This window comes from Triticum aestivum, chromosome 2D (assembly GCF_018294505.1).
Source record: "Triticum aestivum cultivar Chinese Spring chromosome 2D, IWGSC CS RefSeq v2.1, whole genome shotgun sequence".
In the NCBI taxonomy this organism is placed as follows: domain Eukaryota; kingdom Viridiplantae; phylum Streptophyta; class Magnoliopsida; order Poales; family Poaceae; genus Triticum; species Triticum aestivum.
The window spans coordinates 157,142,170-157,214,258 of NC_057799.1; positions in this window are offsets into that span (position 1 = coordinate 157,142,170).

Sequence of the window (72,089 nt, forward strand, 5' to 3'; positions counted from 1 at the left end):
TGGCGGAGGCAGGGGCGAAATAGAGTTAGGCCCCTTGTTTATTTCCTCGCCACCGCCACTACGACCCGGTTCCGACCCAGGGACTGGGGTACAGGAAAAAGGGGGAGCACGGTGGTCTAGGAGCAAAACGAGGTTTCATACGCCCCAACTTCCTACGGAAATGCACAACAGAGGATGAAAGACTTATCCAAATCTGCAGCCCCCGGCAGCCTTGGCTTGCCGTTGTTGGATTTTTGTATCTGCAGCCCCCGACAACCTTGGCTTGCCGAGGCCGGAGCGCCGGCTCGTTCACTTTCTTCCAAACAGCTCAGCAGAAACACCCATGTACCCTGCGAACCAAAAAGGATGGAAAGGCACAGAGAAACGCACACTCGACCTCTATGCTAGGGGTTAGTCGCTGCTAAGCACTATCAACCCTAACTGAGGGAGAGACTTAACCTAGCATGCATGATATAACTTAGGGCGCCAGCGCTTCATTTATTTATGCTCAGGGTCTACGCCTGGCTTTGTACAGAGGGTTACATATGGGAAAGTATTTCTATTATACGTATATTCTTAAACACATGACACCTTAGGCGCACACTTTATTCGGACAGTGGGGCACGATGCTCTAAAAGAACTTATTGAAAAAAACATAGCGGTAACGGCTGTTTTAGCCTTGCCGGCAAGGCTTGTACAAAAGATGGTTTGCCGGGGAGCCCGGCAACTACGCCATATGGGTAAAACTTGCGAAGATGCTCAATGTTTCAGGAGTTGCTCACTTGAATAGCATCTTTGGTCTCCAGGCGGACTGCGCTGTGCTTGGTGACTCGTATTACCCGATAAGGGCCTTCCCACTTCGGCGTCAACTTGTTGGAATTCTTGGCCGACTGAACGCGCCGAAGAACAAGGTCGCCTTCCTCAAAGCTTCGGGCATGAGCCTTGCGGCTATGGTAGCGGTGCAAGGCTTGCTGGTAGCGCCCTGCTCTCACAGCCGCCCGAAGATGATCTTCCTCAAGGAGCATTGCGTCATCTTGCCGCAATAGCTCTTGCTCAAGCTCGTCATAAGCGAGCACTCGAGGTGACCCGTACGTGAGTTCCGTGGGGAGAACTGCTTCTGCCCCGTATACCAGGGCAAAGGGCGTCTGGCCGGTGGCTCGATTTGGCGTCGTCCTGATCGACCACAGAACCGCCGGCAACTCATCAATCCAGCGCCTTCCACTCTTGTGCAGCTTATCAAAAGTCTTTCTTCTCAGGCCTCGCAGTACTTCAGCATTTGCCCTCTCCGCTTGGCCGTTGCTCCGTGGGTGTGCCACGGAGGCGGAACAGACCTTGCTGCCGAGGTCTTGGATGTACTGCATGAAGGTGTGGCTTGTGAACTGCGTTCCGTTGTCGGTGATGACCCTGTTGGGCACACCGAAGCGGCAGACTAGCCCCTTGAAGAACTTGACGGCTGACTGTGCTGTCACCTTTCTCACCGCCTCCACCTCCGGTCACTTTGTGAACTTGTCGATTGCAACGTACAAGTACTCAAAGCCTCCGACTACGCGGGGGAAAGGGCCCAGTATGTCGAGCCCCCAGACCGAAAATGGCCAGGAGAGAGGAATTGTTTGAAGGGCTTGAGCTGGTTGATGAAGTTTCTTCGAATGGAACTGGCACGCTTCACACCTGGTTACTAGTGCCATTGCATCCTGGAGGGCAGTGGGCCAGAAGAAACCTTGCCAGAATGCCTTGCCGGCAAGGGCCCTTGACCCTATCTGGGAGCCACATATGCCTCCATGTATCTCTGCCAACAGCTCCAGTCCTTCCTCCCGGGGAATGCACTTCAATTTCACACCGTTCGGTCTTTTCCTGTACAGGACGTCATCGACGAACTGATACATAGCAGACCGACGGGCTACTTTCTCCGCTTCTTCCTGCTACTCAGGAAGCTCCCCTGTTTGGAGGAATCAGACGGTATGTTGTGCCCATGCCGGAGCCTGGGGCTCGACGACAAGGACTAAAGGCATTTCCTCCGCCATGGGAGCGGCCGTCTCCACGGCCAGGGCTTGACGCCCTGCCGGAGTCGGCTGCCCCACGGCAGGCTCAGGGTCCACGGCAGCATCCTTGCCGGCGGCTCTTGGGAGCTCGGTGGGAAAGTACTTACCGGGGCCTGATTTCCTCCGCTTGCTCTGCTCTGTTGATGGTTCGACGGATGGTTGAGTCAACCGAAGCACAAAAGTACCTGGTTCCACAGGCAATTTGAAGGCAGCGCGCTTCGACAGGTAATCGGCGATGTCGTTCTTCGCTCGGGGAACGTGCTCCGCTTGTATACCATCAAAGCGCTCTTCCAGCTTCCTCACCTCATCTACGTAGGCATGCATCAACGGGCTCTGATAATCTTTGTTGACTTGCCTGACGACAAGCTGTGAATCACCCCTGACGATGAGCTTCTTAACCCCGAGGTCTGCCGCGATCCTGAGACCGGCAAGCAACCCCTCGTATTCAGCTGTGTTGTTGGTGGACATCTCCCTGGGAAAGTACATACTTGAGGTGCTCTCCGGTGGGTGCGACAAGCAGCACACCAGCACCGGCGCCTTGCAGCGGTAAAGCCCCGTCAAAGTACATGATCCAGTTGCGACTTGCTTCCTTGCCGGGGAGAGTGGTTTCCTGGATCTCTTCGTCGGGCGTTGAAGTCCATTCCGCAATGAACTCCGCCAAGACTCTGCTTTGGATCGTCGAAGTACTTTCAAACTTCAAACCAAAGCTCGACAGCTCCAAAGCCCACTCCACAATCCTCCCGGTTGCGTCTGGGTTATGCAATATCCGTTGCAATGGGAGGCGGGTGACGACGGTAATTTCATGGGCTTGGAAGTAATGACGCAGCTTCCTCGAGGCCATAAGAAGGCCGAAGAGCAATTTCTGCACGCCGGAGTAGCTTGACCTAGCCCCCTGCAAGAGGGAGCAGACAAAGTAAACCGGGTGCTGCATCATCTACTTCTTCTGCACCACTTCATTTGGTCATGCAGGCCATGTCCTGCCAACGTCAAACTCTGCTGGGGGCCTCGCCTTGCCGGCACCAGGCCCTGCCGGGGGAATCTCAGGCTCGCCATCTGCCGGTCCTGTCGTTGCTACTACCTCTTCGTTGACCTCCCTCTGTGCCACTAGCGCAGCGCTGACCACTTGGTTTGTTGTCGCTAGGTACAGCAGCAATGGCTCTTGTGGTCTAGGCGCAACTAGTATCGGCGTAGAGGAGAGGTATTTCTTCAAATCCTGTAGCGCCGCTTCGGCCTCTGGGGTCCATTCCATTGGTCCCGCCTTTTTCAAGATTTCGAAAAAGGGAAGGGCGCGCTCGGCAGATTTGGAGATGAATCTGCTCATGGCGGCAACGCAGCCAGTGAGCCGATGCACATCCTTGATCCGCTTGGGCGCCTCGATTTGCTCGATAGCCTTGATCTTGTCTGGGCTTGCCTCGATCCCACGTTGTGACACAAAGAACCCGAGAAGTTTGCCGGATGGAACGCCGAAGACACACTTCTCAGGGTTCAACTTGAGGTTGATCTTGCGCAGGTTGGTGAACGTCTCTTCTAAGTCTTGTACAAGAGTTGCCTTGTCCTTGGTTTTGACCACTATGTCATCCATATAAGCTTCCATATTTCTATGTAGCTGGGGCTCAAAACCAATTTGCACCGCCCTTGCGAACGTTGAGCCAGCACTCTTCAACCCAAAAGGCATCCGTAAAAAGCAATACATACCACATGGGGTGATGAATGATGTCTTCTCTTCGTCTTCCCTTGTCATGAAGCTCTGGTGGTAGCCCGAGTAGGCGTCGAGGAATGATAACAGATCACACCCGGCCGTGGAGTCAACAATCTGGTCAATGCACGGCAACGGGAAGGGGTCCTTAGGACAAGCCTTATTGATATCTGTGTAGTCAATACACAGCCTCCACTTCCCGTTTGCCTTGCGCACCACCACCGGATTGGCCAACCACGTAGGATGGAGCACTCCTCTCACCAAGCCTGCTGCTTCCAACTTCCTGATCTCCTCTGTGATGAACTCCTGCCATTCGAAATCTTGCTTCCTGACCTTCTGCTTGACGGGTCGCGCATGGGGACAGACAGCAAGATGGTGCTCAATCACTTCCCTGGGAACGCCAGGGATGTCGGATGCTTGCCATGCAAACACATCGACATTCACCCGCAGGAAAGTGACAAGCGCGCTTTCCTATTTGCTGTCGAGGGTGGAGCTTATGGTGAAAGCCCCTCCCGTGCCACCCTCCTTGACGGACACCTTCTTGGTCTCCGGCGGTGCAGCTCTGGATTTCTTGCTCTTGCCGGTAGAGATCTCTGGCACGTCCTCGACGGTAGCACAACACGCCGAAGAGGTGCGCTTGCCGGAGTGGGTGCGAGAGGTCTTGCCGGTCTTCTTCTTCCCTCCTGGGGCTTCAGTGGCAGGAGCAAGTGCCTTGGCGGCAGCTGCTGCAACTGCTTCCCGGTAGAGTAGGTCGGCGCAGATCAGCGCATCCTTCTTGTTGCAGGGAACGGTGATGATGGTCATCGGCCCAGGCATCTTCAGCATGTTGTAGGCGTAATGCGACGCCGCCATGAACTTGGCTAGTGCCGGGCGGCCGAGGATCCCGTTGTAGGGCAAAGGGATCTCGGCTACATCGAAGACAATCCTCTCCATCCTGTAGTTCAACTCGCTTCCAAACTTCACAGGCAGCGTGACCTTACCCTTCGGCGGGCTCCTTCCCGGGTTGACCCCTTGAAACGTGCCCGTCTCCTCGAGGTCTCCATCAGGAATTTGCAGCCTTTTGATCACAACGGGTGAGATCAAGTTCAGACCGGCCCCGCCGTCAACCAGCATCTTGTTCACCTTGAGGTTGCGTATCATTGGCGAAACCAACAACGGCAAGCACCCAACCGCAGTTGTGCGATCAGGGTGGTCCTCAGTGTCAAAGATGATAGGCGTGCTGGACCACTTCAGCGGCTTCTGAGCATCGAACGACGGCTCCGCTGCTGTGATCTCACATGCCCACTGCTTGAGTTGGCGCTGAGAAGTATGCAGCTGTTGGGGAACGTAGCAGAAATTCAAAATTTTCTACGCATCACCAAGATCAATCTATGGAGTAATCTAGCAATGAGGGGAAGGGGAGTGCATCTACATACCATTGTAGATCGCGATGCGGAAGCGTTGCAAGAACGCGGATGAAGGAGTCGTACTCGTAGCGATTCAGATCGCGGTTGATTCCGATCTAAGCGCCGAACCACGGCGCCTCCGCGTTCAACACACGTGCAGACCGGTGACGTCTCCCACGCCTTGATCCAGCAAGGAGAGAGGGAGAGGTTGGGGAACACTCCGTCCAGCAGCAGCACAACGGCATGGTGGTGATGGAGGAGCGTGGCAATCCCGCAGGGCTTCGCCAAGCACCGCGGGAGAGGAGGAGGAGGGAGAGGGCTGGGGCTGCGCCGAAAGAGAGACGTTCTCGTGTGTCTTGGGCAGCCCAAACCTCAACTATATATAGGGGGAAGGGGGCTGCGCCCCCCTCTAGGGTTCCCACCCCAAGAGGAGGCGGCCAGCCCTAGATCCCATCCAAGGGGGGCGGCCAAGGGGAGGAGAGAGGGGGGCGCCCCACTAGATGGGCCCTAGGCCCATCTGTGCCTAGGGTTTCCCCTTTTCCCCCTTTCCTGCGCCCTGGGCCTCTTGTGGGGGGGCGCACCAGCCCACCTGGGGCTGGTCTCCCACACTTGGCCCACGCAGCCCTCTGGAGCTGGTGGCCCCACTTGGTGGACCCCCGGGACCCTCCCGGTGGTCCCGGTACATTACCGATATCACCCGAAACTTTTCCGGTGACCAAAACAGGACTTCCCATATATAAATCTTTACCTCCGGACCATTCCGGAACTCCTCGTGACGTCCGGGATCTCATCCAGGACTCCGAACAACATTCGGTAACCACGTACATACTTTCCCTATAACCCTAGCGTCATCGAACCTTAAGTGTGTAGACCCTACGGGTTCGGGAACCATGCAGACATGACCGAGACGCTCTCCGGCCAATAACCAACAGCGGGATCTGGATACCCATGTTGGCTCCCACATGTTCCACGATGATCTCATCGGATGAACCACGATGTCGGGGATTCAATCAATCCCGTATACAATTCCCTTTGTCTATCGATATGTTACTTGCCCGAGATTCGATCGTCGGTATCCCTATACCTTGTTCAATCTCGTTACCGGCAAGTCTCTTTACTCGTTCCGTAACTCACATCATCCCGTGATCAACTCCTTGGTCACATTGTGCACATTATGATGATGTCCTACCGAGTGGGCCCAGAGATACCTCTCCGTTTACACGGAGTGACAAATCCCAGTCTCGATTCGTGCCAACCCAACAGACACTTTCGGAGATACCTGTAGTGCACCTTTATAGCCACCCAGTTACGTTGTGACGTTTGGTACACCCAAAGCATTCCTACGGTATCCGGGAGTTGCACAATCTCATGGTCTAAGGAAATGATACTTGACATTAGAAAAGCTCTGAGCAAACGAACTACATGATCTTGTGCTAGGCTTAGGATTGGGTCTTGTCCATCACATCATTCTCCTAATGATGTGATCCCGTTATCAACGACATCCAATGTCCATGGTCAGGAAACCGTAACCATCTATTGATCAACGAGCTAGTCAACTAGAGGCTTACTAGGGACATGGTGTTGTCTATGTATCCACACATGTATCTGAGTTTCCTATCAATACAATTCTAGCATGGATAATAAACGATTATCATAAGGAAATATAATAATAACCTATTTATTATTGCCTCTAGGGCATATTTCCAACAGTCTCCCACTTGCACTAGAGTCAATAATCTAGTTCACATCACCATGTGATTAACACTCACAGGTCACATCACCATGTGACCAACACCCAAGAGTTTACTAGAGTCAACAATCCAGTTCACATCACTATGTGATTAACACTCAATGAGTTCTGGTTTGATCATGTTATGCTTGTGACAGAGGTTATTAGTCAACGGGTCTGAACCCTTCAGATCCGTGTGTGCTTTACGAATGTCTATGTCATCTTGTGGATGCTACCACGCGCTACTTGGAGCCATTTCAAATATTTGCTCTACTATACGAATCCGGTTTACTACTCAGAGTCATCCGGATTAGTGTCAAAGTTCGCATCGACGTAACCCTTTACGACGAACTCCTTTTCACCTCCATAATCGAGAAAATTCCTTAGTCCACTAGATACTAAGGACAAGTTCGACCGCTGTCATGTGATCCATTCCCGGATCACTATTGTACCCCTTGACCAACTCATGGCAAGGCACACTTCATGTGCGGTACACAGCATAGCATACTGTAGAGCCTACGTCTAAAGCATAGGGGACGACCTTCGTCCTTTCTCTCTCTTCTGCTGTGGTCAGGTCTTGAGTCTTACTCAATATTCACACCTTGTAACACAGCCAAGAACTCCTTCTTTGCTGATCTATTTTGAACTCTTTCAAAATCATGTCAAGGTGTGCGTTCTTTGAAAGTATCATCGGGCGTTTTGATCTATCTCTATAGATCTTGATGCCCAATATGTAAGCAGCTTTATCCAGGTCTTCCTTTGAAAAACTCCTTTCAAACAACCCTTTATGCTTTCCAGAAATTTTACATCATTTCGGATCAAAAATATGTCATTCACATATACTTATCAGAAATGTTGTAGCGCTCCCACTCACTTAATTGTAAATACAAGTTTCTAACAAACTTTGTATAAACCCAAAAACTTTGATCACTCCATCAAAGCGTATATTCTGACTCCGAGATGCTTGCTCTAATCCATGGAAGGATCGTTGGAGCTAGCATACCTTTTAGCATCCTTAGGATCGACAAAACCTTTCTGATTGTATCACATACAACCTTTCCTTACGAAAACTGGTAAGGAAACTTGTTTTGACATCCATCTGCCAGATTTCATAAATGCAGCTAATGCTAACATGATTCTGACGGACTTAAGCATCGCTACGGATGAGAAAATCTCATCGTAGTCAACTCCTTGAACTTGTGGAAATACTCTTTGCCACAAGTCGAGCTTCATAGACGGTAACATTACCGTCCACGTCCGTCTTCTTCTCAAAGATCCATTTATCTCGGATTTCATGGCTTCCAACCATTTGTCGGAATATGGGCCCACCATCGCTTCTCCATAGCTCGTAGGTTCAGTATTGTCCAACAACATGATATCTCAGACAGGGTCACGTACCACTCTGAAGTAGCGCGCATCCTCGTCGTCCTACGAGGTTTGGTGGTGACTTGATCCGAAGTTTCATGATCACTATCATAATCTTCCGCTTCAATTGGTATAGGTGCCACAGGAACAACTTCCTGTGCCCTGCTACACACTAGTTGAAGCGACGGTTCAATAACCTTATCAAGTCTCCACCATCCTCCCACTCAATTCTTTCGAGAGAAACTTTTCCTCGAGAAAGGACTCGTTTCTAGAAGCAATTACTTTTGCTTCCAGATCTGAAATAGGAGGTATACCAAACTGTTTTGGGTTTTCTATGAAGATGCATTTATCCGCTTTGGGTTCGAGCTTATTAGCCTGAAACTTTTTCACATAAGCATCGCAACCCAAACTTTTAAGAAACGACAACTTAGGTTTCTCTAAATGGTGTCGTCTCAACGGAATTGCGTGGTGCCCCTTTTAAAGTGAATGCGGTTGTCTCTAATGCCTAACCCATAAACGATAGTGGTAATTCGATAAGAAACATCATGGTATGCACCATATCCAATAGGGTGCAGCTATGATGTCCGGACACACCATCACACTATGGTGTTCCAGGCGGTATTAATTGTGAAACACTTTCCACAATGTCTTAATTGTATGCCAAACTCGTAACTCAGATACTCATCTCTATGATCATATCACAGACATTTTATCCTCTTGTCACGACGATCTTCAACTTCACTCTGAAATTACTTGAACCTTTCAATAATTCAAACTTGTGTTTCATCAAGTAAATACACTCAGCATCTACTCAAATCATCTGTGAAGCAAGAACATAACGATATGCACTGCATGCCTCAGCACTCATTGGACTGCATACATCAAAATGTATTACTTCCAATAAGTTGCTCTCTTGTTCCATCTTACTGAAAACGAGGCCTTTCAGTCATCTTGCCCATGTGGTATGATTTGCATGTCTCAAGTGATTCAAAATCAAGTGAGTCCAAACGATCCATCTGCATGGAGTTTCTTCATGCATATATACCAATAGACATGGTTCGCATGTCTCAATCTTTTCAAAAACGAGTGAGTCCAAAGATCCATCTACATGGAGCTTCTTCATGCGTTATATACCAATATGACTCAAATGGCAGTGCCACAAGTATGTGGAACTATCATTACTATTTTTATATCTTTTGGCATGAACATGTGTATCACTACGATCGAGTTTCATTTTAGGTGCAAGACCATTGAAGGTATTCAAATAAACAGAGTAACCATTATTCTCCTTAAATGAATAACCGTATTGCGATAAACATAATCCAATCATGCTCAACGCAAACACCAAATCTCGATGGTAGAGGGAGAATGCGATGCTTGATCACATCAACCTTGGAAACACTTCCAACACATATCGTCATCTCACCTTTAGCTAGTCTCCGTTTATTCCGCAGCTTTTATTTCGAGTTACTAACACTTAGCAACCGAACCGGTATCTAATACCCTGGTGCTGCTAGGAGTACTAGTAAAGTACACATTCATATAATGTATATCCAATATACTTCTGTCTGCCTTTTCATCTACCAAGTATCTAGGGTAGTTCGGCTTCAGTCACCGTTCCCCTCATTACAGAAGCACTTAGTCTCGGGTTTGGGTTCAACCTTGGGATTCTTCACTAGAGCAGCAAATGACTTGCTGTTTCATGAAGTATCCCTTTAGCCCTTGCCCTTCTAGAAAGTAGTGGTTTTACTAACCATCAACAATTGATGCTCCTTCTTGATTTCTACTCTCGCGGTGTCAAACATCGCGAATAGCTCAAGGATCATCATAACTATCCCTGATATGTTATAGTTCATCACGAAGCTCTACTAGCTTGGTGGCAGTGACTATGGAGAACCATCACTATCTCATCTGGGAGATTAACTCCCACTCGATTCAAGTGATTGTGGCACTCAGACAATCTGAGCACATGCTCAACGATTGAGCTCTTCTCCCTTAGTCTGCAGGCTCAAGAAACTTGTCAGAGGTCTCATACCTCCTGACGTGGGCACTAGTCTGAAATCCCAATTTCAATCTTCGGAACATCTCATATGTTCTGCGACGTTTCAAAAACGTCTTTGGTGCCACAATTCTAAACCGTTAGCATCACACACTGAACTATCACGTAGTCATCAAAACGTGTATGTCAGATGTTTCGCAACATCTACAGACGACGCTGAGGTTCAGCACACCGAGCGGTGCATTAAGGACATAAGCCTTCTGTGCAGCAATGAGGACAATCCTCAGTTTAAGGACCCAGTCCGCATAATTGCTACTATCAACTTTCATCTAAATTTTCTCTAGGAACATATCTTAAATAGTAGAACTAAAGCGTAAGCTTATGACATAATTTGCAAAGACCTTTTGACTATGTTCATGATAATGAAGTTCATCTGATTATGAACTCCCACTCAGATAGACATCCCTCTAGTCATCTAAGTGATACATGATCCGAGTCAAACTAGGTCGTGTCCGATCATCACGTGAGACGGACTAGTCATCATCGGTGAACATATCCATGTTGATCGTATCTACTATACGACTCATGTTTGATCTTTCGATCTCTTGTGTTCCGAGGCCATGTCTGTACATGCTAGGCTCGTCAAGTCAACCTAAGTGTTTTGCATGTGTTCCGAGGCCATGTCTGTACATGCTAGGCTCGTCAACACCCGTTGTATTCGAACATTAGAATCTATCACACCCGATCATCATATGGTGCTTCGAAACAACGAACCTTCACAACGGTGCACAGTTAGGGGGAACACGTCTCTTGAAATTTTAGTGAGGGATCATCTTACTTACTACCGTCGTTCTAAGAAAATAAGATGCATAACATGATAAACATCACATGCAATCAAATAGTGACATGATATGGCCAATATCATTTTGCTCCTTTGATCTCCATCTTCGGGGCACCATGATCATCTTTGTCACCGGCATGACACCATGATCTCCATCATCATGATCTCCATCATTGTGTCTTCATGAAGTTGTCACGCCAACGATTACTTCTACTTCTATGGCTAACGCGCTTAGCAATAAAGTAAAGTAATTTACATGGCGTTATTCAATGACACGCAGGTCATAGGAAAAATAAAGACAACTCCTATGGCTCCTGCCGGTTGTCATACTCATCGACATGCAAGTCGTGATTCCTATTACAAGAATATGATCAATCTCATACATCACATATATCATTCATCACATCTTCTGGCCATATCACATCACACAACACATGCTGCAAAAACAAGTTAGACGTCCTCTAATTGTTGTTGCAAGTTTTTACGTGGCTTGTATAGGTTTCTAGCAAGAACGTTTCTTACCTACGTAAAACCACAACCTGATATGCCAATTTCTATTTACCCTTCATAAGGACCCTTTTCATCGAATCCGTTCCGACTAAAGTGGGAGAGACAGACACCCGCTAGCCACCTTATGCAACTAGTGCATGTCAGTCGGTGGAACCTGTCTCACGTAAGCGTACGTGTAAGGTCGGTCCGGGCCGCTTCATCCCACAATGCCGCCGAAACAAGATAAGACTAGTAGCGGCAAGAAGAATTGACAACATCGACGCCCACAACTACTTTGTGTTCTACTCGTGCATAGAAACTACGCATAGACCTAGCTCATGATGCCACTGTTGGGGAACGTAGCAGAAATTCAAAATTTTCTACGCATCACCAAGATCAATCTATGGAGTAATCTAGCAACGAGGGGAAGGGGAGTGCATCTACATACCATTGTAGATCACGAAGCGGAAGCGTTGCAAGAACGCGGATGAAGGAGTCGTACTCGTAGCGATTCAGATCGCGGTTGATTCCGATCTAAGCGTCGAACCACGGCGCCTCCGCGTTCAACACACGTGCAGCCCGATGACGTCTCCCACGCCTTGATCCTGCAAGGATAGAGGGAGAGGTTGGGGAAGACTCCGTCCAGCAGCAGCACAATGGCATGGTGGTGATGGAGGAGCGTGGCAATCCCGCAGGGCTTCGCCAAGCACCGCGGGAGAGGAGGAGGAGGGAGAGGGCTGGGGCTGCGCCGAAAGAGAGACGTTCTCGTGTGTCTTGGGCAGCCCAAACCTCAACTATATATAGGGGGAAGGGGGCTGCGCCCCCCTCTAGGGTTCCCACCCCAAGAGGAGGCGGCCAGCCCTAGATCCCATCCAAGGGGGGCGGCAAAGGGGAGGAGAGAGGGGGGCGCCCCACTAGATGGGCCCTAGGCCCATCTGTGCCTAGGGTTTCCACTTTTCCCCCTTTCCTGTGCCCTGGGCCTCTTGTGGGGGGGTGCACCAGCCCACCTGGGGCTGGTCCCCTCCCACACTTGGCCCACGCAGCCCACTGGGGCTGGTGGCCCCACTTGGTGGACCCCCGGGACCCTCCCGGTGGTCCCGGTACATTACCGATATCACCCGAAACTTTTCCGGTGACCAAAACAGGACTTCCCATATATAAATCTTTACCTCCGGACCATTCCGGAACTCCTCGTGACGTCCGGGATCTCATCCGGGACTCCGAACAACATTCGGTAACCACGTACATACTTTCCCTATAACCCTAGCGTCATCGAACCTTAAGTGTGTAGACCCTACGGGTTCGGGAACCATGCAGACATGACCGAGACGCTCTCCGGCCAATAACCAACAGCGGGATCTGGATACCCATGTTGGCTCCCACATGTTCCACGATGATCTCATCATATGAACCACGATGTCGGGGATTCAATCAATCCCGTATACAATTCCCTTTGTCTATCGATATGTTACTTGCCCGAGATTCGATCGTCGGTATCCCTATACCTTGTTCAATCTCGTTACCGGCAAGTCTCTTTACTCGTTCCGTAACTCACATCATCCCGTGATCAACTCCTTGGTCACATTGTGCACATTATGATGATGTCCTACCGAGTGGGCCCAGAGATACCTCTCCGTTTACACGGAGTGACAAATCCCAGTCTCGATTCGTGCCAACCCAACAGACACTTTCGGAGATACCTGTAGTGCACCTTTATAGCCACCCAGTTACGTTGTGACGTTTGGTACACCCAAAGCATTCCTATGGTATCCGGGAGTTGCACAATCTCATGGTCTAAGGAAATGATACTTGACATTAGAAAAGCTCTGAGCAAACGAACTACACGATCTTGTGCTAGGCTTAGGATTGGGTCTTGTCCATCACATCATTCTCCTAATGATGTGATCCCGTTATCAACGACATCCAATGTCCATGGTCAGGAAACCGTAACCATCTATTGATCAACGAGCTAGTCAACTAGAGGCTTACTAGGGACATGGTGTTGTCTATGTATCCACACATGTATCTGAGTGTCCTATCAATACAATTCTAGCATGGATAATAAACGATTATCATGAACAAGGAAATATAATAATAACCTATTTATTATTGCCTCTAGGGCATATTTCCAACAGCAGCGAGGCGCCACCATCGACGCACATGGCCTCTGTAGCCTTCTGGAACTCATGCTCACCGGACTCGTCGTCCTCATCGCGATCGTCGTCTTCCTGCTTCTTGTCGCGGCCCCGAGCGGGCCTCTCTTGCTGGTTATCCTTGCCGCGGCGGCCTCCTTGGCCGCCACGCTTCTTGCCAGACCCTTCGGCACCATCCTGACCCTTATCCTTGTCCCGCCTCTCATACTTGGCTTTTTTCTGTTCAGCAAGCAGCTCAACTTGTCGGCAGTTCTGGAGGTTGTGGCCCTTGGTGCGGTGGATCTTGCAATACTGCTTGTCGGAGCCCCCTGGCTTATCGGTAGCCGCCAAGGCCCGGCAAGCGGCGCACCCGGCAATTTCCTTGCCAGGGTCGTTTGCCTTGGCCTTCTTGGCGGCACCGGTGTCGTCGGATCCCTCGACGGCAAGCACGGCCATGCCCTTACGCTTTCTGTTGCGGCGCCGACCCTTTTTCATCGGGGCGGTGGTGTCTTTGTTCGCAGAGTCGGTTTCCGCGCCGGCTCCCTCGCCGGGGTACTTCCTTCCTTCTTCAGCTCGGACGCATCTATCGGCCAGAACATAAAGTTCGGCCACATCTTTAAACTTGTTCATCGCCAGCTCTTTATGCATCTTGCGGTTGTGTACATTTTGATGGAACGCACTGATCACGGCGGTGGGATGAACATCTGGGATGTTTTATTGCACCCGGCTGAACCTCTGTATGTACTTGCGCAGGTTTTCACCTTCCTTCTATGGAATGATATGCAAATCGCTCGCCTGTCCATGAGCTTGGTGCCCTCCAGTGAAGGCACCAACGAACTCATGACACAGGTCCGACCAAGAAGAAATGGAATCCGCCGGCAAGTGCATCAACCAAGACATGACATTGGGTTTCAGGGCCAACGGGAAGTAATTGGCAAGCACCTTGTCGTCACGAGCTCCAGCGGCTTGCATCGCGATGGTGTAGATGCTGAGGAACTCTGACGGATGGGTCTTGCCATTGTACTTCTCGCCGACATCGGGCTTGAACGTGCGATGGGACGGCCACCGGAACTGCCGCAGCTCACGGGTAAAGGCTAGGCAACCCACCTCATAAGGTAGGCCGCCGGAGCCTCTCAGTGTTGGGTGGTCCATAGCGGGCCCCGCCCGCTTGTCTGACTGGTGGCGTGTATCGCGCCGGCGCTCGAAGGTGGTTCGAGCGTCTTCATGGGCTCGCTCCCGAAGAACTTGGCGCTGGTCGCGGTGGGTCCGTGGGTCAGACGACGCTATGGAAATGTTATCACAAGCGTCATCACGACGGACCGGCACCCGCGGCAACTGGCGTGGAGGAGGAGAGTGCGCCGTGGCCGCAGCACCTCCGGCCCCTCCACCGCTGGCATGTGATGGCTCGACGGAGCGTCGACCCGAGGGCCTCGCCGGTCACGGTTCATCTTTGTTGGCGACACCGACGAGGCTCCGGATGGTGGCTCTCCACTCGTTGAGCTTTTCTACGGCGGGAGGGAAGTTGAGGAGCAGTTGTGCGCTCCAAAGCTTCTGCTGGCGTGGGTGGCGGCGAAAGCTGCGTGGACTGTGGCACGCTCCGACTTCTAACCACATTAGAAGGAGCTCTACCACGGCCCGACGGCTGCGTGCCATTTTCGCCAGCACTTCGGCGGGCATGCTGGCCTCCTTCGTCCCGCAAATGATGCACAGGACTCTTCCCACGGCGGCGTTCGGGGTCACCAGCGTGGTGACGCTGCTCGTCGCGCACACCCTAGGAAGAGCGCGCTGTGGGCGCCGGCGTAGGCATCTTGGAGGTCGCCGCGCTGCCCCCATAGCGCCCTGCGCCGCCTGCGGGGGCCCAGCTCCGTCTCTGGATTTGGCGGCGTGCGGCTGGTCGTCTCGTGCACGAACGACGCCGCTCGCCAGGCTCTAGCTGCCAGAGCAATGTTGGTGCTCGCGGGCCGCGCCTCGGGTCCTGTCCGTGATCGGCCCGCTGCTTGCCCGCACCGGTACGGGCTGTCCGGCTCCGGATGAACCGACCACCGTCGTCGTCTTCTTCTTGGGGGCCATGGCGATGAAGAACTGCTAGGCTAACGCTAGACCGGATTTTCACAATTACGCCACCCCCTACCTGGCGCGTGAAAGATGTCGGGGAAACGACACCTATGGGATCACTGGAATCCCTTCTACGGTTGGCAGGTGCGGGGTTGTGCAAAGAGCGGGTCTGACAGGAAGCACACAGATCGTTTACCCAGGTTCGGGCCGCGGAGATGCGTAATACCCTAGTCCTGCTTTGGTGGATGTATTCGAGTGTTCTTGTGTTCTTGAGCTAGCTACGGGGTGCAACTTGCCCAAAAGATCCGTATCCTCCTCCTGGTCGCCTCAGGCCTCCTTTTATAGGAAAAAGGGGTTGCCACAGTGGCACACAGGAGGTGGAAAGGTCTACAGTGGATGAGTCTATCCTCGGGCCCCGTCGGACAAACGCATTTAATGCGCTGCCGACGTGCCCCTCTCACTTTATCGGGGACGGCAAGGAAGCACGTCCCAGCTGTCGCCGCCTCGCCTGGCTTCGACACGCGTCCGAGATGACGAGGCGTCGCGGCGCCATGTTGGCTGGCTGCTAGCCTGGCGCGGTGGTGGAGCCTTCACGAAGACTTGCATGCCCCCACGCAGGTGCTTGCTGAGTCGGTCGTGGAGGCCGCTCGTTCCCATGCAGGTGCCTGCTCAGCTGGGTGAGCTGGCAGCTGCATGGGGACGGCGGTGGAGCCTTGACAGACACAGGCCTGGCCGTGGCCCCGTAGGTGTCTTCGTCAAGGACCTTGCCGGGGACCCGGCAAGGGTCTTGCCGCGGCACCGTGGCCGTCCTCGGCAAGGGTCTTGCCGGGGGTCTCGTGGATTTCCTCGGGAAGGATCTCGCCGAGGGTCGTTGTCTTCTGGTCCTCATCTGATCTTGTATGTTCATGATCTTGACGAAGATCTGCATGCCACCACAGGGGTGCCTCCCGAGCCTTAGTTCCAATGTGGTTGGTTGGTGGTGTTGGAACCCGCGGGCTCAAGGGTGGCTCGCTCTGCTGGCGTTGGGCAAGCTGCCCCGGCAAGGCTCTTGCCGGGGCCGCGGAGGCCGCCCCGACAAGAGTCTTGCCGGGGGATTCCACCTTGCCCCTTTGCTCTTTCGCGATTCTTGGTCTTGATGTTGCTCCTGGTCGCCTTGTGCCATCGGCTTCCCTCCTCTGTCCTGCTTAGTGTGGCCGTGGGCGCGGCTCCGACTGCCCGTGCACAAGTAAAGGGGTAAAAAGAAGGGGCCCAACTTTTGTACACCGACACTCATCAAGTTCTACTTTCCTCCCACTCACTTCTTTCGAGAGAAACTCCTTCTCTAGAAAGGATCCATTCTTAGCAAAAATATCTTGCCTTCGGATCTGTGGTAGAAGGTGTGCCCAACAGTTTCTTTTGGGTATCCTATGAAGATGCACTTCTCTGATTTGGGTTCGAGCTTATCAGGCTGAAACTTTTTCACATAAGCATCGCAACCCCAAACTTTAAGAAACGATAGCTTAGGTTTCTTGCCAAACCATAGTTCATACGGTGTCGTCTCAACGGTTTTAGATGGTGCCCTATTTAATTAACATGAATGCAACTACTCTAATACATAACCTCAAAACGATAGTGGTAAATCGTTAAGAGACATCATAGATCACACCATATCTAATAAAGTACGGTTACGACATTTAGACACACCATTACGCTATGGTGTTCCAGGTGGCGTGAGTTGTGAAACTATTCCACATTGTTTTAAATGAAGGCCAAACTCGTAATTCAAATATTCGCCTCCGCGATCAGATCATACAAACTTTATTTTCTTGTTACGATGATTCTCCACTTCACTATGAAATTCTTTGAAATTTTCAAACATTTTAGACTTGTGTTTCATCAAGTAGATATACCCATATCTGCTCAAATCATCTGTGAAGGTCATAAAATAACGATACCCGCCGCGAGCATCAACACTCATCGAACCGCATACATCGGTATGTATTATTTCCAATAAGTCAGTGGCTCGCTCCATTGTTCCGGAGGACGGAGTCTTAGTCATCTTGCCCATGAGGCATGATTTACAAGCATCAAATGATTCATAATCAAGTGATTCCAAAAGTCCATCCGCATGGAGTTTCTTCATGCGGTTTACACCAATATGACCTAAACGGCAGTGCCACAAATATGTTGCACTATAATTATCAACTTTGCATTTTGGCATCAATATTATGAATATGTGTATAACCACGATCGAGATTCAACAAACGATTCACATTGGGTGTATGACCATTGAAGGTTTTATTCATGTAAACAGAACAAAAATTATTCTCTGACTTAAATGAATAAACATGATCCAATCATATCCATGCTCAATGCAAACACCAAAAAACATTTATTTAGGTTCAACACTAATCCCGAAGGTAGAGGGAGTATGCGATGGTGATCTTATCAACTTTGGAATCACTTCCAACACACATCGTTACCTCGCCCTCAACTAGTCTCTGTTCATTTTGTAACTCCTGTTTCGAGTTACTAATCTTAGCAACTGAACCGGTATAAAATACCCATGGGCTACTATGAACACTAGCAAAGTACACATTAATAACATGTATATCAAATATACCTTTGTTCACTTTGTCATCCTTCTTATCCGCCAAATACTTGGGGCAGTTTGCTTCCAGTGACCAGTCCCTTTGCAGTAGAAGCACTCAGTTTCAGGCTTTGGTCCAGCTTTGGGCTTCTTCCCGGGAGTGACAAGTTACTTGCCATTCTTCTTGAAGTTCCCTTTATTTCCCTTTGCCCTTCTTCTTGAAACTAGTGGTCTTGTTAACCATCAACACTTCATGCTCTTTTTTGATTTCAACCTTCGCTGATTCAGCATCGCGAAGAGCTCGGGAATTATTTTCATTATCCCTTGTGTAACATCCCAATTTTCAATTTGGATGTTATACATAGGTCATCATATGCATATCATATTTTATTTTCATTTTGTTGAGATCCTAGAAATCTTAATCAACTCAAGGACCCAAGGAGATAGTTGGAGGTTTCACATATTTTCATATTTGGATTTTTCTCAAATTTGAAAAGATGATCAATTTGGTTTTTAATATTTTTCTCTCCATTTATTTCCAATATTAAAATAAAAGAGAGAAGATAATATGACTTCTTGAAAAGATAGGAATATTGGAGAAGAAATTTTAAAATCAAATTTATATTTTATTTGGATTTTATTTGAATTAGAAAAATTTTAAAAGATAGGAATATTGCATTTTTAGGCCAGAAAAATGTTCACTTTGTTCTAAATATTAGGTTTAGATGGTGAAAATTGTTTCTAGTATTTTTAGAATATTTTTATATCTTATTAGGATTTTTCTTCGGGGGAAATTAAAAAAAACTTCCCGCCCTCCTTCGTCCCGAGCGGGAGAAGTCCGCCCCGCCGTCGCGGGAGCTCAGAGTCCGAGCCGGACTCTGCTTGCGCCGCCCCCTCCCGCAAGCAACGCCACCCCCCTCGGGCTTTAAAAGCCGCCCCACCGCCGCCTCCGCCCACCCAACCCGCAGCCGCCGCCCGCTCGCCGCCGCAGCCGCCGCCCGCCGCTGCTTGCGTGCCGCGCCGCCGCCGCTCTCCGCCGCCTCGCCCGCGCGCCGCCGTTCGCCGTCGCCGTCCCGCGCCGCCGCCGCCGTTCGCCGTCGCCGTCCTGCGTCCCCGCCGCCATTTTGCCTCGCCGGAAACCGCCACCGACCCACTGGTTTTTAGGTAAAAACCTAGATCGGTTTTTTAGGGTTTCGTCGGTTTACTTCGGTTTTTCCTATTTTCTCGGTTTATTTCCGATCGGTTCTATTTACTGAACATCCTCTGTTTTGTTCGATTTAACAAACACGTTCGTTCAGCCAGGGACCTATTCGCAAATACTTTTTATCATAGATTAGCCCCTGATCTTCAAACCCTCACAACTTTTTGCTCGCTTGTCCAAATCCAGTGAAACCAACGCCAAAATCTTCGTCTTGTTCCCCTCTTTCCAGTTAACCAACTTGAACATGATTTTGACAATTTAAAATTTGGTTGCAAGAAGATTTGAATTTTAGCTTCTTTTGGTCGTAGTTTGAGTTTCGTAGCTCTGATTCGATTGATTCTTTTTGCAAATCGAAGCTCTTCTCTTCTACTTTCAGTTTGGATCTTTTCCTTTGAGTTTTACCCTAGCATATTATGCTTGAGTCCTTATGTATGCTATTGTTTGTTTGCGATAGAGTTTTCGGAGTGCGAAGCGTGCTAACACGAATCACTAGGATTTTCAGATCGTCAGCAAGGCAAGTAACACTTTGATCATACCCCTTTATTACCCAGTTTTATGCATTAGTTTCAATCCTCAAACATTGCATGAGTAGGATCTATTTTAACATGTGGGTATTGGGAAGTAGTTGATGAGGTAGAACCTAATGACCTTTATTTCAAACCTTGGGAGTTACTGCTACGTTATGCTTATACTGCCATGCTATGCTCGTAGATGTGGTTTGGGTTGAGTGATCCATGACAGATGTGAGAGTTGTTTATTATTAATGGTTAAACTTAAGGTGGCTACTTTAATACACATCTGGGTGGATTGGTTGAGGCACCCTAGAGCACCCAGTGGTTGTCTGGGAACCTGGAGCAATCCAGCGCTGTCTTGGGATATCCTAGAGTACCCGTGTGATCATCCTATGGTTCGCCACCCAGGCTCAAAGGGATCATAAGATTATTCATGCTAGAAATGTCTGTGTGCAGCCACATGCCATTATGGGCTCTGGCACAGTTGAGTAAGATGTGGGAAACCTTCCATGATGGGCTAGCAGATGTAGGGGATTGTAGGTGTACCGGCCTATCTATCGGTTCAGGGGACCTCTTCGGAAATACTGTGTCTCGGTCATCCGTTTCTCAAACATCATGCAGTGCGAGAAATTCAACGAAGGAGATCGAGTCTTGTGGGGAAAAGTGCGCAAACCTCCGCAGAGTGTATAAACTAATCATGTTTAGCCGCGTCCCCGGTTATGGATATCTTGAGTATCTGGTACTTGAATTATTGATTTGATCTCATCACTCTACTTAATTAATTTGTTGGGTTGATAATTATTAATTTGGGATTGAGTTGGAGGAACCTTCTCAATGTTTTCAACAAACTATGTAGTTAAATAAAATATATTCCTTTGTTGTAGGAAAAAAATAGCTTTCTACAAAAATAACCATAGAGCCTCCACCAGCCAAATATGCATATAGTATAGCTGTCACATGTTCATTGCTCTACGGTGTTATTTTGCCAGCATATTCCATGTGCTGACCTACACAGGCTGCAACGTATTATGTTGCAGAGTTTTCAGACGAAGAGTAAGGTGCGCTAGGTCGTTGTCGTGCACTCAGCTATGCAGTTGGAGTTGATGGACTCATTTACCTTCGAAGCTTTCGCTGTTATCTTATTTAGATGGCCTTCAGCCATATTTTTGTAATAAGTTCTCTTTTGAGACATTCGATGTATCAAGTGTGTGATTGAACTCCGTTATAAATCCCCGAGTACTGTGTGTGTCAGCATTACCGATCCAGGGATGACACTTATACACAGAGATTTGACCGTCTGAAGTCGGATCGCTACAAGAGGATATCAGAGCACACGTTGACTGTAGGACGCGACCACTAAGAAAAAGCCATAGGACTTTCTTCTCTACTCATTTCTGACTCTTCTCCATTTTCTACTCTATAGATGGCGGACCCAAGGAACAAGTTTGCTCAACCGGATGAAGACACCCCTTTTGGACGACACTTGAAGGAGGCCACTAAGTACATGAGCATCGGAATACCAAGCTTCACAGGGACCTACACCGCCACTCTACCTGAAGAAGAGCGCTGGACAATTCGAGTACATGTTCCAGAAAGGACATTCACACCAGTTACTGAGCCCATAGAGTTTTCTTTTGATGCCCCAACCTGGAGCATAGGAAAGAGCATGGAAGCACACATCGCCATGGGATGCATCGGCGAATTTTACCACAAGGATCTTAAGGACACCATCTACCAGATATGTGGACGCTGAGATGAGCAATGGGAGATAATTTGCACCAGGAAGGATAAATCAGCCTACATCCAAGAGTTGAACCAACACATTCGTCGTCAGGAGAACCAGATGTGCGCCAATATGATAGACATGAAGAAGGTGATGACCAAGAACATGGAACTAGAAGAGGAACTCAAGTCTACACGCGATGGATATGAAAAGAAATTGCAGTACTACTGGAGAAGAATGAAGACCTAAAGAAGAAGCTAGGAATATTCATGGGAGATCCCGAACCTGAGGTGGACATCCGTTCGGAAGACTACATCATCATCGACGACACCGACTCCGACCCCGACAGTGATGATGATTACGGAGATGAAGCTGGAGCAGATATTATGGAGTCTTCCACCGATCAAAATTTCTAGTCAACCACCATACTATCAGTAGTATTCCCCCATGTATATAGTAATAGTCCGAGTATTTTTGTAAACTGTAGTTAGATCGTTTGTATGCCCTTGTTTGAATTGAGTGTTGTGATATGAATGTGTTTGTCTCATGTGCATATGGGTAGTGAATTCTCTTTAGACCTCACTCTATTCTAATCTCTCCCCTCTAAACCCATCAGATGCCTCCGAGACGTGACACCGGATTTGTTTTCCCACCAGAGCTCACTCAGTGGATCCAAGAGCAGAATGCCTTGATGCAGTTGCTAGTCCAGAACGAAGGCAACAACAACAAAAATACGCCGCCACCACCTCCAATTGACAACTTAGCCCATTTTCTGAGGTTGAATCCGCCGGTGTTTTAGTAGCACCGAGTCGATTGTTGCTGATGACTGGCTCCGCAAGATTGGAAGGGAGCTGACCACCGCAGGTTGCACAGATGCTAAGAAGGTGCGCTTTGCCGCACACCAACTAGATGGACCCGCAGCCTCATGGTGGGAGAACTACACTACTACCTTCCCCGTAGCCAATATCACTTGGGATCAGTTTCAGCAAGCATTCCGCATCGCACATGTCTCAGCTGGAGCAATGAGTATGAAGAAGCGTGAGTTTCGCAACTTACGCCAGGGGAATCGTACGGTGGGGTAGTACGTGGATGAGTTTAGTAAGTTAGCCCGCTATGCCCCAGATGATGTGGCCACAAATGCCGCGAAGCAGGAGAAGTTTATGGAAGGGCTAAATGATGAGCTAAATATGCAGTTGATGGTAGCAACATTTGCTAACTACCAGGAGTTGGTAGATAGGGCTCTTATGGTTGAAGGCAAGCAGCAGCAGATAGAGAGCCGCAAAAGGAAGTATGGACAGGGGAAGTACAATTCAAGAGCTCAGCAGAAGCCTCGTTTTACCCCGAACTCGGGAGGACATACCCACCATAACCATGGAGGCCACACTCACAATGGAGGAAGTTCACGTAACCACAGTGGCCCTAAGAATGGGAATGTGAATGGAGGAAGCAGCAGCCAGAACCGTTCCAACCCCACTACACCCGCCAAGAAAGATCTAAGTCACATTACTTGTTTCAAGTGCGGGAAGACTGGACACTATGCCACCGAATGTCCCAAAGCAAAGAATGGAAATGGAAATGGAAGTTCTGGGAAGAATCCTAACCCTTTAAATAGAGGACAGGTGAACCACGTTAACGTGGAAGAGGTTGAAGAACAACCAGATGCAGTTATAGGTAAGTTTTTGATTAAGTCATTTACTTCAATCGTTCTTTTTGATACTGGTGCATCACATTCATACATATCAAGGGGATTTGTGGATGAGTATAAGTTGGCCACCAAAGTTCTTAAGACACCTATGTTAGTAAGCTCGCCAGGAGCGGAGTATATGGCAAGCAGAGGATGTTTTCAGATGCCATTGACCATAGGTAGGCATGTTTTCCCCTCAGACCTAATAATTTTGGAGTCACAAGAATTGGATGTGATACTAGGCATGGATTGGCTATCGATGTATGGAGGAAACATCGACTGTGCTAGTAAGTCAATTTTGCTCACCACCCCGGAGGGTAAACGGATCAAGTATGTATCTAGACATGTACCAAGGAGGACCCAAGTAAATTCCCTCTCAGGAGTTGTTCAGGAGGAAGTGCCTGTTGTGAAGGATTACCCGGATGTATTTCCAGAGGAATTACCAGGCATGCCGCCAGATCGAGATATTAAGTTTTTAATAGAGCTGTTGCCAGGCACCGGACCGATATTGAAGAGACCGTATCGGATGCTCGCTAATGATCTGGAGGAGATCAAGAAGCAGATTAAGGAGTTATTGGAGAAAGGTTATATCCGACCAATTTCATCACCGTGGGGAGCCCCAATGCTCTTAGTTGAGAAGAAGGATGGATCCTTGAGAATGGTTGTTGATTGTCGGGCGTTGAATGAGGTGACGATCAAGAACAAGTACCCACTACCGATGATCAACGATTTGTTTGACCAACTACAGGCAGCTAAAGTATTCTCCAAGATTGATCCGTGATCAGGATACCACCAACTGAAGATCCGAGAACAGGATATACCTAAGACAACTTTTACCACAAGGTACGGGCTATATGAGTACACTGTCATGTCTTTTGGATTGACTAACGCCCATGCCTATTTCATGAGTATGATGAATATGGTGTTCATGGAGTTCTTGGATAAGTTTGTTGTGGTTTTCATTCACGATATATTGGTATACTCGAAGAATAAAGAGGAGCACAAGGAGCATTTGCGTTTAGTTCTCGAGAAGCTCAGGGAACATCAGCTGTATGCCAAGTTCAGCAAATGTGAGTTTTGGTTGAAAGAAGTTGGATTTCTAGGGCATGTTATATCAGGAGAAGGTATAGCAGTAGACCCCACTAAAGTTCAGTCTGTCGCTGAGTGGTTGGCACCCACCTCAGTAGGAGAGATCCGCAGTTTTCTTGGACTCGCAGGATATTACCGGAGATTCATTGAGAATTTTTCCAAAATTGTGAAGCCCATGACGGAGTTATTGAAGAAGGACACCAAGTTCAAATGGACCGAGGACTGTGAGGCCAGTTTTCAGGAGTTGAAAAAGTGGTTAGTCACAGCCCCAGTGCTAATTCTTACGGATATACGCAAGGATTTCCAAGTGTATTGTGACGCTTCTCGCTTGGGACTCAGAGGTGTACTTATGCAAGACGAAAGAGTTGTTTCATATGCCTCACGACAGCTTCGACCTCATGAGTTGAATTATGCCACACATGATTTGGAGTTAGCAGCCGTAGTGCATGCGCTCAATACATGGAGACATTTCCTTATTGGAAACCGTTGTGATGTGTACACGGATCACAAGAGTTTGAAGTACATTTTCGCGCAGAAGGAGCTGAATCTCAGGCAAAGGAGATGGTTGGAGCTTATAAAAGATTATGATATGAAGTTGCATTATCACCCGGGAAAGGCCAATGTCATAGCAGACGCCTTGAGCCGCAAGACTTATGTCAATACCCTCGTAAGCGGAGGATTACCGTAGGAGTTAGTTGACGATCTCATGGAACTTCGTCTGGAGATAGTTCCAAGAGGTTTTGTTGCAGCAATGAAGGTTCATTCTACATTATTGGGAAAGATCCGAGAAGCTCAAAAGGATGACAAGGAGATTGCTGAGATAAAGGAGAAGATGAGCAAAGGAAAAGCCAAGGGTTTTCGTGAGGATGAGCATGAAACTTTATGGTTTGAGGATCGTGTATATGTACCCAATAATGCAGAGATCAGGAAGTTAATACTTCAGGAAGCTCATGACTCGCCATACTCGATACACCCCGGAAACACCAAGATGTATTTGGATTTGAAGGAACGTTTCTGGTGGACAGGTATGAAGAAGGATATTGCCGAGTATGTAGCAGTATGTGATGTATGTCAGAGAGTTAAGGCAGAATACCAGAAGCCAGCAGGATTACTCCAGCCTATGTCGATACCCGAATGGAAGTGGGATAAACTTGGCATGGATTTCATCACCGGATTACCCAGGACCCTATCGGGATATGATTCTATCGGGGTAGTAGTTGATCGCTTGACCAAAGTGGCACACTTTATCCGCGTGAAAACCACATATACAAGCGCGAAGTTGGCCAAGATATATATGACAAGAATCGTATGTCTGCACGGAGTTCCGAGGACCATCGTATCAGATAGAGGAACACAGTTTACTCATACGTCTCCAACGTATCTATAATTTTTGATTGTTCCATGCTATTATATTATCTGTTTTGGATGTTTAATGGGCTTTATTATGCACTTTTATATTATTTTTGGGACTAACCTATTAGCCGAAGGGCCAGTGCAAATTGCTATTTTTTTTGCCTATTTTAGTGTTTCACAGAAAAGGAATATCAAACGGAATCCAAACGGAATGAAACCTTCGGGAGAGTAGTTTTTGCAACAAACGCAATCCAGGAGACTTGGAGTGGACGTCAAGAAAGAAACAAGGAGGCCACGAGGCAGGAGGGCGCGCCCAGGGGGTAGGCGCGCCCCCCACCCTCGTGGGCCCCTTGTGGCTCCACAGACCTACTTCTTCCTCCTATATACTTCCATATACCCTAAAAACATCTGACAGCACCACGAAACCCTATTTCCACCACCTCAACCTTCTATACCCGTGAGATCCCATCTTGGGGCCTTTTCCGGCGCTCCGCCGGAGGGGGAATCGATCATGGAGGGCTTCTACATCAACACCATAGCCTCTCTGATGATGTGTGAGTAGTTTACCACAGACCTTCGGGTCCATAGTTATTAGCTAGATGACTTCTTCTCTCTCTTTGGATCTCAATGCAAAGTTCTCCTCGATTCTCTTGGAGATCTATTCGATGTAATTCTTTTTGCGGTGTGTTTGACGAGATCCGATGAATTGTGGGTTTATGATCAAGATTATCTATGAACAATATTTTAATCTTCTCTGAATTCTTTTATGCATGATTTAATTATCTTTGCAAGTCTCTTCGAATTATCAGTTTGGTTTGGCCTACTAGATTGATCTTTCTTGCAATGGGAGAAGTGCTTAGCTTTGGGTTCAATCTTGCGGTGTCCTTTCCCAGTGGCAGCAGGGGCAGCAAGGCACGTATTGTATTGTTGCCATCGAGGATAAAAAGATGGGGTTTATATCATATCGCTTGAGTTTATCCCTCTACATCATGTCATCTTGCCTAATGCGTTACTCTGTTCTTATGAAATTAACACTCTAGATGCATGCTGGATAGCGGTGATGTGTGGAGTAATAGTAGTAGATGCAGAATCGTTTCGGTCTACTTGTCGCGGACGTGATGCCTATATACATGATCATGCCTAGATATTCTCATAACTATACGCTTTTCTATCAATTGCTCGACAGTAATTCGTTCACCCACCGTAAATTATGCTATCTTGAGAGAAGCCACTAGTGAAACCTATGGCCCCCGGGTCTATCTTCCATCATATTGCTTTCCTATCAATTTACTATTTCTGCTATCTTTTATTTTGCAATCTTTACTTTCCAATCTATATCATAAAAATACCAAAAATATTTATCTTATTATCTCTATCAGATCTCACTTTTGCAAGTGGCCGTGAAGGGATTCACAACCCCTTTATCGCGTTGGTTGCAAGGTTCTTATTTGTTTGTGTAGGTACGAGGCGACTTGCGTGTAGTCTCCTACTGGATTGATTACTTGGTTCTCAAAACTGAGGGAAATACTTATGCTACTTTGCTGCATCACCCTTTCCTCTACAAGGGAAAACCAACACATGCTCAAGAGGTAGCATTTACCTCGAAGTTTTGGAATCAGCTGCACCAGACTTTGGGTACCAGGCTAGAGTTTAGTACAGCTTTTCATCCGCAGACAGACGGACAGACCGAGAGAGTCAATCAGATTCTGGAGGACATGTTGAGAGCTTTTGCGCTAGATTATCGGTCTAGTTGGGATGATAATTTACCCTACGCCGAGTTTGCATATAACAACGATTATCAGGCTAGTTTGAAGATGGCACCTTTCGAAGGGTTGTATGGAAGAAGGTGCAGGACACCATTGATCTGGGATGAAGTTGGAGACCGTCAGTTGTTTGGACCAGATTTAATCAAGGAATCTGAAGAGAAGGTTAAGTTGATTCGAGATAGACTAAAGGTAGCTCAGTCCAGGCAGAAGAGTTATGCGGACACCAAATGCAAGGAGGTAGTCTATGAAATCGGAGACAGAGTGTATCTCCGTGTGTCACCACTCCGAGGAGTTAAACGATTTGGAGTTAAGGGAAAGTTAGCCCCGAGATTTGTAGGACCATACCGAGTTTTGGAGCGTATGGGAGAAGTGGCCTACAAGTTGGAGTTACCCGAAGGACTGTCAGGAGTTCATGATGTGTTTCATGTTTCCCAGTTGAAGAAGTGCCATGCAGAGATGGCTGATATTCCTCTGAGAGATACAGTGCCCCTGGAGGCAATTCAGTTGGATAGTGACCTAACCTACGGGGAGAAACCCGTCAAGATTCTCGAGTTTGCCAGCCGAGTTACACACAACAAGGTTATCAAGTTTTGCAAAGTTCAGTGGAGCCACCATACCGAGGAGCAAGCCACCTGGGAGCGAGAACAAGACCTATGGAAAGACCACCCGCACCTATTTTCTAGCCAACACGAATCTCGAGGGCGAGATTCATCTTAAGGGGGTAGGTTTGTAACATCCCAATTTTCAATTTGGATGCTATACATAGGTCATCATATGCATATCATATTTTATTTGCATTTTGTTGAGATCCTAGAAATCTTTAGCAACACAAGGACCCAAGAGAGAGTTGAAGGTTTCACATATTTTCATATTTGGATTTTTCTCAAATTTGAAAAGAGGATCAATTTGGTTTTAATAGTTTTCTCTCCATTTCTTTCCAATATTAAAATAAAAGAGAGAAAATAATATGACTTCTTCAAAAGAGAGGAATATTGGAGAAGAAATTTTAAAATCAAATTTATATTTTATTTGGATTTTATTTGCTATTTTATTTGAATTAGAAAAATATGCATTTTTGAAAATTGCATTTTTAGGCCAGAAAAATGTTCACTTTGTTCTAAATATTAGGTTTAGACGGTGAAAATTGTTTCTGGTGTTTTTAGAATTTTTTTAATATTTTATTTGTATTTTTCTTAGGGAGAATTTTTTAAAAAAAACTTCCCGCCTTACTCGGCCGAAGGCCCAGCCGAGCTGGCCGGCCCAGCCCCGCGCCACCTTCCTCTCGAGCGGGAGAAGTCCGCCCCGCCGCCGCCGGACCTCGGAGTCCGAGCCGGACTCCGCTCGCGCCGCCCCCTCCCGCAAGCAACGCCGCCCCCCTCGGGCTTTAAAAGCTGCCCCACCCCGCCGCCTCCTCCCACCCAACCCACAGCCGCCTGCCGCCCGCTGGTGCTGCTGCCGCTGCTTGCACACCGCGCCGCCGCCGCCGCTCTCCGCCGCGCAGCTGCACTCCACCGCCTCGCCCGCGCCGCGCGCCGCCGTTTGCCACCGCCGTCTCGCGCCACCGCCACCGTTTTGCCTCGCCGGAAACCGCCGCCGACCCGCCGGTTTCTAGGTAAAAACCTAGATCGGTTTTGTTGGGTTTCGTCGGTTTATTTCGGTTTTTCCGGTTTTCTCGGTTTATTTCCGATCGGTTCTATTTAGCAATCGTTCCCTGTTTTGTTCGTTTTAACGAACACATTCATTCGTTTGGTTCAGTTAACGCATGTTCGTTCGATAGGTTTTTCTTTTTATTTTATTTTTTCGGCCAGGGACCTGTCCGTGAATACTTTTTATCACAGATTAGCCCCTGATCTTCAAACCCTCGCAACCTTTTGCTCGTTTGTCCAAATCCAGTGAAACCAACGCCAAAATCTTCGTCTTGTTCCCCTCTTTCCAGTTAACCAACTTGAACATGATTTTCACAATTTAAAATTTGGTTGCAATCAGATTTTAATTTGAACTTCTTTTGATTGTAGTTTGAGTTTCGTAGCTCTGATTCGATTGATTCTTTTTGCAAATTGAAGCTCTTCTCTTGTACTTTTAGTTTGGATCTTTTCCTTTGAGTTTTACCCTTGCATCTTATGCTTGAGTGCTTATGTATGCTATTGTTTGTTTGCGATAGAGTTTCCGGAGTAGGAAGCGTGCTACTACGAGTCACTAGGATTTTCAGATCGTCAGCAAGGCAAGTAACACTTTGATCATACCCCTTTATTACCCACTTTTATGCATTAGTTTCAATCCTCAAACATTGCATGAGTAGGATATGTTTTAACATGTGGGTATTGAGAAGTAGTTGATGAGGTAGAACCTATTGACCTTTATTTCAAACCTTGGGAGTTACTTCTACATTATGCTTATACTGCCATGCTATCCTCGTAGACGTGGTTTGGGTTGATTGATCCATGACAGATGTGAGAGTTGTTTATTATTAATGGCTAAACTTAAGGTGGCTACTTTAATACACATCTGGGTGGATTGGTTGAGGCACTCTGGAGCACCCAGTGGTTGTCTAGGCACTTGGAGCAATCCAGCGTTGTCCTGGGATATCCCGGAGTACCCGTGTGATCATCCTATGGTTCGCTACTCAGGCTCAAAGGGATCATAAGATTATTCATGCTAGAAACTTCCGTGTGCAGCCACATGCCATTATGGGCTCTGGCATGGTTGAGTAAGATGTGGGAAACCTTTCCATGATGGGCTAGCAGATGTAGGGGATTGTAGGTGTACCAGCCTATCTATCGGTTAAGGGGACCTCTTCGAAAAGACTGTGTCTCGGTCATCCGTTTCTCAAACATCATGTAGTGCGAGAAATTCAGTGGAGGAGATCGAGTCTTGTGGGGAAAAGTGCACAAACCTCTGCGGAGTGTATAAACTAATCATGGTTAGCCATGTCCCCGGTTATGGACATCTTGAGTATCTCGTACTTGAATTATTGATTTGATCTCATCACTCTACTTAATTAATTTGTTGGGTTGATATTTATTAATTTGGGACTGAGTTGGAGGAAACTTCTCAATGTTTTCAACAAACTATGTCGTTAAATAAAATATATTCCTTTGTTGTAGGGAAAAACTAGCATTCTGCAAAAATAACCATAGAGCCTCCACCAGGCAAATATGCATATAGTATAGCTGTCACATGTTCATTGCTCTACGGTGTTATTTTGCCAGCATATTCCATGTGCTAACCTACACAGGCTGCAACGTATTATGTTGCAGAGTTTTCAGACGAAGAGTAAGGTGCGCTAGGTCGTTGTCGTGCACTCAGTTATGCCGTTGGAGTTGATGGACTCATTTACCTTCGAAGCTTCTGCTGTTATCTTATTTAGATGGCCTTCAGCCATATTTTTGTAATAAGTTCTCTTTTGAGACATTCGATGTATTAAGTGTGTGATTGAACTCTGTTATAAATCTCTGAGTACCGTGTGTGTCAGCATTACCGATCCAGGGATGGCACTTATACACAGAGATTTGACCGTCTGAGGTCGGATCGCTACAACTTGCATATTATAGTTCACCACGAAGTTCTAGTAGCTTGGTGATAGTGACTATAGAACTCCGTCAATCACTATTTTATTTGGAAGATTAACTCCCACTTGATTCAAGCTATTGTAGTACCCAGACATTCTGAGCACATGCTTGATACGTCTCCATCGTATCTACTTTTCCAAACACTTTTGCCCTTGTTTTGGACTCTAACTTGCATGATTTGAATGGAACTAATCTGGACTGACGGTATTTTCAGCAGAATTGCCATGGTGTTATTTTTGTGCAGAAATAAAAGTTCTTAGAATGACCTGAAACTTCACGGAGAATAATTTTGGAATTTATAAAGAATACTGGCGAAAGAATCAAGACCAGGGGCCCACACCCTGTCCACGAGGGTGGGGGGCGCACCTGCCCCCATGGGCGCGCCCCCCTGTCTCGTGGGCCCCCTGAGGCTCCACCGACCTGAACTCCAACTCTATATATTCACGTTAGGGGAGAAAAAAATCAGAGAGAAGGATTCATCGCGTTTTACGATACGGAGCCGCCGCCAAGCCCTAATCTCTCTCGGGAGGGCTGATCTGGAGTTCGTTCGGGGCTCCGGAGAGGGGAATCCGTCGCCGTCGTCATCATCAACCTTCCTCCATCACCAATTCCATCGTAGGCTTGCTGGACGGTGATGGGTTGGATGAGATTTATCATGTAATCGAGTTAGTTTTGTTAGGGTTTGATCCCTAGTATCCATTATGTTCTGAGATTGATGTTGCTATGACTTCGCTATGCTTAATGCTTGTCACTAGGGCCTGAGTGCCATGATTTCAGATCTGAACCTATTATGTTTTCATGAATATATGTGAGTTCTTGATCCTATTTTGCAAGTCAATAGCCACCTACTATGTGTTATGATCCGGTAACCACGAAGTGACAATAATCGGGACCACTCCTGGTGATGACCGTAGTTTGAGGAGTTCATGTATTCACTAAGTGTTAATGCTTTCGTCCGGTACTCTGTTAAAAGGAGGCCTTAATATCCCTTTGTTTCCAATAGGACCCCGCTGCCACGGGAGGGTAGGACAAAAGATGTCATGCAAGTTCTTTTCCATAAGCACGTATGACTATATTAGGAATACATGCCTACATTACATTGATGAACTGGAGCTAGTTCTGTGTCACCGTATGTTATAACTATTGCATGAAGAATCGCATCCGACATAATTATCCATCACCAATCCAATGCCTACGAGATTTTCACATATTGATATTTGCTTAGTTACTTTTCCGTTGCTACTGTTACAATTACTACAAAACTGCTACTGTTACTTTTGCCACCGTTACCGTTACTTCCATACTACTTTGCTACTAAATACTTTGCTGTAGATATTAAGTTATCCAGGTGTGGTTTAATTGACAACTCAACTGCTAATACTTGAGAATATTCATTGGCTCCCCTTGTGTCGAATCAATAAATTTGGGTTGAATACTCTACCCTTGAAAACTTTTGCGATCCCCTATACTTGTGGGTTATCAATGCTCACCGGCTGAGCTATTCTCCTCCATCTTGTAGGCAAAGTACTTGTCAGAGGTCTCATACCTCTCGACATGGGCATGAGTCTAAAATACCAATTTCAACTCTTGGAACATCTCATATGCTCCGCGGTTTTCAAAACATTTTTGAAGTCCCGGTTCTAAGCCGTAAAGCATGGTGCACTAAACTATCAAGTAGTCATCATACCGAGCTTGTCAAACGTTCATAACGTTTACATCTGCTCCTGCAATAGGTCTGTCACCTAGCGGTGCATCAAGGACATAATTCTTCTGTGTAGCAATGAGGATAATCCTCAGATCATGGACCCAGTCCGCATCATTTCTACTATCATCTTTCAACTTAGTTTCCTCTAGGAACATATCAAAAAATAAACCAGGGGAGCTATATGCAAGCTATTGATCTATAACATAGATATGTAAAAACTATCAGGACTAAGTTCATGATAAATTAAGTTCAATTAATCATATTACTTAAGAACTCCCACTTAGATAGACATCCCTCGAGTCATCTAAATGATCACGTGATCCATATCAACGAAACCATGTCCGATCATCACGTGAGATGGAGTAGTTTTCAATGGTGAACATCTCTGTGTTGATCATATCTACTATATGATTAACATTCGACCTTTCGGTCTCCAGTGTTCCGAGGCCATGTTTGTACATGCTAGGTTCGTCAAGTTTAACCCGAGTATTCCGCATGTGCAAAACTGTCTTGCACCCGTTGTATGTGAATGTCGAGCTTATCACACCCGATCATCACGTGGTGTCTCGGCACGACGAACTATCGCAACGGTGCATACTCAGGGAGAACACTTATACCTTGACATTTCGTGAGGGGTCATCTTATAATGCTATCGCCGTACTAAGCAAAATAAGAGGCATAAAAGATAAACATCACATGCAATCAAAATATGTGAAATGGTATGGCCATCATCATCTTGTGCCTTTGATCTCCACCTCCAAAGCACCGTCATGAGCTCCATCGCCACCGGCTTGACACCGTGATCTCCATCGTAGCGTCATGGTCATCTCGCCAACTATTGCTTATACAACTATTGCTAACGCATAGTGATAAAGTAAAGCAATTACATGGCGTTTGCATTTCATACAATAAAGCGACAACCATAAGGCTCCTCCAGTTGCTGATAACTTTTACAGAACATGATCATCTCATATAATAACATATATCAAATCATGTCTTGACCATATCACATCACAACATGCCCTGCAAAAACAAGTTAGACGTCCTCTACTTTGTTGTTGGAAGTTTTATGTGGCTGCTACGGGCTTCTAGTAAGAACCGTTCTTACCTACGCATACAAAACCACAACGGTGATTTATCAAGTTTGTTTTTTAAACAAGGACCAGCCGTAGTCAAATTCGATTCAACTAAAGTTGGAGAAACAGACACCCGCCAGACACCTTTATGCAAAACTAGTTGCATGTCTGTCGGTGGAACCGGTCTCATGAACGTGGTCATGTAAGGTTGGTCCGGGCTGCTTCATCCAACAATACCGCCGAATCAAAATAAGACATTGGTGGTAAGCAGTATGACTATCATTGCCCACAACTCTTTGTGTTCTACTCGTGCATATCATCTACGCATAAACCTGGCTCGGATGCCACTGTTGAGGAACATAGCATGCAATTTCAAAAAAAAAATCCTATGATCACGCAAGATCAATCTAGGAGATGCATAGCAACGAGAGGGGGAGAGTGTGTCTACATACCCTCGTAGACCGAAAGCGTTAGCTTATCGCGGTTGATGTAGTGATCTCATCCGGGACTCCGAACAAACTTCGGTTATCAAATCACATAACTCATAATGCAAATCGTCATCGAACGTTAAGCGTGCGGACCCTATGGGTTCGAGAACTATGTTGACATGACCTAGATACATCTCCGGTCAATAACCAATAGTGAAACCTGGATGCTCATATTGGCTCCTACATATTCTACGAAGATCCTTATCGGTCAAACCGCATAACAACGTACGTTGTTCCCTTTGTCATCGCTATGTTACTTTCCCGAGATTCGATCGTCAGTATCATCATACCAAGTTCAATCTCGTTACCGGCAAGTCTCTTTACTTGTTCCGTAATGCATCATCCCGCAACTAACTCATTAGTCACATTGCTTGCAAGGCTTATAGTGATGTGCATTACCGAGAGGGCCCAGAGATACCTCTCCGATACTTGGAGTGACAAATCCTAATCTTGATCTATGCCAACCCAACAAACACCTTCAGAGACACCTGTAGAGCATCTTTATAATCACCCAGTTACGTTGTGACGTTTGATAGGACACAAGATGTTCCTCCGGTATTCGGGAGTTGCATAATCTCATAGTTAGAGGAATATGTATAAGTCATGAAGAAAGCAATAGCAATAAAACTAAGCGATCATAGTGCTAAGCTAATGGATGGGTCTTGTCCATCACATCATTCTCTAATGATGTGATCCCGTTGATCAAATGCCAACACATGTCTATGGTCAGGAAACTTAACCATCTTTTATTAACGAGCTAGTCAAGTAGAGGCATACTAGGGACACTCTATTTGTCTATGTATTCACACATGTACTAAGTTTCCGGTTAATACAATTCTAGCATAAATTATAAACTTTTATCATGATATAAGGAAATATAAATAACAACTTTATTATTGCCTCTAGGGCATATCTCCTTCAGTCTCCCACTTGAACTAGAGTCAATAATCTAGTTCACATTGTCATGTGATTTAACACCAATAGTTCACATCGCCATGTGACTAACACCCAAAGGCTTTACTAGAGTCAATAATGTAGTTCACATCGCTATGTGATTAACACCCAAAGTGTACTAAGGTGTGATCATGTTTTGCTTCTGAGAGAAGTTTAGTCAACGGGCCTGCCACATACAGATCCGTATGTATTTTGCAAATTTCTATGTCTACAATGCTCTGTACAGAGCTACTCTAGCTAATTGCTCCCACTTTCAATATGTATCCAGATTGAGACTCAGAGTCATTCAGATCGGTGTCAAAGCTTGCATCGACGTAACTCTTTACGATGAACTCTTTATCACCTCCATGACCAAGAAATATTTCCTTAGTCTTCTAAGGATAATTTTGAACGATGTCCAGTGATATACTCCTAGATCACTATTGTACTCCTTTGCTAAACTCATGGCGAGGTATACAATAGGTCTGGTACACAGCATGGCATACTTTATAGAACCTATGGCTGAACCATAGGAAATTTCATTCTCTTTCTATTTTCTGTTGTGGTCGGGTTTTGAGTCTTACTCAACTTTACACCTTGCAACACAGGCAAGAACTCCTTCTTTGACTGTTCCATTTTGAACTACTTCAAAATCTTGTCAAGGTATGTACTCATTTGAAAAATCTTATCAAGCGTCTTGATCTATCTCTATAGATCTTGATGCCCAATATAAGCAGCTTCACCAAGGTCTTTCATTGAAAACTCCTTTCAAACAGTCCTTTATGCTTTCCAGAAAAATTCTACATCATTTCCGATCAACAATATGTCATTCACATATACTTATCAGAAAGGTTGTAGTGCTCCCACTCACTTTCTTGTAAATACATGCTTCTCCAAAAGTTTGTATAAAACCATATGCTTTGATCACACTATCAAAGCGTATATTCTAACTCCGAGAGGCTTGCACCAGTCCATAAATGGATCGCTGGAGCTTGCACACTTTGTTAGCACCTTTAGGATCGACAAAACCTTCTGGTTGCATCATATACAACTCTTCTTTAAGATATCCATTCAGGAATGCAGTTTTGACATCCATTTGCCAAATTTCATAATCATAAAATGTGGCAATTGCTAACATGATTCAGACAGACTTAAGCATCGCTATGGGTGAGAAGGTCTCATCATAGTCAACTCCTTGAACTTGTCGAAAACCTTTTGCAACAAGTCGAGCTTTGTAGACAGTAACGTTACCGTCAGCATCAGTCTTCTTCTTGAAGATCCATTTATTCTCTATGGCTTGCCGATCATTGGGCAAGTCAACCAAAGTCCACACTTTGTTCTCATACATGAATCCCATCTCAGGTTTCATGGCCTCAAGCCATTTCGCGGAATCTGGGCTCATCATTGCTTCCTCATAGTTCGTAGGTTCATCATGGTCACGTAACATGACCTTCAGAACAGGATTATCATACCACTCTGGTGCGGACCGTACTCTGGTTGACCTACGAGGTTCAGTAGTAACTTGATCTGAAGTTTCACGATCATCACTAATTGGTGTAGGAATCAGTGGAACTGATTTCTGTGATGAACTACTTTCCAATTCGGGAGAAGGTACAATTACCTTATCAAGTTCTACTTTCCTCCCACTCACTTCTTTCGAGAGAAACTCCTTCTCTAAAAAGGATCCATTCTTAGCAACGAATATCTTCCCTTCGCATCTGTGATAGAAGGTGTACCCAACAGTTTCCTTTGGGTATCCTATGAAGACACATTTCTCGGATTTGGGTTCGAGCTTACGAGTTGAAGATTTTTCACATAAGCATCGCAGCCCCAAACTTTAAGAAACGACAGCTTAGGTTTCTTGCTAAACCACGGTATCATCTCAATAGATTTAGATGGTACCCTATTTAACGTGAATGCAGCTATCTCTAATGCATAACCCCAAAACGATAGTGGTAAATCGGTAAGAGACATCATAGATCGCATCATATCTAATAGAGTGCGGTTACGATGTTCGGACACACCATTACGCTGTGGTGTTCCAGGTGGCGTGAGTTGTGAAACTATTCCACATTGTCTTAAATGAAGGCCAAACTCGTAACTAAAATATTCGCCTCCGTGATCAGATCGTAGAAACTTTATTTTTCTTGTTACGATGATTCTCTACTTCACTCTGAAATTATTTGAACTTTTCAAATGTTTCAGACTTGTGTTTCATTAAGTAGATACACCCATATCTGCTCAAATCATCTGTGAATGTTAGAAAATAACGATACCCACCGCAAACCTCAACACTCATCGGACCGCATACATCAGTATGTATTATTTCCAATGAGTCGGTTGCTCACTCCATTGTTCCGGAGAAGGGAGTCTTAGTCATCTTGCCCATGAGGCATGGTTCGCAAGCATCAAGTGATTCCAAAAGCCCATCAACATGCAGTTTCTTCATGCACTTTACACCAATATGGCCTAAACGGCAATGCCACAAGTATGTTGCACTATCATTATCAACTTTGCATCTTTTGGCATCAATATTATGAAATATGTGTATCACTACGATCGAGATTCAATAAACCATTTATATTAAGTGTATGACCATAGAAGGTTTTATTCATGTAAACAGAACAACAATTATTCTTTGACTTAAATGAATAACCGCATTGCAATAAACATGATCCAATCATATTCATGTTCAACGCAAACACCAAATAACATTTATTTTAGGTTCAACACTAACCCCGAAGGTAAAAGGAGTGTGCGATGGTGATCTTATCAACCTTGGAATCCTTTCCAACACACATCGTCACCTCGCCCTTAACTAGTCTCTGTTCATTTTGCAACTCCTGTTTCGAGTTACTAATCTTAGCAACTGAACCGGTATCAAATACCCTGGGGTTACTATGAACACTAGTAAAGCACTCATCAATAACATGTATATCAAATATACTTTTGTTCACTTTGCCATCCTTCTTATCGGCCAAGTATTTGGGGTAGTTCCGCTTCTAGTGACCATTCCCTTTGCAGTATAAGCACTCAGTTTCAGGTTTAGGTCTAGCTTTGGGCTTCTTCACGGGAGTGGAAACTTGCTTGCCATTCTTATTAAAGTTCCCTTTCTTTCCCTTGCCCTTTTACTTGAAACTAGTGGTCTTATCAACCATCAACACTTGATGCTTTTTCTTGATTTCTACCTTCCCCGATTTCAGTATCGCGAAGAGCTTGGGAATCGTTTTCGTCATCCCTTGCATATTATAGTTCATCACGAAGTTCTAGTAAGTTGGTGATAGTGACTAGAGAACTTTGTCAATGACTATTTTATCTGGAAGATTAACCGCCACTTGATTCAAGCAATTGTAGTACCCAGACAATCTGAGCACATGCTCACTGGTTGAGCTATTCTCCTCCATCTTGTAGGCAAAGTACTGTCAGAGGTCTCATACCTCTCCACACGGGCATGAGTCTGAAATACCAATTTCAGCTCTTGGAACATCTTATATGCTCCATGGCGTTCAAAATGTTTTTGAAGTCCCGGTTCTAACCCGTAAAGCATGGCGCACTAAACTATCAAGTAGTCATCATACCGATATTGCCAAACATTCATAATGTCTATATCTGCTCCTGAAATAGGTCCGTCACCTAGCGGTGCATCAAGGACATAATTCTTTTGTGCAGCAATGAGGATAATCCTCAGATCACGGACCCAGTCCGCATCATTGCTACTACCATTTTTCAACTTATTTCTCTCTAGGAACATATCGAAAAATAAAACAGGGGAGCTGTACGCGAGCTGTTGATCTACAACATAGATATGCAAAAACTATCATGAGTAAGTTCATGATAAATTAAAGTTCAATTTAATCATATTACTTAAGAACTCCCACTTAGATAGACATCCCTCTAGTCATCTAAATGATCACGTGATCCATATCAACTAAACCATGTGCGATCATCACGTGAGATGGGGTAGTTTTCAATGGTGAACATCACTATGTTGATCATATCTACTGTATGATTCACGTTCGACCTTTTGGTCTCAGTGTTCCGAGGCCATATCTGCATATGCTAGGCTCATCAAGTTTAACCCGAGTATTCTGCACGTGCAAAACTGGCTTGCACCCGTTGTATGTGAACGTAGAGCTTATCACACCCGATCATCACGTGGTGTCTCGGCACGACGAACTGGCGCAACGCTGCATACTCAGGGAGAACACTTATACCTTGAAATTTAGTGAGGGATCATCTTTTAATGCTACCACTGTACTAAGCAAAATAAGATTCATAAAGGATAAACATCACATGCAATCAAAATATGTGGCATGATATGGCCATCATCATCTTGTGCCTTTGATCTCCATCTCCAAAGCACCGTCATGATCTCCATCGTCACCGGCTTGACACCTTGATCTCCATCGTAGCGTCGTTGTCGTCTCGCCAACTATTGCTTCCACGACTATCGCTACCACTTAGTGATAAAGTAAAGCAATTACATGGCGATTGCATTTCATACAATAAAGCAAAAACCATAAGGCTCCTGCCAGTTGCCAATAACTTTTACAAAACATGAACATCTCATACAACGATTTATATTTCTTCACGTCTTGACCATATCACATCACAACATGCCCTGCAAAAACAAGTTAGACGGCCTCTACTTTGTTGTTGCAAGTTTTACGTGGCTGCTACAGGCTTCTAGCAAGAACTGTTCTTTCCTACGCATCAAAACCACAATGATTTTTTGTCAAGTGTTTTTTTAACCTTCAACAAGGACTGGCCGTAGTCAAACTCGATTCAACTAAAGTTGGAGAAACAGACACCCTCTAGCCACCTGTGTGCGAAGCACATCGGTACAACCAGTCTCATGAACGTGGTCATGTAATGTCGGTCCGGGCCGCTTCATCCAACAATACCGCCGAATCAAAGTAAGACGTTGGTGGTAAGGAGTATGACTATTATCGCCCACAACTTTGTGTTCTACTCGTGCATATAACTTCTACGCATAAACCTGGCTCGGATGCGACTGTTAGGGAACGCAGTAATTCAAAATTTTCCTACGATCACGTAAGATCTATCTAGGAGATGCATAGCAACGAGACACGAGAGTGTGTCCATGTACCCTTGTAGACCAAAAGCGGAAGCGTTTAGTAATGCGGTTGATGTAGTCGAACGTCTTCATGATCCAACCGATCAAAGTACCGAATGTACGGCACCTCCGTGTTCAGCACACGTTCATCACGATCACGTCCCTCGAGCTCTTGATCCAGTTGAGGATGAGGGAGAGTTCCGTCAGCACGACGGCGTGGCGACGGTGATGATGATGTTACTGGCACAGGGCTTCGCCTAAGAACTACGACGATATGACCGAGGTGTAAAACTGTGGAGGGGGGCACTGCACACGCCTAAGAGATTGTCTGTTGTGCTTTGGGTGCCCCTGCCCCCATATATAAAGGAGGAAAGGGGGAGGCCAGCCAGCCCCTGTAGAGAGCGCTAAGAGAGAGGAGTCCTACTAGGACTCCATGTCCTAGTAGGATTCCACTTGGTGGAAGGGGAAGAAGGAAGGGAGAGGGAGAGGGAGAGGGAAAGGGGGTCCGCGCCCCCTCCCCTAGTCCTATTCGGACTTCCCAAGGGGGGGTGCCACCTCCTTGTGGCCTGTCCTCTCTCTCCCTTAAGGCCCATGTGATACGTCCATTTTGCATCATGCTTTTATATCGATATTTAATGCATTATGGGATGTTATTACACGTTATGTCACAGTACTTATGCCTTTTCTCTCTTATTTTACAAGGTTTACATGAAGAGGGAGAATGCCGGCAGCTGGAATTCTGGGTTGGAAAAGGAGAAAATATTAGAGACCTATTCTGCACAACTCCAAAAGTCCTGAAACTTCACGGAGGCACGTTTTGGAATATATAAAAAATACTAGAGAAAGAATCGACCAGAGGGGGCCCACACCCTGGCCACGAGGGTGGGGGCGCGCCCTACCCCCTGGGCGCGCCCCCTCCCTCGTGGGCCCCCTGGCAGGCCTCCGGTGCCCATCTTCTGCTATATGAAGTCTTTTACCCTGGAAAAAATCATAAGCAAGCTTTCAGGACGAAACACCGCCGCCACGAGGCGGAACCATGGCGAAACCAATCTAGGGCTCCGGCGGAGCTGTTCTGCCAGGGAAACATCCCTCCGGGAGGGGGAAATCATCGCCATTGTCATCACCAACGATCCTCTCATCGGGAGGGGGTCAATCTCCATCAACATCTTCACCAGCACCATCTCATCTCAAGCCCTAGTTCATCTCTTGTATCCACTATTTGTCCCAAAACCTCAGATTGGTACATGTGGGTTGCTAGTAGTGTTGATTACTCCTTGTAGTTGATGCTAGTTGGTTTATTTGGTGGAAGATCATATGTTCAGATCCTTTATGCATATTAATACTCCTCTGATTATGAACATGAATATGATTTGTGAGTAGTTACGTTTGTTCCTGAGGACATGGCAGAAGTCTTGCTATAAGTAGTCATGTGAATTTGGTATTCGTTCAATATTTTGATGAGATGTATGTTGTCTTTCCTCTAGTGGTGTTATGTGAACGTCGACTACATGACACTTCACCATTGATTGGGCCTAGAGGTAGGCATTGGGAAGTAATAAGTAGATGATGGGTTGCTAGAGTGACAAAAGCTTAAGCCCTAGTTTATGAGTTGCGTCGTAAGGGCTGATTTGGACCCATATGTTTGTCCAAGAAAGGGCAGTACCCAAGCACCGGTCCACCCACATACCAAATTATCAAACTAACGAAGGCGAATCATATGAGCGTGATGAAAACTAGCTTGACGATAATTCCCATGTGTCCTCGGGAGTGCTTTTCTCTATATAAGAGTTTGTCCAGGCTTGTCCTTTGCTGCAAAAGGGATTGGGCCACCTTGCTGCACCTTATTTACTTTCATTACTCGTTACCCATTACAAATTACCTTATCACAAAACTATCTATTACCGATAATTTCAGTGCTTGCAGAGAATACCTTACTGAAAACCGCTTGTCATTTCCTTCTGCTCCTCGTTGGGTTCGACACTCTTACTTATCAAAAGGACTAAGATAGATCCCCTATACTTGTGGGTCATCAAGACTCTTTCCTGGCGCCGTTGCCGGGGATCATAGCGCTATTCTTTGAGTCACTTGGGATTTATATCTGCTGATCACTATGAGGAACTTGAAAGACGAGAAAACCAAAATTTATCCCTCAACTACAAGGGGAGGTAAGGAACTGCCATCTAGCTCTGCACTTGATTCACCTTCAGTTTTGAGTAAACTTGCGACACCTAAACCTGCTTCTGCTATTAATTCTGATATATCGCATGTTATTGATGATGCCACTTCTGCTTTGCATGATACTTATGATGAAACTACTTCTATGCTTGATACTACTGTGCCACTAGGTGAATTTCTTGATGAACAACTTGCTAGGGCTAGAGAGAATGAAATTATTGAAACTGATAATATTGATGAAAGTGATGATGAAGATTCTCCCCCTAGATATGAATTGCCTGATGTACCTGAGGGTTATGTTATGGATGAAGAAACTGCTAAAGACTATCTTGCTTGCAATGATAGATATGATCTTAAGAAATTATTAGCTAAGCTGAAAGAAAAATCTTTGAATGCTAGAATGAAATATGACCCTGCTTTTGCTACTTCACCTATCTGTGTTACTGATAAGGATTATGATTTCTTTGTTTATCCTGAGATAATTACTTTGGTTGAATCTGATCCTTTTTATGGCTATGAATCTTAAACTGTTGTGGCACATCTTACTAAATTAAATGATATAGCTACCATATTCACTAATGATGAGAAAACTCGTTACTACTATATCCTTAAATTATTTCCGTTCTCATTAAAGGGTGATGCTAAAACATGGTTTAATTCTCTTGATCTTGGTTGTGTGCATAGTCCCCAGGATATGATTTATTACTTCTCTGCTAAAATTTCCCCGCTCACAAGAAACAAGCTACCTTAAGGGAAATATATAATTTTGTGCAAATTGAAGAAGAGAGTCTCCCACAAGCTTGGGGGAGGCTTCTCCAATTACTTAATGCTTTGCCTGATCATCCTCTCAAGAAAAATGAAATACTTGATATCTTTTATAATGGACTAACCGATGCTTCCAGAGAACACCTGGATAGTTGTGTTGGTTGTGTTTTCAGGGAAAGAACTGTTGATTAAGCTGAATTGCTATTGAATAATATGTTGACTAATGAAAATAATTGGACACTTTCTGAACCAACTCCTAAGCCAACTCCGAAGAAAAGGGGTATTCTATTTCTCAGTCCTGAAGATATGCAAGAGGCAAAGAAATCTATGAAAGAAATGGGTATTAAAGCTGAAGATGTTAAGAATTTACCACCTACTGAAGAAATACATGGTCTTGATAACCCAACACAGTGTCGGAGTAATTGGCCACGGGTATCCCGAAGACGGCAAGACAATATTTCAAGACATCGGGGCTAGCAAAGCCCCTCAGTCCGACTGCCCGGCTGCTCCTGCCGGCTCCCCGTCCGACTGCTCTGCCTGGCCGGTTGCTGGCTGTCGACTGCACCAACTAGCCGGCTGCCGGCTTTAGCCCGACTCGACACCGACAAGACACCGACGAGACGGTCGTACCCGAGCACTATTCACGTGTCACCCCAGCCATCATGTATAGTGTCACTTGTCCCCTGGCACTATTTATGAAGTGACCCAGGGGACAAGCAAGACACCCCACCATGCCTTGCCCATGCCACCACTTAGCTTACTTCCTAAGCTAGCCATGCCTATATATATGGGCACACATCCATCCATCCAATGGGGATGGACTCACTCTCACACACACTCACGCATGAGCACCCACATGCTCACGGCCATGAGCATGGCCGGCCACTAGCATGCCACATACGAGGCATATACGAGGCCAGATGCCAGATGCCTATGGCACTGACCTCAGATACAGCTCCAGGAGCAACTCTGTACCAGATATACTACAGATACTCAGACATGCAGGAGTAGGGGTATTATCTCTCCGGAGAGCCCCGAACCTGGGTAAACTAGCGCGTGCTACTCGCATACCCGCTCCCGGTCCTATCAGCAGCAGTCTTACCCTCACACAAAGCCCTTGTGGCATCTGTCGCCTCACACCCCCCCCCCCCGTGAGAATACCACGACACACAGGTAGTAAAGGTAAATTCTCTCTATAGATTTGATGAAGGTGTTATTCCTCATTATAAGTCTGCTAGCCAATGCTTAGATGAGTTTGATAATTTTATTGTTAAACAAGAAAACTTCAATGCCTATGTTGGTAGACAATTGAAACGCGATGCTTATATGATTGAACACTTGAGTGATTATATGTCTAGAGTTAAAGGTGAACGTAAACTCATTAGTAAACATGCTTCTATGGTTACCACTCAAGTAGAACAAGTGCTTAAGGCTCAAAATGATTTTCTCAATGAATTAAATAATAAGAAGAATGATAATGCTATTAGAGTTGTGACTACAGGGGTAAAATGACTCAGGAACCTTTGTATCCCGAGGGCCACCCTAAGAGAATTGATCAAGATTCTCAAAGAACTAATGTTGATACACCTAGTCCTTTTAAGAAGAAGAAAAAGAAAAACGATAGGACTTTGCATGCTTCTAGTGAACCTGTTGTTGACACACCTGAGAATCCCAATGATATTTCTATTTCTGATGCTGAAACACAATCAGGTGATGAACGTGAACCTAGTGATAATATTAATGATGATGTTCATGTTGATGCTCAACCTAGCAATAACAATGATGTAGAAATTGAACCTGCTGTTGATCTTGATAACCCACAATCAAAGAATCGACATTATGATAAGAGAGACTTCGTTGCTATGAAGCACGGTAAAGAAAGAGAACCATGGGTTCAGAAACCCATGCCTTTTCCTCCCAAACAATCCAAGAAGAAGGATGATGAGGATTTTGAGCACTTTGCTGAAATGATTAGACCTATCTTCTTGCGTATGCGTTTGACTGATATGCTTAAAATGAATCCTTATGCTAAATACATGAAGGAAATTGTTGCAAATAAGAGAAAGATACCGGAAGCTGAAATTTCAACCATGCTTGCTAATTATACTTTTAAGGGTGGAATACCAAAGAAACTTGGAGACCCAGGAGTACCAACTATACCATGCTCCATTAAAAGAAACTATGTTAGAACTGCTTTATGTGATCTTGGAGCCGCTGTTAGTGTTATGCCTCTCTCTTTATATCGTAGACTTGATTTGAATAAGTTGACACCTACTGAAATATCTTTGCAAATAGCCGATAAATCAACTGCCGTACCTGTTGGTGTTTGTGAGGATGTGCCTGTTGTGGTTGCAAACGTTACTATTTTAACGGACTTTGTTATTCTTGATATTCCCGAGGACGATAGTATGTCTATTATTCTTGGTAGACCCTTTTTGAATACTGCAGGGGCTGTTATTGATTGCAACAAAGGCAATGTCACTTTTCATGTTAATGGTAATGAGCATACGGTACACTTTCCGAGGAAACAACCTCAAGTCCACAATATCAATTCTATTCGAAAAATTCCAACAGTTACTATTGGAGGTTTTGAATTTTCTCTTCCTACTGTCAAGAAGAAATATGATATTCTTATTGTTGGGGATGTGCATAACCCCGTTGAGGTAACCTAGTGCTATTCAAAAATTCTTCGGTTTCATGCAAGACGGAATGAGTTTGTTAACAAGACTTGGTCAACCTTGTTAGTGGGTTCCTTTTGATGAGCATGAGATGGATGAAGTTAGAAAGCACAACCTTCTGTACCCTCCTTTTACCTTCTGTTATTTAGATTAAATAAAGAAAAAATAGTATTTTCTGTCTGTTTTCTAAATTATCCTTGCAATAAAAATACCTCGAAAATAGAAGTTCTCCAAATGTGCCGAAATTGAAATATGTTTTTTTGTAGAAGTAAGAGTATAAAATAGATCTGAGTTGTTGATTGCATTAAATAGTGGCTTTGGTTAACTCTTGCCTTCTTATCTCCCATGTGAAAAGAGGGGATAAGATGAAGCATGTTTAAAAACCCTCAAAGTTCTTAAAGAAAACAAGTGATGAAAATAAGCATAATTAAATAGCATTAGGAGCTTCAACGCAGTCTTCAGTACTCTGAAATTGCTCCACACACGATCCTTGCACAAAAACTCAACTCAGTGGCGGTCAACTCTTAAACATCGTGCATAAATCGGATGGTATATATGTCGTGCGCATAGCTACCCATGCTGACGCCATTCTCGGAGTTGCTAAACCTTGGAGTAGTATATTTTTCATTGGGTGGAAAGCATAAAAAAACATATTTAAGAATTATTGGCACTGAGAACACCCCTGGGGCGCGCCCCCTGCCTCGTGGGCCCCTGGTGGCCCCCCTCCACTTATTCCAGCACCCACACACTCCTTTTTCCTCCAGAAAAAATCACCAACCAGCTCAAACCCGTGTTCTAGCTCATCTTGCTGCCATTTTCGATCTCCTTGCTCAAAGCTCCATTCACAAAACTGCTTTGGGGGATTGTTCTTCGGTATGTGACTCCTCCAATGGTCCAATTAGTTTTTGTTCTAGTGCTTTATTCATTGCAAATTTTTGCCGCTTAGGTGACCCTGTTCTTGAGCTTGCATGTCAAATTTATATGGTCCCAAGTAGTTCTAATGCATCATATAGTCTCTAGGCACTTGTGGGAGTAGTTGCTATCAATTTTGTTGAGTTTGGTTCAATTTTATTTTGAGTTACTAAAAATTTCAGAAAATTTCAGAAAATTTTCAGAGGAAGAAATATGTTTAGGAAAATGTACCAAGGTGGTTCTTCAAGGAAGTAAGGACCCAGGCCCGCAATACGTGAGTCGGACCATGAACTACCAAGAGAAGCTCAAGTGCGGCCTTGTGAATGGCCGTCAGAAGATTTCATGGTCCAAGCAGGAATTAAAGAGGAATTTGATGCATATGTGCGTAATGCTGAACTCGAGGGCTTCATGCTAGATAAGCGCCCTCAGTATTATCACCTAACTGATTCCTTTGTGAGAAGGTTTAAGTTTACATCTTCACGCAATTCTCACACTGTCCTATTTGATCTTTATAATAAATCTTATACCATGGACTTAGAAGATTTTAATACTGCTTGTAAACTCCCGCAATGGGGTAGTGCTAGTGAACCTCGCAAATCTGAGTTTAAAGATTTTCTTGCTAGTATCACTATGGGGGAATCTAGAGAAATAACACAAGCTACCATAGGGAGCATTCATTTTCCTGCTATACACTATTTTGCTCTCTTTATAGGTAGATGCATAAACGGTAAGGATGAGGCATGTCACATGTGTGTTCCAGATCTTAGTGTTCTCAAGAGTGCTGTGTTAGGAGATAAACAATATAACTTGGGGGCCATCGTTGCACGTAGGTTGCATAATAATAGTATTAGTGGAGATTTGTTCGGTGGAATTTATGCAACCCGTGTAGCTAATTATCTTGCAATACCCATACATGAAAATGATATGGAACTGCCTCTTGCTTATTTAGATTATAATACTATGGTTCGTCATCAGTTTGTTCAGAGGAACGAACAGCTCCTCCAATACCGACTAATCTTTGACAAGCGTCGCATTTTCCATGTTGCTCTCCCTGCTCCTGGTTTCTTTGACTTTCAGGCAAAAAGGAGATACATTATAACCAGGGAGGAGGTGAACGAGTATGAGAGGAGGACGGAGATAGCTCGCCTCCAAGGTGCAGCTCATGAGGCAATAGCTGCTGCATCTTAGTACGACCCCAGCTACAACTTTGATCCATGGGCATAGACCAACTTAGGCCAAAAGCCTAAGCTTGTGGGAGTACGTATTTCTCACCGACATTACATTCATGTTCACACACTCATTCAAGTTGTCGGTGCTCATACTTTTTCATTGTACTTTCCATGCTAGTATATTTTCTTTTTCTCGCTCTCTTCTTGTGTGCTTGAATAACCTTAAAAAAACCAAAAAAATTAGTTGTAGCTTTTAGCTAGTTTACTTTTAATGCCTGTAGTAGTAGTAGTAATTAAAAGAAAACCCAAAAAGATTTCTCGTTCTTCTTTTGCTTGTTGGGAGCTTTCCCGTGTAAATAGTTTTATTTTATTTCTTTTCTTTGGGGGTCGAGAGGAGAAGACCATGATTAAAATGTTGAAGTGGCTCTTATATGCATTATTGTTGATTTAACCAAGAGCCCATATTATCTTGTCTTCTCCTTTGTATTAAATGCTCGCAGATTCCAGCTTAGTCCAATGCACGTGCACTATTACTATTATACACACCGTTCGGTCATGCAAGTGAAAAGCAATACTGACGATATATGATGGACTGATTGAGATGAGAGAAGCTGGTATGAACTCGACCTCTCTTGTTTTTGTAAATATGATTAGTTCATTGTTCCTGATTCAGCCTATTATGAATGAAAGATGTTTGCAATGACAATTAGATATTATAGTTGCCTATGCCATGCTTAAGTAGCTAGGAGTTTATAATGGTTTACCTTGCGTGCCAACATGCTATTAAAATGGTTGTGATGTGGTATGATAAGGTGGTATCCTCCTTTGAACGATTCGAGTGGCTTGACTTGGCACATGTTCACGCATGTAGTTGAAACAAAATCAACATAGCCTCCACGATATTTATGTTTATTGTGGATTATATCCTACTCATGCTTGCACTCAATAATTTTAATGCATGTTCACGACTGTTGTCGCTCTCTAGTTGGTCGCTTCCCAGTCTTTTTCTAGCCTTCACTTGTACTAAGCGGGAATACTGCTTGTGCATCCACTTCCATAAACCCCAAAGTTATTCCATATGAGTACACCATACCTTCCTATATGCGGTATCTACCTGCCGTTCCAAGTAAATTTGTATGTGCCAAACTCTAAACCTTCAAATGAAATTCTGTTTTGTATGCTCGAATAGCTCATGTATCAACTAGGGTTGTCTGTATCTTCCATGCTAGGCGGGTTATTCTCAAGAGGAGTGGACTCCGCTCCTCACTCACGAGAAAATGGCTGGTCACCGGGATGCCCAGTCCCATGCTCAAATCAAATCAAAATAATTGCAAACAAAACTCCCCCAGGACTGTTGTTAGTTGGAGGCACCTGTTGTTTCGGGCCAGCCATGGATTGATGCTTGTTGGTGGTGGGGAGTATAAACTTTACCATTCTGCTTGGGAACCGCCTGTAATGTGTGTAGCATGGAAGATATCGAGATCTCTCGGTTGTTATGTTGACAATGAAAGTATGCCGCTCAAAATATTATTTATCTCTATTTCAAAATCAAGCTCTGGCACCTCTACAAATCCCTACTTCCCTCTGCGAAGGGCCTATCTATTTACTTTTATGTTGAGTCATCACCCTCATATTAAAAAGCACCAGTTGGAGAGCACCGCTGTCATTTGCATGCATTACTATTAGTTTATATTGAGTATGACTGGATCTCTTTTACCATGAATTACAATGTTTAGTTAGTCCTTGATCTTCAGAGGTGCTCTGCATTTATGTTTTGCGGTCTCAGAAAGGGCTAGCGAGATACCATCTTATTATATCATATTATGACTGTTTTGAGAAAGTGTTGTCATCCAAGATTTTTTATTATTGCTCGCTAGTTGATTATGCCATTGATATGAGTAAATATGAGACATAAATTTTATTGTGAATATGGTAGTTCATAATCTTTGCTGAAAAATCAAACGTTGGCTTTACATATTTACAACAACAAGAGCAAACAGAGTTTGTAAAAGTTTTTCTTTATCACTTTCAGTCTGTCAACTGAATTGCTTGAGGACAAGCAAAGGTTTAAGCTTGGGGGAGTTGATACGTCTCCATCGTATCTACTTTTCCAAACACTTTTGCCCTTGTTTTGGAATCTAACTTGCATGATTTGAATGAAACTAACCCGGACTGACACTGTTTTCAACAGAATTGCCATGGTGTTATTTTTGTGCAGAAATAAAAGTTCTCGGAATGACCTGAAACTTCACGGAGAATATTTCTGGAATATATAAAAAATACTGGCGAAAGAATCATGGCCAGGGTGGCCACACCCTATCCACGAGGGTGGGGGCGCGCCTACCCCCTGCCTCGTGGGCCCCTGGGGCTCCACCGACCTCAACTCCAACTCTATATATTCACGTTCGGGGAGAAAAAAATCAGAGAGAAGGATCCATCGCGTTTTACGATACGGAGCCGCCGCCAAGCCCTAATCTCTCTCGAGAGGGCTGATCTGGAGTCCGCTCTAGGCTCCGGAGAGGGGAATCCATCGCCATCGTCATCATCAACCTTCCTCCATCACCAATTTCATGATGCTCACCGTCACCGCCATGCATGAGTAATTCCATCGTAGGCTTGCTGGACGGTGATGGGTTGGATGAGATTTACCATGTAATCGAGTTAGTTTTGTTAGGGTTTGATCCCTAGTATCCACTATGTTCTGAGATTGATGTTGCTATGACTTCGCTATGCTTAATGCTTCTCACTAGGGCCCGAGTGCCATGATTTCAGATCTGAACCTATTATGTTTTCATGAATATATGTGAGTTCTTGATCCTATCTTGCAAGTCTATAGTCACCTATTATGTGTTATGATCCATTAACCCCGAAGTGACAATAATCGGGATACTTACGGTGATGACCGTAGTTTGAGGAGTTCATGTATTCACTAAGTGTTAATGCTTTGGACCGGTACTCTGTTAAATGGAGGCCTTAATATCCCTTAGTTTCCAATAGGACCCCGCTGCCACGGGAGGGTAGGACAAAACATGTCATGCAAGTTCTTTTCCATAAGCACGTATGACTATATTCGGTAGACATGCCTACATTACATTGATGAACTGGAGCTAGTTCTATGTCACCCTATGTCATAACTATTGCATGAGGAATCGCATCCGGCATAATTATCCATCACTGATCCAATGCCTACGAGCTTTTCACATATTGCTCTTTGCATAGTTACTTTTCCGTTGCCACTCTTATAATTACTGCAAAACTGCTACTGTTACTTTTGCCACCGTTACCGTTACTTCCATACTACTTTGCTACTAAACACTTTGTTGCAGATATTAAGTTATCCAGGTGTGGTTGAATTGACAACTCAGCTGCTAATACTTGAGAATATTCTTTGGCTCCCCTTGTGTCGAATCAATAATCACGTGTTTGAGCTTAAACCATTACCTGATACTCTTAAAGATGCATATCTTGATGAGAAGAAGATATATCCTGTTATTATTAGTGCCAACCTTTCAGAGCATGAAGAAAAGAAATTATTGAAAACTCTGAAGAAGCACCGTGCTGCTATTGGATATACTCTTGATGATCTTAAGGGCATTAGTCCCACTTTATGCCAGCACAAAAGAAAATTGGAGAAAGACGCTAAACCGGTTGTTGATCACCAACGGCGTTTAAATCCTAACATGAAAGAAGTGGTAAGAAAAGAAATACTAAAGCTTCTGGAGGCAGGTATAATTTATCCCGTTGCTGATAGCCGGTGGGTAAGTCCTGTCCATTGTGTCCCTAAGAAGGGAGGTATTACCCTTGTTCCTAATGATAAAGATGAATTGATCCCACAAAGAATTATTACAGGTTATAGAATGGTAATTTATTTCCGCAAAATAAATAAAGCTACTAAAAAGGATCATTACCCTTTACCTTTTATTGATCAAATGCTAGAAAATTATCCAAACATACACATTTTTGCTTTCTAGATGGTTATTCCGGTTTCTCTCAAATACCTATGTCAAAAGAGGATCAAGAAAAGACCACCTTTACTTGTCCTTTCGATACCTTTGCTTATAGACGTATGCCTTTTGGTTTATGTAATGCACCTGGTACCTTTCAAAGATGCATGATGGCTATATTCTCTGATTTTTGTGAAAAGATTGTTGAGGTTTTCATGGATGATTTTTCCGTATATGGAACTTCTTTTGATGATTGCTTAAGCAACCTTGATTGAGTTTTGCAGAGATGTGAAGAAACTAATCTTGTCTTGAATTGGGAGAAGTGCCACTTTATGGTTAACGAAGGTATTGTCTTGGGGCATAAAATTTCTGAAAGAGGTATTGAAGATGATAAAGCTAAAGTTGATGCTATTGAAAAGATGTCGTGTCCCAAGGACATCAAAGGTATAAGAAGTTTCCTTGCTCATGCCGGTTTTTATAGGAGGTTCATAAAGGACTTCTCAAAAATCTCTAGGCCTCTGACTAATATCTTACAAAAAGATGTTCCTTTTATCTTTGATGATGATTGTGTAGAAGCATTTGAAATACTTAAGAAAGCCTTGATTTCTGCACCTATTGTTCAGCCACCTGATTGGAATTTACCCTTTGAAATTATGTGTGATGCTAGTGATTATGCCGTAGGTGTTGTTCTAGGACAAAGAGTTGATAAGAAATTAAATGTTATCCAATATGCTAGTAAAACTCTAGATAGTGCCCAAAGAAATTATGCTACTACTGAAAAAGAATTTTTAGCAGTTGTATTTGCTTGTGATAAGTTTAGACCTTATATTGTTGATTCTAAAGTAACTGTTCACACTGATCAAGCTGCTATTAAATATCTTATGGAAAAGAAAGATACTAAACCTAGACTTATTAGATGGGTTCTCCTGCTACAAGAATTTGATTTGCATATTATTGATAGAAAGGGAGCTGAGAACCTCGTTGCAGACAACTTGTCTAGGTTAGAGAATGTTCTTGATGACCCACTACCTATTGATGATAGCTTTCCTGATGAACAATTAGCTGTCATAAATGCTTCTCGTACTGCTCCATGGTATGCTGATTATGCTAATTACATTGTTGCTAAATTTATACCACCTAGTTTCACATACCAGCAAAAGAAAAAGTTTTTCTATGATTTAAGAAATTTCTTATGGGATGACCCACACCTTTATAAAGAAGCAGTGGATGGTCTTATTAGACGTTGTATACCTGAGCATGAACAGGAACAGATCTTACGCAAGTGTCACTCCGAGGCCTATGGAGGACACCATGCTGGAGATAGAACTGCGCATAAGGTATTGCAATCTGGTTTTTATTGGCCTACTCTCTTCAAAGATGCCCGTAAGTTTGTCTTGTCTTGTGATGAATGTCAAAGAATTGGTAATATTAGTAGACGTTAAGAAATTCCTATGAATTATTCACTTGTTATTGAACCATTTGATGTTTGGGGCTTTGATTATATGGGACCGTTTCCTTCCTCTAACGGGTATACACATATTTTAGTTGCTGTTGATTACGTTACTAAGTGGGTAGAAGCTATCCCAACTAGTAGTGCTGATCATAACACCTCTATTATAAGATGCTTAAAGAAGTTATTTTTCCGAGGTTTGGAGTCCCTAGATATTTAATGACTGATGGTGGTTCACATTTTATTCATGGTGCTTTTCGTAAAATGCTTGCTAAGTATGATGTTAATCATAGAATTGCATCTCCATATCACCCACAGTCCAGTGGTCAAGTAGAATTGAGTAATAGAGAGCTCAAATAAATTTTGCAAAAGACTGTTAATAGATCCAGAAAGAATTGGTCCAAGAAACTTGATGATGCATTATGGGCCGATAGAACTGCATATAAAAATCCTATGGGTATGTCCCCGTATAAAATGGTTTATGGAAAAGCATGTCACTTACCTCTCGAACTGGAACATAAGGCATATTGGGCTATTAAAGAGCTCAATTATGATTTCAAACTTGCCGGTGAGAAGAGGTTATTTGACATAAGCTCACTCGATGAATGGAGAACCCAGGCCTATGAGAATGCCAAACTGTTTAAAGAAAAATTCAAAAGATGGCATGACAAAAGGATACAAAAGCGTGAGTTTAATGTAGGTGACTATGTGTTGCTATTCTAGTCTCGTTTAAGTTTTTTTACAGGAAAGCTTCTCTCTAAATGGGAAGGTCCTAACGTTATCAAGGAGGTCTATCGTTCCGGTGCCATAAAAATTATCAACTTCGAAGGCACAAATCCGAAGGTGGTGAACGGTCAAAGAATCAAACATTATATCTCAGGTAATCTTATAAATGTTGAAACCAATGTTATTGAAACCGTAACCCCGGAGGAACACATAAGGGACACTTTCCAGAATGCTTCAGACTCCGAAGAGGAATAGGTATGTGGTACGGTAAGTAAACCGACTCCAAAATAGTTCTAATGGCATTTTTTCTCCGTTTTGGAATATTTAAGAAAATAGGAAAATAAAAACTAGTCTGGGAAGGACACGAGGCATCCACGAGGGTGGAGGGCGCGCCCTACCCCCCTCGGCGCGCCCCCCTGCCTCGTGGGCACCTCGTGTGCCCTCCGGACTCCGTTTTCTTGCATGATACTTCTTTTGGCCTGTAAAAATTCATTATATAATCTCCCGAAGGTTTTGACCACCGTACCACGCAAATATCCATTGTTTTTGTTTCAAGCTGTTTTTCTGACAGATCTAGATCACCATGACGTCTGCAAGTTCCCCCAAGGACAAGTTCTTTGAGAAGGTCATCAATCCCTACCTCGCGGAAGTGCTGCAACATCCTCAAACCATTGAGATGTGTGAGGGGTTGCTGCACATCAGCGATGTTGAGGGACCAAGGAGGACCGGAAGTGTGGAGACAAGACTCGAAGCAATGGAGCAGCAAGTTTTCAAGTACCAAGGGATGGTGGAACGCGGACTCGACACCAACCACATGATGATCGCAGAGTTCACCAACAACCACAAGCTGGATGCCAAGAACATTGGGGAAGCCATCTTCAAGCTTCACGAGAAAATCGAGCACCTCCAAGCCCAGATCTATGACCTGCAGAATCAAAACTGTGAGTATGGATATAGATTCAAGAGGATGAGTTTGGCTGCAGATTTGAGGATCCCGGAGACTCGATCATCCTTCTATGATGGTGAGCCTATGCCTTGGAACATGGACGATAAGCCTACATCATCAACAACTCCATCATCACCACCCCTGAGGAAAGAGATATAATCACATGGGTATGGGCACTCCCCCTGGCAACTGCCAAGCTTGGGGGAGGTGCCCCGGTATCGTATCACCATCACACTCCTATCTTTGCCATTTTTCTTAGTTCGATCCTTTTGGTAATATCTTGATCTAGTAGAATAAAAGTTTTAGTATGATTTAGTTTTGAGTTTTGCCTTATGATCCTTCTATGTAATCGTTCCGTGAGCTATATATAATAAAGATTAGTGTTGAGTCAAGGGCTTGATTATCTTGCTATGACCATGAGGGAATAAAAGAAAAGGAAAGAATAAAAAGAAGTAAAGAGATCATATTGATCTTATGGAGAGTAATGACTTCACATATAAAGAGTATGATGAATAAAAGTTGTTGAGAGTTGACAAACATAGTTTTGGTCATCGTTGCAATTAATACGAAGTAATAAAGAAAGAGAGGTTTTCACATATAAATATACTATCTTGGACATCTTTTATGATTGTGAGCACTCATTAAAATATGACATGCTAAAGGGTTGATGTTGGACAAGGAAGACAATGTAATGGGTTATGTTTTATTATATCAAAGTATATTGTCATGGATCATCCAACATGTTGAGCTTGCCTTTCTCCCTCATTCTAGCCAAATTCTTTGCACCAAGTAGAGATACTACTTGTGCTTCCGAATATCCTTAAACCCAGTTTTGCCATGAGAGTCCACCATACCTACCTATGGATTGAGTAAGATCCTTCAAGTAAGTTGTCATTGTTGCATGCGATAAAAATTGCTCTCTAAATATGTATGATTTATTAGTGTGGAGAAAATAAGCTTTATACGATCTTGTGAAGTGGAAAAAATAAAAGCGACGGACTGCATAATAAAGGTCCATATCACAACTGGCAATATAAAGTGACGTTCTTTTGCATTAAGATTTCGTGCATCCGACCATAAAAGCACATGACAACCTCTGCTTCCCTCTGTGAAGGGCCTATCTTTTAATTTTTTTCTTATACCCTATACAAGAGTCATGGTGATCTTCACCTTTCCTTTTTACATTTTATCCTTTGGCAAGCACCTTGTGTTGGAAAGATCCTGACATATATATCCAATTGGATGTAAGTTAGCATGAATTATTATTGTTGACATTACCCTTGAGGTAGAAGGTTGGGAGGCAACACTATAAGCCCCTATCTTTCTCTGTGTCCGGTTAAAACTCCATAACCATAAGTATTGCGTGAGTGTTAGCAATTATGAAAGACTAAATGATAGTTGAGTATGTGGACTTGCTAAAAAGCTCTTATATTGACTCTTTCCGATGTTATGATAAATTGCAATTGCTTCAATGACTGAGATTATAGTTTGTTGGTTCTCAAAGAAGTTTCTGATTCATACTTTACATCGTGAATAGATTATTACTTGAGCATAAGAAATCATATGACAATATCTATATATGTTGTTGTTATAAGAATGATCATGATGCCCTCATGTCCGTATTTTATTTTATTGACACCTCTATCTCTAAACATGTGGACATATTTTTCGTTATCGGCGTCCGCTTGAGGACAAGGGAGGTCTAAGCTTGGGGGAGTTGATACGTCCATTTTGCATAATGCTTTTATATCGATATTTATTGCATTATGGGTTGTTATTACACGTTATGTCACAATACTTATGCCTTTTCTCTCTTATTTACAAGGTTTACATGAAGAGGGAGAATGGCGGCACCTGGAATTCTGGGCTGGAAAAGGAGCAAATATTAGAGACCTATTCTGCACAACTCCAAAAGTCCTGAAACTCCACGAAAGTCAGTTTTGGAATATATTAAAAACACAGAGGCATGTTTTGGAATATATAAAAAATATTGGAGAAAGAATCAACCAAAGGGGGCCCACACCCTGACCACGAGGGTGGGGGCGCGCCCTCCCCCCTAGGCGCGCCCCTGCCTCGTGGGCCCCCTGGCAGGCCTCCGGTGCCCATCTTCTGCTATATGAAGTCTTTTACCCTAGAAAAAATCAGAAGCAAGCTTTCGGGACGAAACACCGCCGCCACGAGGCGGAACCTTGGCGGAACCAATCTAGGGCTCCGGCGGAGCTGTTCTGCTGGGGAAACATCCCTCCGGGAGGGGGAAATCATCACCATCGTTATCACCAACGATCCTCCCATCGGGAGGGGGTCAATCTCCATCAACATCTTCACCAGCACCATCTCATCTCAAAACCTAGTTCATCTCTTGTATCCAATCTTTGTCCCAAAACCTCAGATTGGTACCTGTGGGTTGCTAGTAGTGTTGATTACTCCTTGTAGTTGATGCTAGTTGGTTTATTTGGTGGAAGATCGTATGTCCAGATCCTTTATGCATATTAATACTCCTTTGATTATGAACATGGATATGATTTGTGAGTAGTTACGTTTGTTCCTGAGGACATGGGAGAAGTCTTGCTATAAGTAGTCATGTGAATTTGGTATTCGTTCAATATTTTGATGAGATGTATATTGTCTTTCCTCTAGTGGTGTTATGTGAACGTCGACTACATGACACTTCACCATTGATTGGGCCTAGAGGAAGGCATTGGGAAGTAATAAGTAGATGATGGGTTGCTAGAGTGACGGAAGCTTAAACACTAGTTTATGAGTTGCTTCGTAAGAGGCTGATTTGGATCCATATGTTTCATGCTATGGTTAGGTTTATCTTAATACTTCTTTTGTAGTTGCGGATGCTTGCAATAGGGGTTAATCATAAGTGTGATGCTTGTCCAAGAAAGTGCAGTACCCAAGCACCGGTCCACCCACATACCAAATTATCAAAGTAACGAACGCGAATCATATGAGCGTGATGAAAACTAGCTTGACGATAATTCCCATGTGTCCTCGGGAGCGCTTTTCTCTATATAAGAGTTTGTCCAAGCTTGTCCTTTGCTACAAAAGGGATTGGGCCATCTTGCTGCACCTTATTAACTTTCATTACTCGTTACCCGTTACAAATTACCTTATCACAAAACTATTTGTTACCGATAATTTCAGTGCTTGCAGAGAATACCTTACTGAAAACAACTTATCATTTCCTTGTGCTCCTCGTTGGGTTCGACACTCTTACTTATCGAAAGGACTACGATAGATCCCCTATACTTGTGGGCATCACCATGTTGCCCATTACTTCCCCGGGGGGTTCCGGTAACCCTTCCGGCACTCCGATAATTACCTGGTACCTCTCGGGACTCATCCGGTGTCCGAATAACATCGTCCAATATATCATTCTTTATGTCTTAACCATTTAGAGACTCCTCGTCATGTCCGTGATCTCATCCGGGACTCCGAACAAACTGCAGTTATCAAATCGCATAACTCATAATACAAATCGTCATCGAACGTTAAGCGTGCGGACCCTACGGGTTCGAGAACTATGTAGACATGATCGAGACACATCTCCGGTCAATAACCAATAGCGCCTGGATGCTCATATTGGCTCCTACATATTCTATGAAGATCTATATCGGTCAAACCGCATAACAACATACGTTGTTCCCTTTGTCATCGGTATGTTACTTGCCCGAGATTCGATCGTCGGTATCATCATGCCTAGTTCAATCTAGTTACCGGCAAGTCTCTTTACTTGTTCCGCAATGCATCATCCCACAACTAACTCATTAGTCACATTGCTTCCAAGGCTTGTAGTGATGTGCATTGCCGAGAAGGCCCAGAGATACCTCTCCGATACTCAGAGTGACAAATCCTAATTTTGATCTATGCCAACCCAACAAACACCTTCGGAGACACATGTAGAGCATCTTTATAATTACCCAATTACGTTGTGACGGTTGATAGCCCACAAGATGTTCCTCCGGTATTCGGGAGTTGCATAATCTCATAGTCAGATGAATATGTATAAGTCATGAAGAAAGCAATAGCAATAAAACTAAACGATCATAATGCTAAGCTAATAGATGGGTCTTGTCCATCACATCATTCTCTAATGATGTGATCTCGGTTATCAAATGACAACACATGTCTATGGTCAGGAAACTTAACCATCTTTGATTAACAAGCTAGTCAAGTAGAGGCATACTAGGGACACTCTATTTGTCTATGTGTTCACACATGTACTAAGTTTCCGGTTAATACAATTCTAGCATGAAAAATAAAATTTTATCATGATATAAGGAAATATAATAACAACTTTATTATTGCTTCTAGGGCATATTTCTTCAGTTCAGCTCGATGATGTCCCTCGAACTCTTGATCCAGCAAAGTGTTGAGGGAGAGTTTCGTCAGCACGACTGCATGGTGATGGTTATGGTGAAGTGATCCGCACAGGGCTTCGCCTAAGCACTATGACATTATGACCGGAGGAGTAGACGGTGAAGGGGGGCGCCGCACATGGCTAGGAACAATTGATGTGTGTTAGAGGCGCCCCCAACCCCGTATATAAAGGAGGGAGAGGGGAGGAGGCCTGCCTAGGAGCACCCCATGTGGGAGGAGTCCCACTTGGGCTCCTAGTCCAATTCGGCCCCCCTTCCTTTTAACGGAGGGGGGGAAGGGGGAAGGAGAGGGAGAAGGAGAAGGAAAGGTGGGCGCCGCCCCCTCCCCTAGTCCAATTCAGACTCCTCCCTTGGGGGGCATGCACCACCTCTTGTGGGCTGGCCTGCCTCCCTCCTATGGCCCATGTGGCCCATATTTTCCCCCGGGGGGTTTCGGTAACCCCCTAGTACTCGGATACGTACCCGATACGTACCCAATACATTCTGAAACACTTCCGGTGTCCGAATACTATCATCCACTATATCAATCTTTACCTCTCAACCATTTTGAGAGTCCTCGTCATGTCCGTAATCTTATCCGAGACTCCGAACAATCTTCTGTCACCAAAACACATAACTCATAATACAAATCGTCATCGAACATTAAGCGTGCAGACCCTATGGGTTCGAGAACTATGTAGACATGACTGAGACACCTGTCCGGTCAATAACCAATAGCGGAACCTGGATGCTCATATTGGTTCCCACATATTCTATGAAGATCTTTATCGGTCAAACCGTAATGACAACATACGTCATTCCCTTTGTCACCGGTATGTTACTTGCCCGAGATTCGACCGTCGGTATCTTCAAACCTAGTTCAATCTTGTTACCGACAAGTCTCTTTACTCGTTCCGTAATGCATCATCCCGCAACTAACTCATTAGTCGCATTGCTTGCAAGGCTTATCATGATGTGCATTACCGAGAGGGCCCAGAGATACCTCTCCGATACTCGAAGTGACAAATCCCAATCTCGATCTATACCAACCCAACAAACACCTTCGGAGATACCTGTAGAGCATATTTATAATCACTCAGTTACGTTGTGACATTTGATAGCACACAAGGTATTCCTCCGGTATCCGGGAGTTGCATAATCTCATAGTCAAAGGAATATGTATTTGACATGAAGAAAGCGGTAGCAATAAAACTGAACGATCAATATGCTAAGCTAACGGATGGGTCTTGTCCATCACTTCATTCTCCTAATGATGTGATCCCGTTCATCAAATGACAACACATGTCTATGGTTAGGAAACTTAACCATCTTTGATTTAACGAGCTACTCTAGTAGAGGCTTACTAAGGACACAGTGTTTTGTCTATGTATCCACACATGTATCAAGTTTCCGGTTAATACAATTCTAGCATGAATAATAAACATTTATCATGATATAAGGAAATATAAAATAACAACTTTATTATTGCCTCTAGGGCATATTTCCTTCACATTTCGGGGTTTACCGGGTAATATCGATAAATTATATATAGGTGCAAATAGTTTCTAGTGATATTAAATTAATATTAAAAGGCTCTAAAAATGTTTAAGAGGCTTTCATATTAATATCAACCGTCCTTAAAAGGCCAAGTGGCGAAAGCATATTGGGCCACATGGGCCCAATAGAGGTGGCAGCGCCCCCTTCCCCCCTTGTAGAGGGAAGGGAGAGGCCGAATTGGAGAGGGTTTCCCCCTCCTCATGACCGGCCAAGGGGGGGACTTTCCACCCTTGTGTGGCGTCTCCCCCCTCCCTCCAATCTATATATACTAAATGTTTTTGCACTTTTGAGCACACAAGTTTTTTAGCCTCCTCTACTTCTCTAGTTCTCGTTCTAGTTGACCCAATTCGAGGTAGACCTAGTTCCTCTAATACTCATAATTAGAAGCCTAGTGTGGTTCTAATCTCTTCCCTCTAATTCTCCTGCGACGATTAGCTCTCGATGGTAAAGGCTGCCGAATTGTAAAGACTGTACGCTTGCAATATGTGGAGAGATCGTGCTTTCGGTCTTCCTTCAAGGGACTTCAAGTACGATCTACACCGACTCGTCTTCTTCCACCACAACTCAGAGTTGGTAACGATCCGATCCAAACCTTTATTGCATCTTCATAATATTTCTGGTTGATCGTAGGAAGATTTTTTGTTTTCCACTACATTTCCCAACACCTTGGTGTGCTGATGGAAAAGTCAAGAATATGTGTATGCGGTCTTCTAATGGGTGTGCACAACAGGGGCATCATGCATTTGGCTGGATGGTCTGCCACCCAAATACCTTGACTTTGTTGGGTACCTTGTTGCACCATATGGAGGAGAGGACAGCATCTGAGAGCTGCATCGTCAGGGTGGTATAGGCCACATCTGCTCGTCGGGAAGAATAGAGAGAGAGAGGGTGTGTGTGTGTGAGAGAGAGAGAAAGAACCCGCAAAACAGAGTTAACAACAAAAAGTTCTCTTGCAACATGATCGGTTAGACGATTACATAGGACTTGTTCAATCTCCACCTGCAAAATTTGTGATACAAATGCATTTGGTTGTAGGTGGTGGCAGTATAGTGCAGGGAAAGTGGTAGCTAACGGTTCTTGAGTTAACCATCTGTCTAACCAAAAGAAGGTGGAGATGTCATTGCCTACGATACATGCCCTAGAGGAAATAATATTGTATTATTTATTTTTATGTTCATAATTAAGAGTTTATAATTTATGCTATAATTGCTATGATTCTGGAATATGTGATTCGGTAGAAAACTAATAAGCATGTGTGGCATGATAAACTATAAAATCTGATTCCTAGTCTTGACACTTGGACTAGCTCAAATGTTGTATGTTGATCACGTTTTCCACATCTTGGGATGTCGTTAAGTGTAACGATAGTCCCAAAAAAACATTGAGTGTATGATGTTAAAAGAAAGATCATATCGAATTGACCCAACTTATTTGTTATACTTTGAGATGCAATCATCACAAGTCTATTGATATAACAAGAGAGTTAACATGCTTTAGTTCCTTAGACCATGAGAGTATTGTAGTCACTTCTTACCAGATGATGGACTTTTGGGTTGCTCAAATATCATATATAACATGGTGATCATTAATGACCCACAAGTATAGGGGATCTATTGTAGTCCTTTTGATAGGTAAGAGTGTCGAACCCAACGAGGAGCCGAAGGAAATGACAAGTGGTTTTCAGTAAGGTATTCTCTGCAAGCACTGAAATTATCGGTAACAGATAGTTTTGTGATAAGGTAATTTGTAACGGGTAACAAGTAATAAAAGTAAATAAGGTGCAGCAAGGTGTCCCAATCCTTTTTGTAGCAAAGGACAAGCCTGGACAAACTCTTATATAGAGGAAAGCGCTCCCGAGGACACATGGGAATTATCGTCAAGCTAGTTTTCATCATGCTCATATGATTCACGTTCGTTACTTTGATAATTTGATATGTGGGTGGACCGGTGCTTGGGTACTGCCCTTCCTTGGACAAGCATCCCACTTATGATTAACCCCCCTCGCAAGCATCCGCAACTACGAAAGAAGAATTAATGTAAACCTAACCATAGCATGAAACATATGGATCCAAATGAGCCCCTTACAAAGCAACGCATAAACTAGGGGTTTAAGCTTCTGTCACTCTAGCAACCCATCATCTACTTATTAATTCCCAATGCCTTCCTCTAGGCCCAAACAATGGTGAAGTGTCATGTAGTCAACATTCACATAACACCACTAGAGGAAAGTCAACATACATCTCATCAAAATATCGAACGAATACCAAATTCACATGACTACTTATAGCAAGACTTCTCCGATGTCCTCAGGAACAAACGTAACTACTCACATATCATATTCATATTCATAATCAGAGGGATATTAATATGCATAAAGAATCTGAACATATGACCTTCCACCAAATAAAACAACTAGCATCAACTACAAGAAGTAATCAACACTACTAGCAACCCACAGGTACCAATCTGAGGTTTTGAGGCAAAGATTGGATACAAGAGATGAACTAGGGTTTGAGAGGAGATGGTGTTGGTGAAGATGTTGATGGAGATTGACCCCCTCCCGATGATAGGATCGATGGTGATGACGATGGTGATGATTTCCCCCTCCCGGAGGGATGTTTCCCCGGCAGAACAGCTCCACCGGAGCCCTAGATTGGTTTCGCCAGGTTCCGCCTCGAGACGGCAGCGCTTCGTCCCGAAAGCTTCCTTCTGATTTTTTCCAGGGCGAAAGACTTCATATAGCCAAAGATGGGCACCGGAGGCCTGCCAGGGGTCCCACGAGGCAGGGGGCGCGCCCAGGGGGTAGGGCGCGCCCCCACCCTCGTGGACAGGGTGTGGCCCCCCTCTGGTGCTTTCTTCGCCCTATATTTTTAATATATTCCAAAACTGACTTTCGTGGAGTTTCAGGACTTTTGGAGTTGTGCAGAATAGGTCTCTAATATTTGCTCCTTTTCCAGCCCAGAATTCCAACTGCCCGCATTCTCCCTCTTCGTGTAAACCTTGTAAAATAAGAGAGAATAGGCATAAGTATTGTGACATAATGTGTAATAACAGCCCATAATGCAATAAATATCGATATAAAAGCATGATGCAGAATGGACGAATCAACTCCCCCAAGCTTAGACCTCGCTTGTCCTCAAGCGGAAGCCGATAACGAAAAATATGTCCACATGTTTAGAGATAGAGGTGTCGATAAAATAAAATACGGACATGAGGGCATCATGATCATTCTTATAACAGCAACATATATATATTGTCATATGATTTCTTATGCTAAAGTAACAATCTATTCACAATGTCAAGTATGAATCAGAAACTTCATTGAAAATAACAAACTATGATCTCGGTCATTGAAGCAATTGCAATTTATCATAACATCGGAAAGAGTCAATATAAGTGCTTTTCAGCAAGTCCACATACTCAACTATCATTTCGTCTTTCACAATTGCTAACACTCACGCAATACTTATGGGTATGGAGTTTTAATCGGACACAGAGAAAGATAGGGGCTTATAGTGTTACCTCCCAACCTTTTACCTCAAGGGTAATGTCAACAATAATAGTTTATGATAACTTACATCCAATTGGATATATATATCAGGATCTTTCCAACTCAATGTGCTTGCCAAAGGTTAAAGTGTAAAAAGGAAAGGTGAAGATCACCGTGACTCTTGCAAAAGACAAAAGACAAAAATAAAAGATAGGCCCTTCATAGAGGGAAGCAGAGGTTGTCATATGCTTTTATGGTTGGATGCACACAATCTTAATGCGAAAGAACGTCACTTTATATTGCCACTTGTGATAGGGACCTTTATTATGCAGTCCGTCGCTTTTATTTCTTCCATATCACAAGATCGTATAAAGCTTATTTTCTCCACACTAATAAATCATACATATTTAGAGAGCAATTTTTATTGCATGTAACAATGACAACTTACTTGAAAGATCTTACTCAATCCATAGGTAGGTATGGTGGACACTCATGGCAAAACTGGGTTTAAGGATATTCGGAAGCACAAGTAGTATCTCTACTTGGTGCAGAGAATTTGGCTAGCATGAGGGGGAAAGGCAAGCTCAACATGTTGGATGATCCATGACAATATACTTTATTTCGGATATAAGAAAACATAACCCATTACGTTGTCTTCCTTGTCCAACGTCAAATTTTTAGCATGTCATATTTTAATGAGTGCTCATAATCATAAAAGATGTCCAAGATAGTATATTTATATGTGAGAACATCTCTTTCTTTATTACTTCCTATTAATTGCAACGATGACCAAAACTATGTTTGTCAACTCTCAACAACTTTTATTCATCATACTCTTTATATGTGAAGTCATTACTCTCCATAAGATCAATATGATCTCTCTATTTCTTTTTATTCTTTCTTTTTACTATTATTCCCTCAAGATTATAGCAAGATAGAAAAGCCCTTGACTCAAAACTAATCTTTATTTTGTATAGCTCACAGACTCGATTACATAGAAGGATCATAAAGCAAAACTCAAAACTGGATCATACTAAAACTTTATTCTACTAGATCAATATATTACCAAAAGGATCGAACTAAGAAAAAGGTAAAGATAGAAGTGTGATGGTGATACGATACCGGGGCACCTCCCCCAAGCTTGGCAGTTGCCAAGGGGAGTGCCCATACCCATGTATTTATGTCTCTTTCTTCGGAGGTGGTGAGGATGGAGTTGTTGATGACGTAGGATTGTCGTCCAACATCAAGCGTAGGAGGTGCTCCAACTTACGAATAATGCCCTTGAGTGCGGTGATATGCTCTTGCAACAGAATATTTTCACGAGTTAGATACTTTTTCTGCACCCAAACTATTTCAATCATCTTGAAAGCTTCAATTTCAGTAGGGGTAAGTAGATTGCAATGAGGTTGAAGGATGTCCTCTTCTTTTGCTGCCGGAGCTTGATCCTCCATGGCCTTCTTTATCCTATCATCCTTGTTGATCTCCCCGGGTTCTTCTCTCTTCAACTCTATCTTCATTAGCCAATCATCGTCGCCCTCATTGTTGGAGGAGGGGGACGACATGATGCCTGGCCTTGACAACTCTGGCAGAAAACAGCTCAAAACAAAAACAGAGGATATTTGTGTGGTACGGTGGTCAAAACCTTCGGGAGATTATATAATGAATTTTTACCGACCAAAAGAAGTATCGTGCAAGAAAATGGAGTTCGGAGGGCACACAGGGTGCCCACGAGGCAGGGGCGCGCCCTCCACCCTTGTGGATGCCTCGTGTCCCTTTCGGACTACTTACTATTTTCCTATTTTCTTAAATATTCCAAAACGGAGAAAAATTGCTATTAGAACTGTTTTGGAGTCGGTTTCCTTACCGTACCACATACCTATTCCTTTTCGGAGTCTAAAACGTTCTGGAAAGTGTCCCTTATGTATTCCTCCGGGGTTACGGTATCAATAACATTGGTTTCAACATTTATGGGATTACCTGAGATATACTGTTTGATTCTTTCACCGTTCACCACCTTTGGATTTGTGCCTTCGAAGTTGTTGATTTTTATGGCACCAGATCGATAGACTTCCTCAATAACGTAAGGCCCTTCCCATTTAGAGAGAAGTTTACCTGCAAAAAACCTTAAATGAGAGTTGTATAGCAAAACATAATCACCTACATTAAACTCACGCTTTTGTATCCTTTTGTCATGCCATCTTTTAACTTTTTCTTTAAACAGTTTGGCTTTCTCATAGGCCTGGGTTCTCCACTCATAAAGTGAGCTAATGTCAAATAGTCTCTTCTCATCGGCAAGTTTGAAATCATAATTGAGCTCTTTAACGGCCCAATATGCCTTATGTTCTAGTTCAAGAGGTAAGTGACATGCTTTTCCATAAACCATTTTATACGGAGACATACCCATAGGATTTTTATATGCAGTTCTATAGGCCCAGAATGCATCATCAAGTTTCTTGGACCAATTCTTTCTAGATCTATTAACAGTCTTTTGCAAAATTAATTTAATCTCCCTATTACTTAGTTCTACTTGACCACTAGATTGTGGATGGTATGGAGATGCGATTCTATGATTAACATCATACTTAGCAAGCATTTTATGAAAAGCACCATGAATAAAATGTGAACCACCATCAGTCATTAAATATCTAGGAACTCCAAACCTCGGAAAAATAACTTCTTTAAGCATCTTAATAGAGGTGTTATGATCAGCACTACTAGTTGGAATAGCTTCTACCCACTTAGTAACGTAATCAATAACAACTAAAATATGTGTATACCCATTAGAGGAAGGAAGCGGTCCCATATAACCAAAGCCCCAAACATCAAATGGTTCAATAACAAGTGAATAGTTCATAGGCATTTCTTGACGTCTACTAATATTACCAATTCTTTGACATTCATCACAAGACAAGACAAACTTACGGGCGTCATTGAAAAGACTAGGTCAATAAAAACCGGATTGCAATACCTTATGTGCAGTTCTATCTCCAGCTGGTGTCCTCCATAAGCCTCGGAGTGACACTTGCGTAGGATCTGTTCCTGTTCATGCTCAGGTACACAACGTCTAATAACACCATCTACTCCTTCTTTATAAAGGTGTGGGTCATCCCAAAAGTAATGTCTTAAATCATAGAAAAACTTTTTCTTTTGCTGGTATGTGAAACTAGGTGGTATAAATTTAGCAACAATGTAGTTAGCATAATCAGCATACCATGGAGCAGTGCAAGAAGCATTTATTACAGCTAATTTTTCATCGGGGAAGCTATCATCAATAGGTAGTGGGTCATCAAGAACATTCTCTAACCTAGACAAGTTGTCTGCAACGGGGTTCTCAGCTCCCTTTCTATCAATAATATGCAAATCAAATTCTTGTAACAAGAGAACCCATCTAATAAGTCTAGGTTTAGCATCCTTCTTTTCCATAAGATATTTAATAGCGGCATGATTGGTGTGAACAGTTACTATAGAATAAACAATGTAAGGTCTGAACTTATCACAAGCAAATACAACTGCTAAAAATTCTTTTTCAGTAGTAGCATAATTTCTCTGGGCACTGTCTAGAGTTTTACTAGCATATTGGATAACATTTAATTTCTTATCAACTCTTTGTCCTAGAACAGCACCTACAGCATAATCACTAGCATCACACATAATTTCAAAGGGTAAATTCCAATCAGGTGGCTGAACAATAGGTGCAGAAATCAAGGCTTTCTTAAGTATTTCAAATGCTTCTACACAATCATCATCAAAGATAAAAGGAACATCTTTTTGTAAGATATTAGTCAGAGGCCTAGAGATTTTTGAGAAGTCCTTTATGAACCTCCTATAAAAACCGGCATGACCAAGGAAACTTCTTATACCTTTGATGTCCTTGGGACACGGCATCTTTTCAATAGCATCAACTTTAGCTTTATCAACTTAAATACCTCTTTCAGAAATTTTATGCCCCAAGACAATACCTTCGTTAACCATAAAGTGTCACTTCTCCCAATTCAAGACAAGATTAGTTTCTTCACATCTCTGCAAAACTCAATCAAGGTTGCTTAAGCAATCATCAAAAGAAGTTCCATATACGGAAAAATCATCCATGAAAACCTCAACAATCTTTTCACAAAAGTCAGAGAATATAGCAGTCATACATCTTTGAAAAGTAGCAGGTGCATTTCATAAACCAAAAGGCATACGTCTATAAGCAAAGGTACCGAAAGGGCAAGTAAAAGTGGTCTTTTCTTGATCCTCTTTTGACACAGGTATTTGAGAGAACCCAGAATAATCGTCTAGAAAGCAAAAATGTGTATGTTTGGATAATCTTTCTAGCATTTGACCAATAAAAGGTAAAGGGTAATGATCCTTTTTAGTATCTTTATTTGGTTTGCGGAAATCAATTACCATTCTAATAACCTGTAACATTTTTGTGTGGAATCAATTCATCTTTATCATTAGGAAGAACAGTAATACCTCCCTTCTTAGGGACACAATGGACAGGACTTACCCACTGACTATCAGCAACAGGATAAATTATATCTGCCTCCCGGAGCTTTAGTATTTCATTTCTTACCACTTCTTTCATCTTAGGATTTAACCGTCGTTGGTGATCAACAACCGGTTTAGCGTCTTTCTCCAATTTTATTTTGTGCTGGCATAGAGTGGGACTAATGCCCTTAAGATCATCCAGAGTATATCCAATAGCAGTGCTACCTCTTGAGCATGCGTTGGTTTTCCCTTGAAGAGGAAAGGGTGATGCATCAAAGTAGCGTAAGTATTTTCCTCAGTTTTTGAGAACCAAGGTATCAATCCAGTAGGAGACTACACGCAAATCGCCTAATACCTGCACAAACAATCAAGAACCTTGCAACCAATGCGATAAAGGGGTTGTCAATCCCTTCACGGCCACTTGCAAAAGTGAGATCTGATAAAGATAATAAGATAAATATTTTTGGTATTTTTGTTGTATAGATTGGAAAATAAAGATTGCAAAATAAAAGGCGACAGAAGTAGCTAGTTGATGGAAAACTAATATGATGTAAAATCGACCCGGGGGCCATAGGTTTCACTAGTGGCTTCTCTCATGATAGCATATATTACGGTGGGTGAACAAATTACTGCCGAGCAATTGATAGAAAAGCGCATAGTTATGAGAATATCTAGGCATGATCATGAACATAGGCATCACGTCCGTCTCAACTAGACCGAAACGATTCTGCATCTACTACTATTACTCCACACATCGACCGCTATCCAGCATGCATCTAGAGTATTAAGTTCATAAGAACGAAGTAACGCATTAGGCAAGATGACATGATGTAGAGGGATAAACTCAAGCAATATGATATAAACCCCATCTTTTATGCTCAATGGCAACAATACAATACGTGTCGTTTCCCTTTCTGTCACTGGGATTGAGCACCGCAAGATTGAACCCAAAGCTAAGCACTTCACCCATTGCAAGAAAGATCAATCTAGTAGGCCAAACTAAACCGATAATTTGAAGAGACTTGCAAAGATATTAAATCATGCATATAAGAATTCAGAGAAGAATCAAATATTTTTCATAGATAATCTTGATCATAAACCCACAATTCATTGGATCTCGGCAAACAAACCGCAAAAAGAATTACATCGAATAGATCTCCAAGAAGATCGAGGAGAACTTTGTATTGAGATCCAAAGAGAGAGAAGAAGCCATCTAGCTAATAATTATGGACCCGAAGGTCTGTGGTAAACTACTCACACATCATCAGAGAGGCTATGGTGTTGATGTAGAAGCCCTCCGTGAGCGAATCCCCCTCCGGCAGGTCGCCGGAAAGGGCCCCAAGATGGGATCTCACGGGTAGAGAAGGTTGCGGCGGTGGAAAAGTGGTTTCGTGGCTCCCCTGGATGTTTTCAGGGTATAAGAGTATATATAGGCGAAAGAAGTAGGTCGATGGAGCTATGAGGGCCCCATGAGGGTGGGGGCGCACCCTCCTGCCTCGTGGCTGCCTCGTTGCTTCCTTGACGTCCACTCCAAGTCTCCTGGTGTGACGCCCCCGATTTGACCGTACACTAATCATGCACGCAAATGTGTACGATCAAGATCAGGGACTCACGGGAAGATATCACAACACAACTCTAATGCATAAATAAGTCATACAAGCATCATAATACAAGCCAAGGGCCTCGAGGGCTCGAATACAAGTGCTCGATCACAGACGAGTCAGCGGAAGCAACAATATCTGAGTACAGACACAAGTTAAACAAGTTTTCCTTAAGAAGGCTAGCACAAAAGTAGCAACGATCGAAAAGGCAAGGCCTCCTGCCTGGGACCTCCTAACTACTCCTCGAAGCCGAACTCCATGTAGAAACATCCTCGGGATCTCTAGCTCCTGGACTCCAGCATCTGGTTGCGACAACCAGGTAGAAAGGAAAGGGGAAAAAGAGGGAGAAAAGCAACCGTGAGTACTCATCCAAAGTACTCGCAAGCAAGGAGCTACACTACATATGCATGGGTATATGTGTAAAGGGGCATATCAGTGGACTGAACTGCAGAATGCCAGAATAAGAGGGGGATAGCTAATCCTGTCAAAGACTACGCTTCTGGCAGCCTCCATCTTGCAGCATGTAGAAGAGAGTAGATTGAAGTCCTCCAAGTAGCATCGCATAGCATAATCCTACCCGGCAATCCCCTCCTCGTCGCCCTGTTAGAGAGAGATCACCGGGTTGTATCTGGCACTTGGAAGGGTGTGTTTTATCAAGTATCCAGTTCTAGTTGTCATAAGGTCGAGGTACAACTCCGGATTGTCCTTTTACCGAGGGACATGGCTATTCGAATAGATAAACTTCCCTGCAGGGGTGCACCACATAACCCAACACGCTCGATCCCATTTGGCCGGACACACTTTTCTGGGTCATGCCCGGCCTCGGAAGATCAACACGTCGCAGCCCCACCTAAGCACAACAGAGAGGTCAGCACGCCGGTCTAACCCTATGCGCGCAGGGGTCTGGGCCCATCGCCCTATGCACACCTGCACGTTGCGTACGCGGCCGGAAGCAGACCTAGCCCCCTTAATACAAGCGCGAGCTTACGGTCCAATGCGGCGCGCGCCACTCAGTCGCTGACGTCAAAAGAGCTTCGGCTGATACCATGACGCCGGGATACCCATAACTACTCCCGCGTAGATGGTTAGTGCGTATAGACCAAATGGCCAGACTCAGATCAAATACCAAAATCTCGTTAAGCGTGTTAAGTATCTGCGAACGCCGACCAGGGCCAGGCCCACCTCTCTCCTAGGTGGTCTCAACCTGCCCTGTCGCTCCGCCATAAGGTAATAGTCGGGGGCCGTCAGGAACCCAGGCCCACCTCTACCGGGGTGGAGCCACCTATCCTTTCAGCCCCCTCATCAGAATCACTTGCGAGTACTCCTCGAGCCGACCCGACTTTAGTCACCACATGTGTCATGTATATAATGTATATAGTATGTAC